At 43.8% G+C, this 72,089-nt stretch overlaps 1 protein-coding gene across 9 annotated transcripts; it reads right to left on the bottom strand.

Annotated features, from left to right (window-relative positions):
• Positions 1 to 2,873: 2,873 nt before the first annotated feature.
• LOC146799589 (uncharacterized) lies at positions 2,874 to 32,720 on the bottom strand. 9 transcript variants are annotated; one of them, XR_014968949.1, is made up of 7 exons: positions 32,574 to 32,720; positions 32,221 to 32,485; positions 32,043 to 32,143; positions 22,584 to 22,678; positions 10,609 to 10,749; positions 7,081 to 7,143; positions 2,874 to 3,540 (listed from the first exon to the last, which is right to left on the bottom strand). XR_014968949.1 is itself a non-coding variant. In XM_085627161.1 (7 exons), exon 7 carries the CDS (start codon positions 13,069 to 13,071, stop codon positions 11,221 to 11,223), a length of 1,851 nt encoding a protein of 616 aa, XP_085483287.1. In that variant the 5' UTR covers positions 13,072 to 15,324; positions 22,584 to 22,678; positions 23,513 to 23,569; positions 31,421 to 31,467; positions 32,043 to 32,143; positions 32,221 to 32,485; positions 32,574 to 32,708; the 3' UTR covers positions 11,159 to 11,220. The 9 variants fall into 9 exon arrangements, 7 of the variants coding, with proteins under 7 accessions (XP_085483290.1, XP_085483291.1, XP_085483287.1 ...); XM_085627161.1 differs by lacking the exons at positions 2,874 to 3,540; positions 7,081 to 7,143; positions 10,609 to 10,749 and adding exons at positions 11,159 to 15,324; positions 23,513 to 23,569; positions 31,421 to 31,467 and having other exon boundaries at positions 32,574 to 32,708; XR_014968948.1 differs by lacking the exon at positions 7,081 to 7,143.
• Positions 32,721 to 72,089: the final 39,369 nt, after the last annotated feature.

Raw genomic sequence — 72,089 nt, forward strand, 5'->3', positions numbered from 1 at the left:
GAGTTAGGGTTCAAAATCTACAGCTAGGCACTTTGCTAAAAAAGGGTCCATTTTCACTGTGAAAATATGGTGTGTCTACGTTGTGTTTTGGGCCGTTTCCTGCTGAGGGCACTAGTCCTACCCACACAAGTGAGGTACTATTTTTCTTGCAAGACTTTGGGGGACGTGGGGTGGGTGGAATTTCGTGGATCCACGCAGATTCCAGAACTTTCCACCACAGAAATGTGAGGAAAATGTGTTTTTTTGGACAAATTGTTTGGTCTGCAAGGGATTCTGGGTAATAGAACCTGGTGAGAGTCAGTCAAGTCACCCCATCCTGGATTCCCCAGGGTGTCTAGTTTTCGTAAAATGTATAGGTTTCCCTAGGTGCCGGCAGAGCTAAGGTTCAAAATCTACAGCTAGGCACTTTGCAAAAAAAGGGTCCGTTTTCACTGTGAAAATGTGGTCAGTTCACGTTGCGTTTTGGGTAGCTTCCTGTCGCAGGCACTAGGCCTACCCACACAAGTGAGGTATCATTTTTCTTGGAAGACTTTGGGGAACGCAGGGTGGGTGGAATTTTTTGAATCCACACAGATTCCAGAACTTTCCACCAGAGAAAATGTGAGAAAAATGTGTGTTTTTTTTTTTTTTTACAAATTTGTAGGTCTGCAAGGGATTCTGGGTAATAGAACCTGGTGAGAGCCAGTCAAGTCACCCCATCCTGTATTCCCCTGGGTGTCTAGTTTTCAAAAATGTATAGGCTTGCTAGGTTTCCCTGGGTGCCAGCAGAGCTACAAAATCTACAGCGAGGCACTTTGCAAACAAAGGGTAAGTTTTCACTGTAAAAATAAAGTGTGTCCACGTTGCGTTTTGAGCCTTTTCCTGTCACGGGCACTAGGCCTACCCACACAAGTGAGGTACCATTTTTATCAGGAGACTTAGGGTAACACAGAATTGTATTCCACTCCATTCTGCTCAACAGACTTATGGACATCGGCGTCACAAACTCGGCCCTTGCCTGGATCAGTTCCTTCCTCAGTGACAGATCTCAAACCGTCTCACTGGGTCCTTTCCAATCGAAAGAGAAAAAGATCTCCTGTGGAGTTCCCCAGGGCTCCATTCTTAGTCCCCTCCTATTCAATATATATCTCATCCCCCTACTTTCACTTATAGAATCGTTTGGCATAACTGTCACGTCTTATGCTGACGATACTCAGCTTGTCATCCCTCTCGACGACAATTCCAACTCGGCCGAACTTAATCTCAAGCGCTGCCTCACAGCGGTCTTTCAATGGATGGACGCCAACCATCTCCGCTGCAACTCGAATAAAACCGAGATCTTGCCCATTGGAAAGAATGCATCTTTCAGTCCCGCCCTGTGGTGGCCTGATAACTCTGCTGCCCCACCTCAGACAGTTTCATCGGCCAGAAACCTCGGAGTTATTTTCGATTCCGATCTTTCTTTCGATTCCCACGTCGCAACTGTAGCAGGTAAATGCTTCGGCATTATAAAATCCATGCGAAAGTTCTTTGACTTCCTCCCGCTCGATTCCAGAAAGACCATTGCGGTAGCCCTCATACTCTCTCGAGTGGACTATTGTAACGGCCTCCTGGCAGGGACCAAAAAGTCCACCCGACTGAAACTGCAAAGTGTCCTGCACACTGCCGCGCGTCTCGTCTTAAAACTCCCACGCAAATCTTCTATCTCCACTGCCCTCAGATTCCTTCATTGGCTCCCCTTGCACAAGAGAATACTCTTTAAAATTCTCGTTGTAGCCTTTCGAGCCTTCAACAAATCCGGCCCAGTCTACCTGTCGAGACGCTTCCCTCACTACACCCCGGGTCGCACTCTCAGATCCTCTCAAGAAAACCTCATGACCCCCTCTAAATTCAACCTGAAGTCCAAAGGCGGAAAAACACTCAGTACCCTGGCTATTAGAGCCTGGAACAGTATGCCAAGGCATCTTAGACTTCAGACGCATGAGAAGCCGTTTAGGAAGCTCCTCAAAACGTGGACTTTTAGTATCTCTGATGACTGGACTAAAGCAGCCATTTAGCCCCCCACCACCTTTCCAGTGATCTGGTCCCAGGTTTTACAGCGCCAAGATGCTCCCTTCGGAGCGAACGTTTGCGCTCTATAAATACCTATCCAATATCCAATATCCAAGAGCAACTGTTATTACCTATTGACTTTCAATGCATTTCTGCCTTCCAAATAAAAGACAATGTGTAAAAAAGAAGTTATTTTGAAATATGACCTAGAATTCTTATGCTAGTATGGGTACTCACAATTTCGTAAATGTGCAAATATCTACTGTTTCTAAACTATATTTGAATCCAATTTCAAAAATACATAGGTGTCTCTCATACCGATTTTTCCATGTATATATTTTCCCAAATTAATTGCTATATACCCAGTACATAATAAAAAACCATTGCAAGATGCTGCTCAGTTATTGACTTTGGGTTCGTCGGGTTCTTAGTGAATCTACAAGTCCTATATATCTCCACAACCAGAAAGGTCCAGGGGATGTAACGGTATATTGCTTTCAAACAGCTGTCATAATTAGAAGAAATTACAGGTGAAAATGTTTTTTTCAAATAATGGTGATTTCAGTGGTGCAGATCAGGGTATATAAATTCTCCCTACTTCCACGGATAGAGTAATTTCACAGATACACGCACATACACTCACCATACTCTTTGGCCCATTTCACTAACATACACTCAGATTACTCTATAAGTACCAACCATGAGAGAGGAAACTCTTAAACACCCTGCATCTACAACCAGGTCGATAAGACCTAATTGACACTGTCTTGAGTCATGATTTAAACAACAATAATCACAATAGAGTACTCAATAATTGACAAGGAATAATCACCAACACTGTATTTAAAATTATGATTCTTTATCTAAAATTAGTTCAATTAGAAATGCAATCAAAATAAATCATTATTCTCATAGTTACCTATTCTAGCTAAATGTCATAAGTAAGTCAGGACAGGTCTCTTAGTAGAAGTCTCCCAAGTCGCCGTCCTCACAGCATCGATCCTCACCAACGCAAGTTTGGGAAGAAGTGGCCTCAAAAATCCAAATGCAACGAACAACAAACCCTCTCTAGTCTAGTATATTTATAATCAAAATTACAAAATAATAGCAACATAAAATGTTCTTGATTTCCGTTGAGCCGCTGAGCAGAGCGAGCAGGAAAGGATGTAGCATCGCTACATTTGGAAAATCTCCGCTCAGAAAAATCACAAAAATAAAAACACGGAAGAAGGAACTCAAATTTATGAAAGTTTCTTTCGAAAGCCGCTCTTCCTTGATATCTCTAGCAGAGTCACCACAAGCTTGACAATGTTCATTGTACTTTATCCTTGCCCAAGGACTTTGGACTAACGCCCAGAACTGCTGTCCTCACGGAAAACTTTTAAACCAGGCGAAGACTGTGGTCAGGTGACTCTCGACCATGTTCAGCAAGGCCTTCTCATCAAAATCTCAGCACTCGAATGTAGGCTTTAAACGGCAGCCATCTTGTCTTAGGCCAAAATGAACCATCTTAATCGAAAGAAATACAAATAACGTTACTACATCATCGCAATGATTAAACAGTGTTAATTCCCACTAATACCCTTATGTGTACGTAATTAACTAGCCATCTGCAACATATTTAAGCATTAGTACACATTATTTCAAAGCGTTTTGTGCTTTAAAACAAACAGCACTCAGCAACATTTATTTAATAAACATGCACATTATTACTAAGCAACATGAATGCGTCCCCACGTATAGTTTTCTCTTGTTAGTTCGTATTGGTTAATTAGAACATTAGAACATTTACACAAAACAAATAATTAATAATTACAAATTAATATTTTTAATTTTGACATATAGACAAACCAGAGCTTAAAAAAACCCAATAGATTTTCAACAGAAAACTCTGCTCCAGCAATCCCCCATTTGGTGATATTATCACCAAATAAACAACCCCCAAAAAGTTTTTGGTCAAATTTAGTCCCATTTTAGGAGAAATTGGAAATGTCTTTTTCTTTTTCACAACACTACACACCAGACTCCCTTTCATCATCCCTCTTTGTCTCCAAGTAAACACTCTCCCTCAAGTCTTCTAATTCTATTTCTTGCGGATCTCTTTTTGAACTCTTATTTCTCTTTTCAATATTTCTTTTAATTAATTTCTTTTTCCCTCCCCTGTTTTTACAACACAAACACCCCAATCTTAGTATCAATACAGCAACAATTACACAAGTCAAAGGAAACAATATCTTACCTATAATAGTACTACCTATTTTTGCAATAAAACTCTTAACAGCAACTATTTTATTAGCTATTTTGGTCCAGATACTTTCAGCTTCCAGTGGTACTAATTCTTCATGCAAATCAGTAATATTTTTGATATAGACCTTCAGGTCCTTGCTTTCATCTGGAATGTAAGTACAACAATGTTGAACTTTCAGCATTCCACAAACCCCACCCTCCTTGGCCAATAAAATATCAAGGGCAAGTCGATTTTGCATAGACATGGCACGTAAGGCAACCATTTCTGTATTTACCAAAAGAAACCCTCCAGCGGTACTTGTCGATAAGAGATCCACCACTGTTGACAATTTCCGAATTCCATATGCATTTAAAGAAATTCCCACTGCTGGAATTAAAGCACCAAAAATATCACCCACTATCTCTGACCAAGTTTCTCTCTTAAAACGTGTTAGTAAATTAATATGTTCTACATCTTCTATTCTATCTATATGAAAAATCTTTGGAAAGACCAGGCCCACATAACACGTGCCATACCAATGGTCAGGCAACCTGTAATAAGCCTTGTTCCCACAAACATAATACACTCCTGGGAAAACTGGATCCTCTCCTCCCTTAAAACCCCATCCTGTCGCAATGAAGTATGTATCATGACACTCACTAGTCCCAACAAAATATGTATCATATTGGGATTTCTTCCTTGTAATGCATAGTTTACCCTTCTGTGGTGCATCTAGAGCTAACGTTGGACTAGCCCCATTTCTCAACTCTTTCCCCATCTCAATGTCCCAAATTGTCTCACTCACTTTGTATTTCCCTGCCTTTTCATGCATGCTCATTCTCCTTTCCTCTACCATGTTTAGGAAAGCCTTCTCCTCTTCTTTCAAACTACAAGTCAAATTATTCTTAAAAATGTAATCTAATGTTAATTCTTCTTTCTCAATAAAAATCTCACCAAAAATGTTAGCTTCTTTAGCTGGATTCAGCCTTTTGTTCATAGACAATTGCCCAAAAATATTATCTTTGTTAGACATCACATAATCTATTTTCCCCAACAAATAGAAAACACTACTCAACACACTACATGAAATTCCATACGTAGCTGGTAAATGGTGATAAGTAACACCTTCTGAAACGGATGCAGGTAACTGCATACATACGTAGCAATCCCTTACTTCCATTGTCTTCACATATTCATACAACAATTTTGAAAAAACATTACTAGAAAAATCATTAATTGACCTATCTTTATGCATGTAAGTATTACTAATTCTAGTTGGGACTACTTTTTGTGAATTCTTCTCTACATTAGTCTCATTCTCAGTATGTATCTCAAATGTACCTATTGTAACTCTAAATGTAACTAATAAAGCTAAAACACCCCATAGTAGCATTAATAATCCAGTACAGCAACAGCACATTCTACACCATTTTTTCAAAAAGGCACATCTACTTTGATTATTCTCTATGTTAGCCATTTTACTACTTTGACCGTGTCTTTTGACTTAGCCTCTACTACTCCACTACTGCAATTCTTTATTTCTGGATTACTTCAGACAGCTTAATTTCAGACTTTCTCCTTTTCACTTTTCTCCAAGTGATTTCTTCAGTTCACTCAGTTTGGATATTCATCACTCTTCACTCCTTCTTCAGCAATATCAAATTGTATCAGATCATCAACAACATCCTGTGCATCCGACTCTTCTCCAATGTCAGTCAGGATAACTTTTAAGATTCCAACAGACTTTTCTTTTTCCTCAACCACTTTTCTCAAGATCCCCTCCGGATTGTCTCGATTCACTGTTTCTTCTTCTTCTCCTCCTTCAGACAGTGCCACATAAGACCATTCCGGTGATCTGTACTTTTGGTTGGGTCTTCTAATTCTCTTTATCTCCTCCGGTTCTTTTGACTCCTTTTTACTCCTTTCTCTTCACTTCGTTTTGACTCGATATCTCATTCACTTGTTCAGCTTTCGATGTATTTGCTCTTATCAGTCTGTATCTCAGCTTCTTTACTCTGTTGTTCGGCCAAAAATCTCCTCTTACAACCTTTTTCGGTCTCACTTCTTTATTGTTTCTTTCTCCAATCCAAGTTCTCTTTCTCAGAACTCGACCTTCTGATTTTTCATTTTCACTCTCATCCGATTCTGTTTCAAATGCCTCTTGTTCTTCAGCAATTTTCTTCCGCTCCACACTCTTTATCACCACTGTTTGAGACTTCCCTATTTCTTTCCCTCCTCGGGTCTCCAACACGCAATCTTCTTGCTGTCTACTTGTCCCTTCACCTAGCTCATCAGAAATATTCCCTACACCTCCTCGGGGGTCTTCCGCAATCTGTCCCTCTCTATCTTCTTCTGACCCTACTTCTTTAAGTGTAATCTCAAGTGGATTTTCAACCTCCTCATCTGATTCAGGAGTAGTCTCTGTGGAACTGCTCTTTTCTCTTCTTTCTTTTCCACTGCTTGTTCGAACCTCAGGCTCTCTCACAGAATCTGATCTCCCTTTTGAAACTCTCAATGTTTCTTTTGAAGCTTCTCCTGGAAAGAAAGAAAGAATCACTTGACTCTCTTTCTCCTTCAGCTCTTCCAGAATTTTGATTTTTCCTTACTGGTTCGGTTTCTTCATCATCACTGGAATCTGACTCTTCAAAATACTCTTTACCCTTCCCGTCTTTTGGGTTTGGAACTCTCAGAGTATGACTTGCATGCACCCAGTTTTTCACACCAGCACACTTCACTGCAGTTGTCGTAGTCAGAATGACTTGTCTTGGTCTTCCCCACCTTGGAACCAAGCAATTTCTTCTTCTGTGCACTTTAATCCTCACCCAGTCCCCTGGACTCAGATCATCAGCTTGCTTCTTCTCAAGTGTAGTAGCGTCTTCTCCAACCTGGTGAAACACAGAATGAACTGCGTCAGCCAGGCCTTTACAGTAATCCAGAATCATGTCATCAGTTATTGTCATCAACTTATTTACAGGTACAAATGCATGACGCATTGCACGTCCCATTAGAATTTCATGCGGACTCAAACCAGTAGTTCTATCCGGAGTAGACCTAATGGTCATTAGCACTAGAGGAAAGACATCAGGCCATTTCATTCCAGTGGCTAAACACATCTTACCAATCCTGTTCTTGATTGTGCCATTTATCTGCTCAACAACACCAGAAGCCTCTGGTCTGTAAGCACAATGTAGCTTCTGCTGTATGCCCAATGCTTCACAAATCAAACTCATGAGCTCATTATAGAAGTGTCCACCTCTATCAGACTCAATTGTTACTGGAAATCCGTACCTAGAAATCAACTCTCTTAACAGTAACTTTGCAACTGTTATTCCATCATTTCTCCTAGTCGGATAGGCCTCCACCCATCTTGAAAACAAACAGACTACTACTAGAACATACCTCAATCTGTTCACTTGTGGCATTTCAATGAAATCAATCTGCATTCTGGTAAAAGGACCACCTTCTCTGCCTATTGTTCCTAGACTCACCACTGTCTTTTTCCCAGTGTTAAATTGCTGACAAATCAAACATCTTTGACAAATGCTCTCTGCAATCGTCCTGAACTTTGCATTGTACCAAGTCTGTTTAAAAGACCTGATCATCGCATCCCTTCCCAAATGTCCCTGGCCATGATACATCCTTGCCATTGCTGACAACATAGAATTTGGCATGACTGGTCTACCATCTCTATAGATCCAGACATGATCTGTTTCTCTTGGGGCACAACCTGCCTTGATCCAGTCTTTCTTTTCTTCTTTTCCTGCCTCATCCTGCAACTGTTTCACCTCATCCCACGTTTCTAGGACATTAGTAAACATCACAGAACAAAAAGACATTTCCCCTTCTCGTTCCCTATTAATTGAATGATTATTCTTCGCACAATATTGTGCAATGTCATTTGCAAATCTGTTTCCAATTGTCACAAAATCATCTCCTTGTCCATGAGCAGCACATTTTACAACCGCTAATTCCTTAGGCAGCTGTATCGCCTCAAGCAATCTCCCAATCACCTCAGCATTCTTTATTGGAGTTCCACTCGACGTCAAGAAACCTCTCTGTAGCCATAATTGGCCAAAGTCATGCACAACTCCAAATCCATACTGACTATCAGTCATCACAGTCACTCTCAGATCTTTCCCTATTTCACAAGCTTTCGTCAATGCCACCAATTCAGCAACTTGTGCAGATTTCACTCCTTTCAATGGTGATGCTTCCATAACTTCTGAAACTTTGCACACTGCATATGCTGCACTCAGCACACCATCATCATTCCTCAGACATGATCCATCCACAAACAACACATGATCACTCTCAGGCAACGGAAGATCCCTTATGTCTGGTCTCGGTTTTGTACAGTAATCCAGCACATCCAAACAATTGTGATCATCTTCTGTCTTTATTCCCACACCTTCATTATCTGGCAATAATGTTGCTGGATTCACATTCACACATCTCTCAAGAGTCACATTTGATGCTCCCAGAATGACTTTCTCATATTTAGTCAGCCGACTATGTGACATATACTGAGTTCTGCTTCTTGTCAAAAGAATTGCCACATTATGAGGTACAAATACCCTTACAGGATATCCCATTATGATTCCCTCACTCTGTTCCAGACTTTTACATGTTGCAGTTACAGATTTCAGACAACCTGGTAAACCCACAGCTACAGGGTCAAGTGTCGATGAGAAGTACGCAATAGGCCTTCTCAGTAATCCATGTTTCTGAATTAACACTGAAAGTGCACATCCATTTCTCTCACTACAGTACAACTCAAACTCTTTTTCATAGTCTGGCATACCTAAAGCAGGGGCTTCACACATTCTGCTCTTCAACTCCTCAAATGCTGCCATTTGTTCTCCATCTAGTTCCAATGGGTCTTTCATCTCACTTTTTGTCAGCTTAATCAGTGGCTTTGCAATCAGCGAAAAATTAATTATCCACTGACGACAATATCCCACCATCCCCAGAAACATCCTTACTTCTCTCTGAGTCTTTGGGGCTTTCATTTCTCTGATAATTCTGATCCTGTCATCAGTCACTTTTCTCAGACCCTTTTCAATATTGTGTCCAAGATAATGCACCTCTTTCTTGCAAAATTGCAATTTGGCTGGAGATACCTTTAACCCTCCATCTGCCAGATGATTCAATAAAGCTATGGTATCTACTTCACAAGCTTCACGTGTCTTTGATGCCACAAGTAGGTCATCAATATACTGCACTAGTACTGAGCTTTCAGGCATGATCAAACTCTCCAATGACTTTTTCAATAACTGATTGAATATCGATGGACTCTCTGTGTACCCCTGTGGGATTCGACACCATGCTAAAATACGCTGGCCAAACCTAAATGCAAAAATCGGCTGGCTGTCATGATGCAATGGAATCGAAAAGAAAGCATGACACAAATCAATCACTGTGTACCACTCAGCATCATGTGGAATCTGATACAAAATCACTGACGGATTTGGCACAATAGGACAACATGCCACCACAATTTGGTTAACTTTTCTCAAATCTTGTACAATCCTGAACTTCCCATTAGGTTTCTTTAGCCCCATTATCGGTGAATTACATGGGCTACTCAGTAGTTCTCTCAAAACTCCCTGCTGAATCATTTTCTCAATTATAGGAGTTATTCCTTCAATTATTTCTGGTGTCATTTTGTACTGAGGAATGTTAGGATAAGTAATTCCCTCTTTCACTGAAATTTTCACAGGATCTACATTATTCATCAATCCCACATCCTCTCCAGTAAAATCCCAAACTGTCTTTTTCACTGTGTCTCTCAGCTCTTGAGGCAAATCCTCTGGATTAAACACAGCATATGCACCGACCATTTCACTCTCTCTATTATCTAGAGTCATTCGGTACAAAACATCCTCATCTGGTGTTTCAAAAGCTATTCCATCTGGCGTACAAAAAATTGTACAGTTCATCTTACATAGCAGATCCCTGCCTAACAGGTTCACTGGACTAGTGTCACAGACAATAAATCTGTGCATGTCTGAAAATTTCCCTATTTGTACTCTTACTGGTTCAGTAAGTCGTGTCTTGATTTGTGTATTTGCTACACCAACTACTTGGATTGTTTCATCCGAGAGAGGAAGATTTCTAATATCTGCTGACCTGACAGTTGATCTCGTCGCACCTGTGTCTACTAAAAAAGTAAAACTTTCTTAATTTATTTTCCCATCTACAAATGGTCCTGCCTGGTCTATTTCTAGAGTTGCACCAAGTATGCACTCTTCCTCCTCTCCTCGGCACCGTCAATAATCACCTTCAGACTCACTCCCTTCATTCTTTAACAAATACTGTTGTACCTGGTTAGAACGCCTTGGTTTGTTTACCTGCTCCTCATTGTAGAATCCCGAATCCTGATTGTACTTTTGTGACCCTCTATTCTGCGGCAAGGGCGGTTTTGGCTCTTGACTCTGCTGTCTCACAACCTTCTGTTGTTGCTGCTGTTGATTATTCCCCTCGTTCTGCACCTGTTGATTTAAGGGTTTACTCTCGTTATTCGCTAATGGTGGATTTGTACATTCAGATCTCCAATGTCCCAGTTGGCCACAGTTGTGACAAGGGAACTTTTTCTTCGCTTCCTCAAGATTCCCCTTTCCTTTTCCTGCATATCTGGGCCTATTCCCTGAATTATTTGTCTGTTCCACCAACTGTGCTTCTTGTCTCTCCGCAACCTTCACTTGTGCCCACATTGCTTTCTCTTTCAGCTTTCTCTGTTTTGCTTCAATTTCATCACTGAAGTATTTTGCATGTCTCAGAATCTCATCTATTTTCTTACTCTGCCAATCCACTGTATGCTCACGAATTCTCTCACTAATCTCAGGTCTCAGGCCATATACAAATCTGTATACAAAATGACTCAAATCTTTGTCACCCAGGTGCTCATCCCCACTGAATTGTTTAAAAGCCAGTATCAGCCTCTCATAAAAAGCATGAACTGATTATTTTGCTTCCTGATGTGTTCGATCTATCTTAACCCAGTCTGTCTCTTTTGGAGGTACTTTACTTTTCAGGTATACAATCACCTGATCATACTTCCTCATTACCTCTGGATCTGGTGCTCCTGTTCTCGGATCTCTTGGATATTCCTCAGTAGGCCAACTTACAACTATTTTACACTCAGTCCACAAATCTGCTGGAACAATTATATCAAACAGACTATTCAGGTCAATCCACAGCACTTTTGACAATTTCACAAACCTATCTACCTGCCTATACCAGTCGACAGGCTTTTCTCTCAGTCGAGGGAAATCATTCGTAAATGATAAAATATCCTGTCTGGTCCATGGAACATGTACATATCCTCCTCCAGGTATTTCTCTCATAGGATAAGCATCCACTGTTTTCTCTTTTTCTCTCACAGGAAATGCTGAATAAGTCCTGTCCACTGATTCTTCCCTTATCTTATACCACCTATCCTTCCATTTTTCTACATCACCCCACTTTCGCAACAAGGCGATCATCTCTTTAATCTGTCCTGTTCTACCATTACTATTCAAATTTTCAATATCCTTGTCTGTAAAATCCATCCTGTAAGACCTCTGCAATGCTTTCACCTTATCAATGTCAACTCCTTGCTCATTCGCTATTGCTCTTAACCTATCATGCGTATTTTTAGCTCTCCAGGTAATGTTTTTACACATGAATAACAATTCTCCATCATGATGATTTTTTAGAATGTCTGTAGGAACTGTCCCTACAACAAGCTCCTCTAATTCTATGCGTAACTTGGCCACATCAATTGCCTGTGAATCTTTTTCCCTCTTTTGAAGGACTCTCATCCAATCATTCAAATCTTCAGCTGTTATTTCAGTAGTTCTTTTCACTGGAACCAATTTCTTCTGCGGTTCTAAAATCGGCATCCCTGAACAACTAGCTTCACTAGCATCCAATCTCGAATTAGATTGTACCTCTAATCCTTCACTACATGTATCATGTCTGGATTGTCTCAGATCACTACTTTCCATCCTTTTTCCTGAATCTCCTGAGGGACCAGCCAAATTTGTTATCTTATTCCCAACATATGGAACCACCAGACCATTTTCACCCATCCTCTGTTTATCAAAAACAGGCATAACCGGACCTATGGTTACAGGCACCGTAACAGCTTCCAGATTCTTCGTTAGTTCCCTAATCTTTTCAGTCAGTTCTGATGTAGTTCTGGCTAATTCTCTCGTATTCTCATCACCACATCTTTTCTCTCCCTCTTTTTCTCTAAAAGGGTTACTACTTCTTAATTCAGGTGTCACAACTTCTGTCTCAATGATACGCAATGTATCTCTTATCGGAGAAACATCTGGTGTGCTCTCTTCTGGTTCTGGTCTATATGGAGGTGGTCTCTTGTAAATCATGTCATTCAAGACCTCATCCTCATAATCGCTAACTCCATATCTTCTCACTTCTGCCTCAGGAACTCTCTCCGTACCCTTCCTTTCTTCCTTTTCATCAACTGTTCTCATAGGATATAATCCCTCTGACATACTAGCATCTCGCCATCTCCTCATTCGATCATGATGAGTTTCACGATCATGTTTCCTCCCAAACATGTACCTATAATTTCCTCCAGACCTCTGCTTTTCTCGCTCATGTACTTCCTCTTCCCATTCCACTAAAGCCTCAAACTGTGTCGGCCTTGGTCTAGGCTGTAGGCTCATCATTTTCTCTCGCAAATTTCTCAACACGGCCAGATTAAATGAACCATGTTCTGGGAAAGCTAAGACACCATCTTCCTTAGTATATCTAACCCAATTCTCCAACCATATACAGGTATGATACCCATATCTCGCAACCATAAAGGATGCAGGCGTTTTCGTTGGAGGTAACAATTCACCTTCTCTTGTTTTAACATCTTTATCCTTGTCAAACTATTTCTTTATTTTTCCGAACAAGGATTTCTTCTTTTTCTCTTCTTGGTAATACATTTCTGCGTTTACCAAAACTTTCTAATCCCTTCTGTAATACAACTGTACAGTATGATATTTAATCCAATAACAGCGCGACTCACACCAACGCACCAATCCTGGAGCGTCTACGTCACAAGAGTATAAGTTGACTCTTTCCAATCCTTGCGCGGCTCACACCAACGCACCAATCCCAGCACGAGCACTATTCTGATTCAATATCCAATCAGAGCGCGGTCTGTTTTACTTCAGCAGTCGCTGCAGTCGTTCCTGTCTCCTGTCACTCGTCTACCCCTCCTTTACAAAAATCTCAGTAGACTTTGTGTCAAATTTTTACAATATCTATTAGTTACAACATATAAACATCTCCATTGTCTGCTTCGCTAACCATAGAATAGTAAAGAAAATCTTTTTCACAAGAATCCCGTCTCTTCCCTGAAACAGCACTCACTTCTGCTCCACTACGGAATTAATACTCTCGTTGACACAGTAGCACATTCTTCTACTCTGCCCTTCTAACATGCATCCATTAACTGCTTCCTCTAGGACTGCTCCAAAGAGTTTTACAATCAACTAAATATATGAGCATTCACGCACTTTTACACCAGAAAATGTTGTACATACACACAGAATTCTGCTTTTCCCGAGAACAGCGAACAGTCTGTCCCACTACAGAATTATATCACACATTAACCAAGCAGCATTTACCTCTGCCCAGTCCTTCAAACAAGCTCAGAGAATACCTATTACTTCTCCCGCAATAAGCTTTAACGGCAAACCTTACGGATCCCTGGGACTTAAGACTAGAGTTTCACAGATAACCTTCGCTATCATTCACACTCCTTTTATACTAGAAATATATCCCTAATAGTAACACACGACGATGTCACTGATTCCGAACCCAGACAATGTGACGCGCAACTTCAATTGTCACACGTTTTTCCTGCATACGTACAGGTAATTCCAACAATCCCGTCTTTCCCGAGAGCAGCATATACTTCCCTCTGCCCTACTACAGAACTGCTACCAGCTCCCAAATTCCAGAAGCACTCCATAAAACTCAACATGACGACTCCAACATATAGTATTAGTACATATACCAACATCAATCAATAATCAATAAATCAAAAAGCCAATATACAAGCAATCTAATCAGATCAAGACAATCATCAATAACCATCAAATTCTGCTACCAGGAAATTGGTGCAGATCAGGGTATATAAATTCTCCCTACTTCCACGGATAGAGTAATTTCACAGATACACGCACATACACTCACCATACTCTTGGGCCCATTTCACTAACATACACTCAGATTACTCTATAAGTACCAACCATGAGAGAGGAAACTCTTAAACACCCTGCATCTACAACCAGGTCGATAAGACCTAATTGACACTGTCTTGAGTCATGATTTAAACAACAATAATCACAATAGAGTACTCAATAATTGACAAGGAATAATCACCAACACTGTATTTAAAATTATGATTCTTTATCTAAAATTAGTTCAATTAGAAATGCAATCAAAATAAATCATTATTCTCATAGTTACCTATTCTAGCTAAATGTCATAAGTAAGTCAGGACAGGTCTCTTAGTAGAAGTCTCCCAAGTCGCCGTCCTCACAGCATCGATCCTCACCAACGCAAGTTTGGGAAGAAGTGGCCTCAAACATCCAAATGCAACGAACAACAAACCCTCTCTAGTCTAGTATATTTATAATCAAAATTTAAAAAAAATAGCAACATAAAATGTTCTTGATTTCCGTTGAGCCGCTGAGCAAAGCGAGCAGGAAAGGATGTAGCATCGCTACATTTGGAAAATCTCCGCTCAGAAAAATCACAAAAATAAAAACATGGAAGAAGGAACTCAAATTTATAAATGTTTCTTTCGAAAGCCGCTCTTCCTTGATATCTCTAGCAGAGTCACCACAAGCTTGACAATGTTCATTGTACTTTATCCTTGCCCAAGGACTTTGGACTAACGCCCAGAACTGCTGTCCTCACGGAAAACTTTTAAACCAGGCGAAGACTATGGTCAGGTGACTCTCGACCATGTTCAGCAAGGCCTTCTCATCAAAATCTCAGCACTCGAATGTAGGCTTTAAACGGCAGCCATCTTGTCTTAGGCCAAAATGAACCATCTTAATCGAAAGAAATACAAATAACGTTCCTACATCATCGCAATGATTAAACAGTGTTAATTCCCACTAATACCCTTGTGTGTACGTAATTAACTAGCCATCTGCAACATATTTAAGCATTAGTACACATTATTTCAAAGCGTTTTGTGCTTTAAAACAAACAGCACTCAGCAACATTTATTTAATAAACATGCACATTATTACTAAGCAACATGAATGCGTCCCCACGTATAGTTTTCTCTTGTTAGTTCGTATTGGTTAATTAGAACATTTACACAAAACAAATAATTAATAATTACAAATTAATATTTTTAATTTTGACATATAGACAAACCAGAGCTTAAAAAAAACCAATAGATTTTCAACAGAAAACTCTGCTCCAGCATCAGCACCACAACCCCTTTTTTGATACCATTTGCGTGGAAAAAACCAGACGCTTTCATCTGTAGCCTTTTTTTCCAATTTTTCCAAAACAAACCTAAATTTAGCTGTATTTTGGCTAATTTCTGGGTCCCCTCCAGAGGTATCCACAAACCCTGGGTACCTTTAGAATCCCCATGATGTTGGAAGAAAAGGATGCAACTTTGGCGTGGATACCTTATGTGGTCAAAAAGTTAAAGGGGCCTAAGCGCAAACTACCCAAAATAGAAAAAAAAAGGCTTAGTACAGGGAGGGTAAAGGCCTAGCAGCAAAGGGGTTAAGGGCTGAAGCTGGGCATAGAGGATCCTAAGTGGTGGGGTTGAATATAGAGAAGCCATCATTAGTCTCCCCCTCTAGGGAAAAGCCTAGTCAACATAAACTAAGGTCTGTTAGACCACCTAATGGGGAGGCTCTTTCTCTCCGCCACAATCCATATTTAGAAACAGGGTCAAAATCTGATAATTATACAGGGGCCCAGAAATTGGTTTTATTTTAAATGCATAGAATTTCGTCGCTTTGTTTGATTGTGAATTGGGTCGGTTGAATAGACTTCATTTTACATCTATTATTGGAAATTGAAGCCCTGAGTTTAGTGTCAAGCAAAGACATTGATAATGTTTCTATAGACCTCTCTGGCTCTCTTCCGAGTTCAAGGATAACATTTAGCTCTAAGATTGTCATAATGCTGATCTTAGAGAATGTGGATTACTTTCAGAAAGAGGAATTAATGTCCTTCTGGCTGAGCTGAGTAAAACGTATAATTGTGATAGTTCAATGCTTCATACACAGGGTATTACAAAGGACCTGAATTGCAGCAGGGGATCTGCCAATTTGAAGAACATTACGATATCTGTAGGTAGCGGCATGGGGAGGAGAGTTATAGGTGTTGTTGAAAATGAGGATCCGTGTGCATGGGAACCTATGAAGGGAAACAAGTTATCTAATTGGAGTTGGGTAGCTGGCACACTGAATGGGGCAAAACATGCTGTAAAGCTCTCGATGTGGCAGAGGTAACCCTTTAAGTAAACTATTATACTGGAACAGGGTAAGCCCAGGACAATCTAATCTGCAGTTGAATTTTGTAGCATATTAAGCCATTAATTATCTGCTTGCAGGATACTTGGGTTTTCCGGATTTTAAGTATGAGAATTATTTTGTTTTCTCTTGTGTAGCAAAGCGTTCATTGAAAGGCCCTGCCAGTAGAGGAATAGCTATTTTACCTAGCAATGGTATAATTTGGAAATCTAAGATATTTGTTCACCCCTCAAATCTTTGCCTGTGCTTAAAGCTAGCATTACTTAATCAGAATGTAGGGATGTCACCCTTTTTGCTTGTAAATGTATATATCCCTGCGATAAGTCTCAGGATATCCAAGTCGATTCCATGCTTTCATTTGTTTATAGCCTTAGTCTTAAGGAGGAATGCCCTTTGGTTATTATTGTAGGGGACTTCAATGCTAAAGCATCAAATTCTGCTTGTATGACCTTTGGTAATACTTAAATGGATAAGGTGTGGTGTATTCCTGAGCCTGTTTTACCGGGAAAATCTAGATCAGATAGGTGGAGCTTATGTTTTCTGGAAAACCTGAGATTGTCTGAATTTAATTTCTGAAATGACAGATTTCCTGAAGACTCTTCTGATTCTTATTTTTTTAATTCCCCTCATGGGAAGTCTTTAATTGACTATATGGTAGTGTCTCATCAAATGTTCAGAGTTTGTACACAATTGGAAATTTGGGGGACAGACCATGGTATTCTTTCAGTATCCATTGATTTAGAGTTTAAAGCCCTTGATTCCTGGAATTCTGGGAAAGATTACATAGTCCATAATAAATCTAATAGGTGCACTTTTTGGTCATGTGATAACATAAAGAATTTGGGCCACAGTATTAAAATAGCAAGCCTGGGCCTTCCTGACTCATTGTTAGATAACCCTATCTCCTGGTTTGAAAAGCAGTTGACATTTTCCAAACTTTTGGGAACACAGATAGAAGTAAAAGAGCCAAATCAATAATTAAGATCTCCTGGGCCATAAAAAAGATTAATTGTGAAATCAACTCCCTTGTTAGAAAACAATTTAAATATTTCTTTGATTATGAGACAGAGAGAAATGAATCGCCTTAAGCATAAAAGACCGAGATCGAAAGTGGCTGAGCGAAGAAAGGAGGAGGACAGGAAATTGATTAATTTGAGGGAAGCCGCTACTTCATTGAATTCTCATAAATATTGAGGTTTAATAGCCCAATACTGTGATTCTAGAGATACATCTGAGGCTTTTCCAATATGGGACGATGAGTGGACACAGTACATCTTGCAATTATATGCCTGTAATTTAAGCAGCAGTGGCCAAGTGGTGCCTAGTGTTGAAGTAGATTTGTTGGAATTATATGGCCTGCCATCCTGCAAAGAGATTGAAGGATTCATTAAGGGTGCAAGAATTTCAGGTGCCATTGGCCCTTATGAACTCCTGATAGCACTTATTAAACAGGATGTTTCCTTATGGGGTATCTTTTAATGTCCACTGTTCCAGTATTGCTATCCATCTCCTATTATTCCATCTTCCTGGAAGGGAAGCATCATGTTACCCTTATATAAAAAAGGACAGAAGGCCTCCCCTGCCAGTTACAGACAAATTGCCCTCCTGGACGCATCATGCAGATTATTTGCCATACATTTATTACTTCATCTTCAGGATTAGGAATTTGGCATAAGAACTGTGGCACCCTTGATAATATTATGGCCCTTCAAACCATAATTGAAAAGTATCCTTTGGCTAGGGGCATGCCCATGTACTTTTATCAATTTCTCCACAGCATTCGACGGGGTTGCCTGAGGGACACCCTGGGGGAAATTATCTGCTCCAGGGATTCCTGCTCATGCCCATTTGGTCCCTTGCCCCTGTGACTGTAACTCATGTCAGAATACAATGTATTTTCTTTTTTTTGTCAGTTATATGACATTCCACGCAGGGAATTCATTTTACCACATTTGAGGGTGTTGAATATTAGAAAATGCAGGCCAGCTCTATTACACTTTCGGCTGCTTCAAACAGAATGTACCTGTAAAATGATAGATAGATTTATCACTGCCACAATTCGTTTAAGGAGGCTAGTTGGTAAATTATGTTTCTCTCTTTCAGAATGTTTAATTCTCTTCTGGCACTTTAAAAAGACACTATGCACTTTAAGAAATGTTTGTCTCTAAGGCTGCATGGGGGGTCCGAAATTCTTCTGGCGCTGGGTAAAGACACTTGGCACTTTAAAACACAAAATGTTTACTCTCAGGGTTCTTCTGTGTCATGCCCGAAACATTTAACAAAAATGTTATATATTTAAATATAATTGAATGAGCATTGTTTTATTGTGTCTGAATAATGATAATGAATTTGAAAGGATTTGATCTGGATGTTCCTCATATGTCCTAATGAACCTTAAGTATGCTAAGCTGCTTTTTTCTTAAATGTATGTGTCGAAGGTACATGTTATATTGTGTTTTTTATCTGTGACTTTTATGGTTTGACAAAAACCGATGATTCCTGCTCATCTTATAAAGCTAATAGTTGCCTTGCACTCCTCTACTTGGACTCTGTTCTTGATGGGAGGGAACCAAAGTTTGTCTAGTAGGGCGGTAACGCACAATGACTAAAAACAGGGGTGCCTGCTTGTGCCTCTTCTTTTTTCACTTTTGCCTCATAGAGTGGGTCAGATAAAGGGGGGTGGGGGTCAGCCTAAATTAGGCTTAATGAATGTTGCTTGTCTTCTTTACGCAGACAATGTTATTTTGTTGGATCTAACCCCAATAGGCCTACATAGGTGTCTTTGCGTGCTGGAGAAATATGTGGAAGAACAAAAAGGAGTAAATTATGATTTTTAGACCAAAGGGGTTTAGAATTAGACAGAATTTTAACTGGTCCCTAGGGAATGCCAAGTTGAAAGGGGTGCAGTTCTATTCTTACCTTGGTAGCATCTTCCAAGTAACTGCCTAAACAAAGATCACATAAATCACTGAAAAAGTAAGGCACTATTCCAGGCCTCTGCTATTCACAGATTGTATAAGTGTTGTGAGCCAAGGCATGTCGCACGTATCCTCTAGGTGTATAAAACAAAAATACCGCCCTCACTGTGTCAAGCTGTGAAGAGATAGACAAGTGGCACTATTTCTTTTTTTTGAGAAAGTAGAGGGGTGCATATAGCACCGAATTTCTAATACTTGTATATTTACACTATTTCAGAAATTGATACTTTATAATAAAGTACTATATTTAGTACTGATATTGTGTATTTGTACTTACTAAGGTTTTTCTATTCTCTGTGATGGACTTTTGTATTAGATTTGACACTAGATTTGTCACTTACACAGACTTAGGACTTTTGATGGTTATGCCAATAGATTTTTGTATGTCAATTTTGAATGGATGAAATAATTCATTTTATTATGGTAGTGATATGTATTTTCTTTTAAATGTTTTTCTTGTAAATGCTTTTATTGTTGTTGTATTGAAGATAAGGAAGAATTGTTTTATTCTTTATGTGGATCTCTTTTGAGTTCCATTACATAATAAATAAAAATCGAATTGAATTGGTACAGGGTCGAGTCACGGCGTGCCCGGGAAGATGAGCAACTTGGCCAAGTGGAATCAGCGTGGCGTGGGTTCCTGACCACAAAGTGGACTTATCTCTCCATAAATGACCACTTCTGATATCATGTAAGGAATTGTGGGGCATATTAACAAGGAACAGGGAAAATTAACGCTAAGGGCGCTTAGCGGTAATATTTTTAACACCCGCTATCGCTGGATAATATCGCCTGGTTATCGCGTTATTAACAACGCTAACCGCCTAGGCGATAAAAAATCCAGCGATAGCAGCATTTTGGGAGGTTATCGCTGGTAATGCAGCAATAAAACTACAAGGATAGGGATATCCTTGTTGATAGCCCATTATGGACTTAGCCATGTAATCCACCTCCCATTGGATTACATGGCTAAATCTGAAAATTAGCAGACATAAAAAAGCAGCGTTAACCATGATTAGCGCTGCTTTTTTTGTCTCTACCAGGGTTAGAGTGAAGCTTGATAATAGGAGAAATATTGCTTAGCGACATTTCTCCTATTATTTTGCTCTGGAACGCCCACTTTGCATCTCATTAGAGATGCAAAGGGAAGCGTAGTGAAAAAGGGTGCTAACAAGCGATTTTGCATGTTAGCACCCTGTTGTTGATAGGGCGATATTTTTATCTCTGCTTCTTTGGCTTTTAAAGCCAAAAAAGCGGAGATAAAGACCTTGTTAATATACCCCTAAATGAGTTAAATAGATTTTATTGTGAATCTCAAGAGCTGTGATACATTGATAGGACTTTGAGCCTGTTTGGCTTGAAGTCCGTCCTGATTATGTTGAATGTTTCCATTTTTCAACACAGCTTTCTTTAGGTTGTCTAACACTTTTGTGAGTATGTCTTTCGATTGGCATTGCTCTCCCAGTGCCACTGGTGAATTGTCACCTGTTTTGTAGTAGATATTCCCCTTGGAGACTCCCACATTTGCACCATGGTTGTAAATTTATTTGCGGATAATATTGTCATGATGTGTTGTGATATTACATGTGTGTAAGTACTACTCTTAGGCCCTAATTACGAGTCTCGCAGTCCGTGGACTGCCAGACTCGTGTAGGGGCAGCGTTGGGGGTCTTCCGACCTAGTGGTCGTGCCGCCCTGGGACCGCCAATTCTGCCAGGGAACCATTGTTCCCAGGCCATGGCATGGCGGTCCAGAAGCCGCAATATGCTTGGCGGGACCACCGTGGTCCCGCCAAGCATATTACGAGTTTCCTCTCCATCAGGGTATTCATGGCAGTTCCACCACCATAAAAAACAAGGAGGAAACAAAGGGGGCCTACTGAGCCCCCTTGTGCTTCACACCCTGTGTATGCACACAGGGGCACAGCATGTGCCCCCCTGTGTGCATGCACAGAAGTTCCTGCATGCCATGGACTTTTCAGTCCATGCAGTGCAGGAACTGTTTTTGGAGTTCCCGTTGCAGTGCCTATTTTACAGGCACCACCATGGGAATGTCCAAAACAAAGCTCGCAAGTGACTCAAAAGGTCATAACGCGGCTGACGGTTCTCATGGGGGTGTCGCACCCTCAAACTCGTAATCAGGCCCTTACTGTTCATGTGTACCTGATTGAGGTTTTGAGAATTTGAAAATGTTATAAACTGACTTCAAATGAGCAATAGCCCTTTGTAAGATAACATAATATTACGCATTCTAAGAAACAGCCTTCCCAATCGAGCTGAGCGTGTTGTGCTTCAATAAATGCAAGTAAAATAAAACTAAGGGCCTTATTAAGAGCTCGCAGACGATAAACTCTGTCATAAACTTGGCAGGTGTCCCGTTCACCATAGTCTGAGTGCCATAAGCTACAATGCACTGGGCATAAGGCAGACAGGATATCCTGCCCACCGAATTCTAAATAAAGCCCTGAGTTCTTAAGCAATTAAGGTCTCTCTCTCACCTGTTTGTGATTCAGCTAATACATAATATTCAAATTTCAAGGGATGCTTACTTACCAGGTACACAGTGGGCAAGGTTATATGGGGCCAACATTTGCTACTGAAATACAAAGATGTTTTTGGGGCAGTATTACAATTTGACGTTTCTGGAAATTTCGTGTTTTAGATTTGATTTTTTATATATGTTCAATGCTTATAAAAAAGACCAGACTCACTCTTTCGAGCTATCATTCTTGGAATGTCCTAAATGTTTTCCACTGGTGCAAATATTGTTAAAGACTCCCGTATGTCATTGTGATTCTTTGTAGTGTTTAGCAGCATAGTTAATTACCTCAGAACAGGAGGCCTTAGTTTCATCCCCCGTTCCTGTGGTTCGATTTCAATTTAGAAGTGCTTGAAGGTGATTCATGTTGTCACGTGGGGTCACTGAAAACAGAAAATGTAATTTGTATTGGTACAAATGCCTGACCTTCCTACATTCCCGACTTTTGGCTTGTTTTATGACAATTCCACACTGACTTGATACATGAATCAGTGGAGCACTTGTTTTTTAGTTCAACTTTAGAAATAATTTTAAACCTTCTAACCCTTAGCGTGCTACATTGGAGGGCATGATGTCCAGCATGCCTAACCTAAGACCGATACAAACACACAAATACATGTACTTGCTCCAATGTGCACTGTAGCAAAACACAGCAGATGCACACAATTTTGTCTTATTCATTGATTTCTTTAAGTTTGAATGAAAATTATTCTGCACATAAATTCAAAATACTGTATGCATTCTCGTTATACCCACATAATCTGTTTTAAATATGTTCCAATGATCTGTTCAAATCACAGAATACAAAATTTCAATCTTTGAAAATGATATTAGCATCCTTCCATAGGCAATCCCAATGCATTTCGGGACTGGTGTCCCTTCGTCAGGGGCCAATTGTCAATCTCTAACAGATACAACAATGAGCAGGGTGCACCTTTCTACATCTTTACACTAAAACACTTCTCCATGTGCATTACACTTGCATGAGGGTGAAAAGGATAAGAAAAGAAAATAGGAAAGGTTGTGGGAAAATGAAACCTAAAATGATCGTAATATATGATAATTTTGAAATATGTCTATCCTCAATAACAGACTGGCCGTGATCTCAACATGCGACTTAATCCGTGCGCATTTGGTGCAATCTAAATCGTATCAAGTGACTGTCAAACACCACCTTATAAACAATTTATAGACTGACTCACATATAGCATACTCACTGAGGAAATGAAAGAAATACGTGTTACCGCTCCGGTGTATAAAATGATCATGCAAATCTGAGGAAGAAAAACTTGGTTTAAATATGGACCACCATGACTATAGAATGTACTATGTATCAGCTCGTCCGGTTATTAGTGGTATAACCTGGTGCAAAATAAGGTTGCAGCGTCTCCCACCGCCAGTGTCAGGTCCTCCGTTAAGACAGAGGTGCGGCGCCCAACTATTATTTGAGCAGTCCAAAAAATAACAATAAAAAGATATCATTTTTTTTTCTGTGCTGGACTGCTGCCAGAGCAGGGTTGGGCTGAGCAGAGTGAGAAGTGGTTTGCACTCCCTAAGTGCACATGAATGTTTGGCCGGCCCTCTTAGGCAGGCCAAACATTTATGCACACTTAGCATGTTCTCCACCTGGCTGTGTTGCACAGCCTGGTGAAGAACATGTCCAGGCTCACAGGCACTTCCTGAGCGGCCAAACAAGACGCTCAGACCAATGACCTGATGATGCAGCGTCGTGATTGGCTCAGAGAGTCTGGCAGCCAGGCTGCTTCTGACACGGCCAGAAGAGTGAGGATGGAGCAGAGGCATGCAGCGGCGAAGGTAAGTTTATCATTTTTTTCCCATTCCACCGCCTGCCCACCACCCCTATTCTGAAGCAGCCTCCACTGCTCTAAACCAGATCACCTCTGTCTTTCAGTCTTTCAGTCTTGGCCTTTGCACACAGCACTTTCCTTTCCATAACACTGCTATTTCCATTTTATTTTAGTGCAATAACTTCAAAACTCTTTTTAAGTAATTCTTATAGGACCCATTAAATAATAAAGGTATTATCGTAATACATGAGAAATATTTTCCCTTACAAAAAATGTAATACAGGACTATGTACGTTTTTCATTGTTTTATTGTTGCTGATATTTATTGCAATGGTTTTAAGTAACTCTGCAAATAAAAAAATTAACTTGAAACTTGTAATTTGTGTAGTACTCGGCACAAAAAGCTGTTTTTTTAACATATGTTTGTTCTTGTCATTTATTAACAATTTAATGCATAAAGAGAAAAAGCAATTTGTCAGGAATCACAGGATTTGAAGACAACCAAGTTAGGATCCTATGTCAGAATATTCAGCACCAAAATATAGCACCAGCAAAATATCATAGCTAGACTATAGGCTACCAAAATACCAGAAATGTAACTATGTCTATGTAAGCAGTTACCTATTATTCTTAACTGGATATCTACATTCTTTGAAGACATGTATCATCAAGGTACCTTTAGTTTTACTTATGTATAGTAAACTCATACTTACTTATGTAGGCTTACCTTCACAATATTTTGTTAGCCAATAATCTGGCTATGACATTTTATTACACCATAGTTTCAAGTGTTACAAAGGTAGTATAATAATGTAGACACGAGGCCCGTTATCGGAACACATTTGAATCACTCAGTTTTCAATGATGAAAAGGAAGCAATTTTTACAGTTTCGGTCTAGAAAATGTTGTTTCACCCACCCATGTGAGCCTTTTTCAGGAGTATTACAAGCCAAGATGATTGTTGCATCTGTGCTTCCTATGGTTTAAACTATGTCAAGTGCTATTTTTGACACTAGAGGAAGTATTTTTTTTCAAAGATAGAGAGATCAGCTGAATAATCTTTTTTCCCTATTCTGTCTGTTGCACATTTAGATTCTCTGGGGTCTTTTGTCTATTGATAGATCTAAAAGCTCTTTCCTCATCATGTCATGTCCAATACTCATCAGTTTGCAATTTGTTTGCCCAATCACCACCCACCATCCATTACCCAAGTATGTAAATGAACCTAACTCTGCAATAAGTGATTGATTTATTCTACTATTTAAGGTCAGGTCAATCTAGAGCCACGGCACTTTGTGGAGAAAATAAACGAAATATTCCTGCCTTTGAGGACACGCTCTCCTAGGCCACAGTTTTCAGCCTTGCCTTTCTAAGCTACAACGTGGAGCTCATTTTATGTCAGTCTTTCTCTCAACCTGATCTAGCACATAGTGTGGTATCTTCTATTTCTATTGTGGTCACCGTGTATGACATGCTGGTGTTGTTGCCATGTATGACATACTGGAGTTCTGTAGAATCTTGGTGTTTGCAGGGGTTCTGATTAGCAGTTGGAGCTGATCTGGTTGACTGTTGGATAGGATCTTTCTATGAAGAATAAATTCATCTTCTTCAACTTAATTCTGTGGGAGCCTATTTTAAATATAACACATAGATACTCACAAACATTTTCTGAGAGGCTGCAAAGTATGGTCTGTGGTGAACCCGAGGACCGAATTAATACTAGAAGGATGGGAGAGGGGCTTTGAGGGTGATTAAATTTTACAGGATACTTTATTGGATTATTTTCCTTTACTTCAATTAGCTTGTAAATAAAAGCTTCCTCATTTATTTAACATCTTTCTGAATGTTAGTGCTCTCCGAAGTAAACAGCAGCGGGGGCCGTATGTGAAGGGCAGGAGGGCCGCAAGTGGCCCCCGGGCTGTATTTCAGTATCCCTGAACTAGGGAAACTAGTCCCCTCTATGGTGCCCTCCCTGATGCAAAGGATGCCTGGGAGGTATGGATCTGGAAATACATTTGTCCGACCTCACATCTTAATGACTAGCTGGACCACTGATAAGGAGCCTGCTCGGCTGGCCGCTGCAACAAAGCCTCTGGGTGGTCATCTGTCGGCAAAGGGCTGCATCTCTTCATTACTCCAGGCCAGGCTCTTTCATGTTGTTTACTGGCTGGGCATGCTTGAGTTCTCTATTTACTCTAAGGCTCCTGCTTTCGGAATGCGGAAAAGGAAAGGTGTTAGATGGAGCCACCAGCTTACCGAGAAGGTGGGTGGGAGGGTCGAGGAAACACATAACGCTGCTGTTGCAGGCCATCTCTCACTTATTAGACCATTAGCTCCCTAGCTTTAAAACGCTAAATGCAGAAAATGTGTTTGTCTTGTTGAAAACATTCCTTTGAAATGCACCCACCAGCTTACCTCTCTTTTGTTTTAAAAGTTCGTCGTTTTGACATGGAATTGGGTGGGTCATAGCGGGTGCTAAAAGGAGAGCAGACTGGTGCATCGTGGGGGATAAAACAGGCTTAGAGGAAAAAAGAGGGGTAAAAGATTACCACGAGATAGCATTAGGTTTACAAAGGCCGGGTTGGGGGGGAGGGGATTGCGTGGAATTGGAAAACTAACAATTAGAAGGGGATTAGTGAATAGGCTAGGAGACGGAAATGCTAGGATATTGGTTTTGCTAGATTTATGGTGTAACTAATCTGACAGTATCCGAAAAAAGAGACTTTTAGAAAGGATGTCTTCAAGAGCAAAGGAGAATGAGGAAACAGAGAAGTATGACTCGTGATATTGTGATGCCACAGGGAGTGGGTTCATGTGATAGCTGTCATCTGGTATATAAAAGTTAGACTTGATGACCAGTTGCCTTCCTTTATGAAAGAGGGCACTGGGGAGATGCTTTGATTGACTGTTCATCAGCAACGTCTACAGCACTGGTCCTGAAACTGGGATGGGGCCCCTTTAAGAGGGCGTAAATAGATGTCATGGGGAGGATGCAAAAAGCAGCACTTAGCCTGCCCCAAATGAACGCAGATAGAGATGCTAGAATAAGTGATACGATTTAGTAAAATAAAAACACTCTGTACAGTCTTTCATACAATGTGCGCTGCTTGGCAGCAGGTGTGACAGGAGAGCCTCAAAATCATCCCTAAAGGCTCGCCACACTCAAATCTGACAAAGCATTAGGCAGAGGATATTTTAGGTAAATTACCTGTCAATAGCAAGGCGGAATCAGGGATCTGAGCAAGCTTTTAAAAGGGATAACTGAACATAACTGCAATGCTCAAATGATAATGTGCACAGCTGCCAAGTGACCCCATCTCTTGCTCATCATGTCAGCCAGACCTGCAAGCTCAGCCAATGACACATTTCATTTTGTGACTTGTAATTTCATGTTTAACCGAAAGAGCTCAAAAATATTAGCCTTCAAAGTTCTTTTGGCTAAAAAGGCAGAACTGGCTAAATGTTTTAAAGTGACAAGCACCAATGAACAGCTTATTATGATAGTGTGAAAACATAACACATTGATATTTGTCAAAGTTAGTTACCCGCCTTCTAAAGTTCCACACACATTTATTTCCTGGGTGTTAGACCTGACATTCCTGTGGTGGTATTCCCCCCTAAAGTTTTGCCTTTCCTCTTGTTTTGCTGAATTCTTTTTTGCTGGCTTTAGGACTCTGTGTACTTCAAGACTGCTAACCACTGCTAAAGTGCTTGTACTCTCTCCTTCAAACATTGTAATTGGCACATTTAATTTACTTGTAAGTCTCTAGTAAATGGTACTTCCTGTATGGAGGACCTGTAAATTAAATGCTAATAGGGGGCCTGCAGCACTCATTGTGCCGCCCCCTAACGTAGCACTTCCAAGTGACTCAGGCCTGCCACTGCAGCCTTTACAGCAGTTTGAAACTACCTTGCACAATAAACCTTTTACCAGGCCTAAACCTTCCATTTTTAATACTTATAAGTCATCCCTATGGTAGGCCCAAAGGCTCATAGCGCATACTGCATTCTGTTTAAAAAGCAGGACATGTGTGTTTCAGTTTTACATGTACTGACAGTGAAAACCTGCCAAAGTTGTTTTTCACTGTTGCAAGGCCTATCTCTCCTATTGACTAACCCTGGGTTACTTTATTACATATAATAAGTGATAACCTTAGCTAGACATATGGGCCCAGAGTCATCAATCTTTCACGCAATGCAATGCAGCAGGACAACACACTGTGCTGCCTGAACGGGAGAGGGCAGGAATGCAACATATTTGCCATTATAGGGTGCAGTCCTTCTCTCTGCATGAGCTGGCGCACAATCTGCTGTCTAGCACCAAAGCAGACACCCTAGCGTCATGGTGAAAAGGTGCCTGCATTGCAGACAGGATTGTTTTTGTGCAGGAAGGGACTTTTGGGGTGTTTTGCTCTTCACTTAGGAAGAGGACACAATGAGGAGAAATAAAGATATTTATCCTCGTTGCACCCATCATAGCATTTTGAAGTATTCCCAGATTTATAAGTCTTCGTAAATCTGGGAATGTGTCAAAATCCATGGGTGGATGTCTGGGAACACCCATGCCCCACCCATAGGAAGTCTTTCCTGGGCACAGTAACGCAAGGCAGTGACTTGAGTTGCCTTGTGTTACTCCAGATTTACCAAGTAACACAGGGCCACGGAAGGTGGCCTTGCATTGCTTGGTAAATCTGACTTTATGCAAGGGCAGCGCTACACTATGATAAATATGGCCCGTGGACACTCAAATGAATTATAATTTAAAATCACCTTTAATGGTAAAGTCAGATTTTAAGTCACAATTCTGCAAATGCCACATTTAGAAAGTTGGCATTTACTTGTCATAACCATTTGTGTCTTCTGATAGTGGCATTGTTCACATGACTGTGAATGGCTCTGCTGCTGGGGTTTGTGTATTGCTTCCAGACAGTAACACAAATGGGGATTAGGTATGAGGAGATGGGCCATCCTGGCAAAAGGACTGGGGAGGAGCTGTACCCTGCCTCACTTACACTTCAAGGGGGGTTCCCTCCTGCACCCACACGGGAATCTGACACCAGGCCTGCCCTGCGTTTCTCATTCCCAGACAGGTTGGAGCATTGATAGGGGAAGGGAAAGAATTTTCCAGAACCTGATGTGGGAGTTGAACAGAGAGTCCCCCCACATAAAGGCTGGCACTAGGTTTTATAATGTATGTATTTATTGTGATAAATTGAAAAGCACTCATGCATATCAATTTTGTCTAAATTTGTTAAGGGTGTGCCTTCTAGCACCCTGAAATCCTTCCATTTGCTATGAGTATTTATAATTTTATGTTATCATTCTGAGAAAAATGGCAGGCCCCAATAAAATAATTTCATTAACGGGGACAGCATGAAAAGGTTTTAAGACCATTGCTCTAGAGTGTCTTCCTTGTGTCTGCCTAGGAGTTTCAGGGACAGATTATTCAATTTTAAGGCTTGTTAATGTCTTTGTCCAATAGATTTAAATCACAAATATACCCTCTTGTCTCAAGTTTCCTTACAACAGCCCCCTATTAAAAGTACAGAACTCTGCTAGTAATCTCATACTGTTATTACTTATAATCATATGTCACTTACACACCATTATCTGCACTTTTTCCTGTGAGGCTCATTAGAGACAAGGCTAGGTGACAGCCTGGAGATAACACAAGGCATGCATAACAATCAAACTCTAACATGATCTCAGGAGTAAAGACCATAATGTACTTCAGCACCGGAACCTGGATCACAACATCAGGACTCCTGTGTGGGCCTATTTTGGTGGCATGGAACCCATCCAATGCTGTGAAGTATGCCTATGCATGAACTTTGCAGGCACAAGGCTAACCATGTCAATATGCTCCCACCTAAAGAGCATTGGGGAAGCATATGGTTTTACTAGACATCACAGACAACCAACCAACTCCAATCTCACACTGATGTCAGTCATACTGAAGGTGACTAATAGATAAACTGACTGTCCCCAGAGCCACAGAGACATTTCACATCTGATAGCAACTAAAACAATATAATAGTAAAGACCTCCTTAGAAACCACCCCATCTGATGGAACCTTGATGGTTCCTGCAGGAACCTCAGGTCCTAGAAGTAACCCAGTTTGGATTTCGCAGCAGTCATAGCACTGAAACAGCTCTCCTAAAAACAACTGAGAAAATCAGAGCTATCCTGGATGTTGGCGGCAGTGCTGCATTAGTGCTTGTTGACCTGTCCGCAGCCTTTGATAGGGTCGACTATAACATATTGGTCGACCGTCTCAGGGATGTCAGGGTCCAATTGCTAAGAACCTTTCTATCGGACAGGAGCCAAACGGTGGCCTTTGGCTCATACACCTCTGCACCGTTTACTCTGCCTTATGGTGTTCCACAAGGATCTGCTCTCAGTCCTACATTATTTAGTGTCTATGGCAGCACTGATAGGCTGTTTGCTTTGGACCTCACCTCCTAAGCATACGATACACAGATATTGATAGCTATGTCCTCTCCCAATAACTTGTGGGGGTGGTAATTTCCATGACTGCATGAGAGAAACTGGGAAATGGATGGACCAAAACTGTCTGCAACTTAATTCCAGAAAAACTGAAGTGATTCTGTTTGGGAATAACCCATTCTTATGGTCTCCATCCTGGTCCTCTGAGGAAAATCCAGGAGTAGTAATGGACAATATTCTCACCTTCAGACTACAGGTAAACACAGTCACTTCCTCTGCCTTCTTTATACTTAGAATGATCAAAAAGATCTTTCCTTTCATCCCCTTAAACTCTCAGAAAACTGTAATGTCAGCTCTGGTGCTTGCCAAACTGGTTTATTGAAATGCCCGCTTCCTGAATACGCAGCATCAGAATCTAAACAGGCTTCAGGTAGTACAGAATGCTGCAGCCAAAATATTGACCTGAACACCTAAAGATTCTTCCATCTCGCAGGCTATCATCAAAATTCACTGGTTGGCAATTAGGCAAAATGTGAAATTTAAGGCACTATGCCTGGCCCTTAAGACCCTGCATGATTTCAGTCCATTTTTTTCTGCAGAACTCCTTTAAATGGTATAGACCTGAGATGAACCTTCTTCCTCTCCAAATCAGAACTATGTCTAATCTGCTTTTGTTCAGGAAGGCTCTTAAAACCTGTCTATTTGCAAATTCAGGAATCCATCAAGGCACCATATTAGTTCACCATGAGCTTGTGGCCTTGACACTCACGGGGATATGTTGCGCTCTATAAGTATTTATAACATAACATAACTACACTGAAAAACATTAGATCATAGCAGATCAACATTATCCCATGTAACCACTGTACCTTAGTAAACGTAAATGCAATTAGAGGGTTCAGCCATCATTCAGATCCTAAGCAAAAAGGTACAGAAGTAAACCCGTTAACCCAGTTGAGACCGGGTAATTTATTAAAACAATGAAACAATATCTCAAGAGGTAAACCAAGCGGGGGGACTGATTGGACAATGTATCAATCACATAGCACAGGGAAGAAAACAAGGGAGCTGAAAAGATTGTTATTTGCAAATAGAAGCACAGAATTATAGCTAAATTGCAGTAACCATAACAATCAATTGTGCTCTGAAATTGTTGTGGTGAATAAATGGCGCAGTGACACAAGTGATTAAGAAAAACAACGTAAGGCGGCGCAAAGAAATAATAAAGTAATCAATGAAGGTCAGACAAATTATTTTAAATCACAAAAACATAATTCCATTGTTTGTGGAGACCTATGGAAAAGCCGCAAATGGGTTGTAGAGTCGACGGCGTTTCGACCTTTCTAACTTAAGGTCATCATCAGGACGATGGTTACATAATTTAAGTAAAAGTGCTCTATAGAATAAGAAGAAAAAGAGGAAATATTTGTGGAATAAAAGCCGGGCAGAAATGAAAAATACCGGAGGAAAAAATATAGAGGACATGGGTACCTGTAAGTTTTCAATGAAGGGGCTGAAGGAAAAGTAAATCCTATACGTCTGGCAGTCAGGGGCAAAGAAACGTGAAGCAGCAATCCGGGCCGCGGAAAAGTCTGTATAAGGAGAGGGAAAGGTTAGGTAAAGCAATTACATGAGTGCAATAATCAGAAGAACAGATGCGGGGACTTACCGGGAATGAAAAGTGCGTGGAGGGAGGAACAGCAGGCGAGTGCAATGAAGGGCAACAATCTAAAAGGAAAAGCAATCCCGTCAAGGAAAAACCTCACGATCAAAGTATAGAGATCGTGAAAGCAAGAGGGTAGATGATTCGCATACCGGCGAGTAAGGTGGGGTAGCAACGGGTTAATTCCAATGGGTATATGCTCTCAACGAGAGGCAAAGGGGACACAATGAATCCAAGTAGGTTGTCGGCACGTAAATTAAAGAGCAGCGCTCTGAAAGAAAAAAAAAAACAATTCAGGGAAGGGAAACAATCAAGATATCAAAGATCGTTAGAGAAAGAAGGGAAGGCAGGTTTCTTACCAATGAATTAGGCAGTGGTGGCGGGTTTAGTCCGATGAATATATGCACAAGGTCTCAAATAAATAGGAGCCGGAATTAATCCAAGCACAGTCAGTGACGAATAAAGCGTCTACCGAGTACCAAGCAGGATCGTACCCGGAAATAAACATCAGCGAGGTCACGTGACGACGCTGTTCGTACGTGAACTCCAGAGACCACTAGAAAGTGGGAGCCATTGTGAGGTGCCCCAGGGGGAATTGGGAGAGTTGTAAGGCAGGGGCGGAAGGGATTGGAAAGGGGAAAGAAAAGGCCATTTCTAACCCACCGAATATGAGTGAACCAGACACATGTATTGCAAAACAGATAAGAAAAACAAATTAGGAGTAACACAATAAGTAAAAATCTTGATATAAATTAACAATTGTAGAACCTGATGCAGGGGTTAAAATATATTAAATAATTGCAAATTACAATCACACACAGAATATAAGAGATAGGCAATCAAATATCGTCTTAAATAAGGAAACACATTTGGTTAGAACAGGTTATATAAATTGAGGCATATCAATTACCAAAATCAAACAGATATGGATCAGAGAATTAAAATTTATCATTCCATAAGTTAAAGAACAGGCATTTTTGAAGAAATATATACCATAAATTACAGTAATTTAAGGTTCAAGCAAGAAGTATATACAATGAACTGTAGTAATCTGAAGCTCAAGGGCATAATGACAATCAAAAATAATGTCCGTCCAAGGTAGAAACCGGAACACAGCTTAAAGAAGTAGGTGTAGGTAATTTTATGTTATAGAGATAACAGTATTCCACTCATCAAGGGAATTTAGGCCTTGGGCTACAGAGTTGCAGCGTGTGATCCATCTACACTCATATTTATTTGTTCAACAGGAGTTGGAGATTACCACCACAAATGGGTAATTGTGGTTGATCAATAACCTGCCAGATCATATCTGTTTCTGAGGGATTGTTGTCTGTGTAATGTGTTACCAATGGTGCTGTAGTACCATTGCATCTAATGCGGCTCTTATGTTGGGAGATGCGATCTTTCACCATTTGTGTCGTTTGGCCTATGTAAAATAATTTACACGGGCACTGAATCGCATAGATAAAATTTTTGGTTCGACAGTTGGAAAAGTACTTAAGTTGGTAAGTATGTTCTTTGGTAACAAAGACCTTTGTGTTATTGGTAAGGTCACAAACATTACAATTCTGGCACTTAAAGTGACCTACAATTGGTGGAAGACCCCATAGTGATGTAACTGACTGATCATTCTTCTCTCTAGATGGCCATGTAATTGCATGGACCAATTTGTCTGAGACATTATTTCCTCTTTTGTAGGATAATAAAGGAGGTTCTGAAAAATGTGTGAAAGTACGGAGCAATGTCCAGTTTTTCTTGATTATTCTGCCAACCTTATTGCTGCAGGGGCTATAAATTGAAACTCAAGGAATACGTGTATTTTGACGTTTGGTAGATGGTGCCAAAATTATTTCCCTATGGCTATACCAGGCCCGTTTAAGAGCCCTTTTGACTAGGTTTTTTGGGTAGCCCCTACTAGTCAATTTTTCTGATAAAATGGCTGCCTCACGGAAATAATCGTTAAAATTATTTTCAATTGCGCCGTATGCGCAGAAATTGACCGTATGGCAACCCATCACGGAGGCCAAGGGGGTGATAGCTAGAATAGAGAAGTAAGGTATTTCGTTCAGTAGGTTTTAGGTAAAGAGACGTCCCTATATTACCATCTTCAGTGTGTAATGTAAGATCAAGAAAAGGAAGGTCGTTCTTTCTGATGTCAGAGGTGAATTTAAGATGTGGTTGATTGTTATTAAGCCAGACGACAAAAGACAAAAGATCTTCTAATTGTCCTCGCCATAAGAAGTAGGATGTCATCTATATACCGATGCCATAAGGTAATCTTACTCAGAAAGGGATTTTGGGTTGATAGAATAAGTATGGACTCTAAATGATGGACATACAAAACCGCAAAATTCAGAGCAAAACAAGCTCCCATGGAGACTCCTTTGATCTGGAGGTAGTATGTTTCTTTGTAGAGAAAATAGTTATTGGTCAATGCAATATTGAGTAATTGAATTATAAACTCGGTGGGGATATGCATAGGTCATAATTGTGTATTCAAAAGATGTTCAATAACCCCCAGGGCCTCAATCTGGGGGATATTGGTATACAGCGATTCGATGTCGAGGCCAGCCATCAGGTCAGTATCATTGTTGAATGGAAGGTCCTCAACAATATTGATCAGATGAGTACTGTGCGCAGCGGGCATGCCACTGGTGCGCCAAAGGCCCAGTCCATGACCTGACCATGACCAGCTCAGGGACCCTGGTCCTCCAACCCGTCAGTGCTACAGCTCCTCTGCTCTCTACGCACTCAGCGCCAGCAAGAATAACAACTGCAAGCTTTTTTCACCTATTGACACCCACGAACCCTTCACGTGCTGACACTGCCGCCACTTCTTCTCCTTTGCCGAGACCCAGGACTCACCTCCACCCTCCAGCAACAACTCCACCACACCCCAAAACCTGCAATGCATCCTCCTCAACATCCTCTCCCTCCACAGACATCTGGGACCTCCTAGACAGCACCGCCCCAACATCGCCTTCCTTACAGAAACCTGGACAAATGCCGCCTCAGGACCTGACATCGAGATCACCATCCCCGAAGGCTACAAGATCACCTGGAAGGACTGCCCCAACCACCCCGGAGGAGGCATTGCTCACAAGCCCAACCTCCGACTGTGCACCTACACTGATGGGCCCACAGACCTGATGGAACACCTCCACTTCAAGATATAGACCAACCCCACCACCACCCTCCAAAGCACCCTCATCTACAGACCACCCAGACCCCAGGCACCTTTCTCCGACAACATCACCCTGCAACCCATCGCCTCCACCGACTACACCTTACTGGGAGACCTCAACTTCCACCTCGACAACCTCCAAGACCCCAATTTCACCTCCCTCCGGGACAACTTCCTTAACATCAGACTCGAACAGATCGTTCCAGAATCCATGCACTCAGCAGGACACACCCTCGACCCCATCTTCACAGCAGGAAACTCCATCAACTTCAGCCACACCTCCGAACTCCCATGGACGGACCATTGATGCCTCCACTTCACCTTCAAAACAAATATCACCCACAAACGTCCACACCAGCTCGAGCGAAATTTGGATCAAGATCTCCGACAACTAGCTCACCGCCCCCCTCAGCAGCTTTGCTCCCAACGCCACAGACGACAACCCAACCACCGCAGCCCGTACCCTACATAACTGGCTCACCGACTGCTCCAACACCATCGCCCCCCTTAAGAAAACTTCTAAACCACACGCTAAGAGAGCCAGCTGGTTCTCCACGAACTCCGAGATTCTAGATGAACCTGCAGACGCTTCGAAAAGTTATGTAGGGACTCCAAAACCACAGCAGATCTCGACAACTTCAAAGCAGCCACCACCGCCCACCACAAGCTCATCAGATCCTCTATGAAGAAAGCATTCCAGGACAGAATCTCTGCCCACACACAACAGCAAGGAACTCTTTGGCATTATCAAAGAGTACGCCTGACCCAACAGTGAGACTACCAACATCCCACCCTCTCAGGACCTCTGCGACAGATTCACAGCCTCCTTCCATCACAAAATCAAGACCATCTATGACAACTTCGATGATGACAATCTACATGCGGAACCGACACTCACAGTTCCCCACACCACGCAGCCAACACTTGACGGCTGGACGGCCCTCATCATTGAAGACACCCTGAAGACTATGAAGTCAACCCACTCCGGAGCCACTATGGACCCCTGCCCCCACCACATCTACCACAGAGCCGCAAACATCATCGTCCCTGAGCGTCGATGATTCATCAACTGCTCCTTTGAGAACGACTCCTTCCCGGATGACTGGAATCAACCCTCTCCTGAAAAACCCTCAGTAGACTCCACCAACCTCAAGAACTTCAAACCGATCTACTTACTCCCATACCCAGTGAAAGGCATTGAAAAAGCCATCAACAGTCAGCTTGCCTCCTTCATAGAAGAAAACAACATCCTTGACTCTTCCCAATCAGGCTTCAGGAAAAACCACAGCACCAAAACTGCCCTTCTTGCCGCGACAGATGACATCCGCTCCCTCCTCGACAGAGGAGAGACTGTGGCCCTGATCCTCCTGGACCTCTCTGCAGCCTTTGACACAGTCTCACACTGTACCTTAGCCCACAAACTCCAGAATGCAGGGATCCAGAAGAAGGCCCTTGAGTGGATCCGCTCATTCCTCTCCGGCAGAAAGCAGCAGGTCGGACTCCCACCCTTCCTCTCGGATCCCACACTGACCATCTGCGGAGTTCACCAAGGATCCTCCATCAGCCCCACCCTGTTCTCTGTCTATATGGCCCAGCTCGCACCCATCATCAGATCCTACAGAGTCAACAATGTATTGTACGCAGATGACACCCAACTCATTCTCTCCCTATCTAACAAACCAAACATCTCCAAACACAACTTTCAAGAAGGAATGAAAGCAGTCGCCAGGTGGATGAAGAACAGCCGCCTACAACTAAACATGGACAAAACCGAAGTACTCATCATGGGCCCACACCCTGATGCCTGGAACGACACCTGGTGACCCCCCCGCTCACGGGGGCCCACCCTCACCCACTGACCACACACTCAACCTCGAAATCATCCCAGATCCGAACTCAAAATGAACCGCCAAATCAATGCTGTCACTTCCTACTGTTTCCACACCCTCCGTCTAAACATTTTCAACTGGATTCCGCTCGAACACAGGAAAACCGTCACCCACGCCTTCATCAGCAGCAGACTGGACTACGGCAACACACCCTATCAACAAGAACCTCATCAACTAACTCTTTCATTGCAGCGCCGGCCCAATGAGGAGCTGCCCTATGAAGAAGCATGACACCCTTCGGGTGTGTGACGGTCCTTTCTCCTTATTGGAGCTATTTCCAGCACCTGTTCATAACTAACATAACATTCCCTGCATGCCACCCAGGTTTTCTTCTTGTCCTCCCCCTCCCATTTCCTTCTTCCTTTCCCTAATCGGAACAGCGTACTCTCTTGTTTTACCATAATTCCATGGGGCCTGTATGCTGGACCTCCCAAACCCCTGTCCCTCCTTGTGAGATTAATTTATTTAAATGCCTTCACAGACATTGTGGTTTACTGACCAAAGCAGGCCACCATCCCAGTAATAGCTTCCAATCAGAGTAAGTCACAATTTGCGACCTACCTCATTAATATTTATGAGGTACGTCAGATTACGACCCACTCCGAATAGTGATTTTGTCAACAAATCAGACAGTACATATTTTGATGAAAAAATTCTCATTAAATTCACGCGAAGTAGGTGAGCAATTTGCAACCACTTTTTGTGAATTCAGTGTTAGTATATCCGACCCTTACACTCTAAGCATTATCTTTGCTCATGTGTTTAGCACAGCATGTCCAGTGGAGACGCAAAGCCTCTCTTTCAGGCGGTGCCCATACTCATGCCACCATTCTTTTCTGCTCCTGAAGACATTATCTTAAAGTGATTTGGTGTAGCACCTCTTGGCGCTGTACTGGCACACAAAGGTAAGCATATCTCACACCTTCTGGTATTGATACGGGGTGTGGGGAAAAACGACATCCTAGGCTACAAAGCTCTGCTTGTGTGGGTCAAGCCCCCTCGCACTGGGATTTTTGCCAACAGGCTGGCTGGACAGCAACAAATGTCCCTGACATTTAAGAAGCTAAATATCTTCAATTCTTAAGTCTCTGGTGGAACTACTAAAACAAATATCAGGTTTTCAGAAGAGTTTATAAGATTTCTGAGTGCAAATAGAAAGTAGCTGCAGTGCCTTGATCCAGGAACCTTTGATCACTTTACTGTGGGAGTTGAATGTAAGCATCCTCCTTCAGTTTCATAATCAACCCACCATATTAATCCCAACTACATACATGTTGTAAAGAGGTACTGCTGACACATAAGCTAGTCCAACTTTCAGAGCTACAGAATCAACAACCATGTTGTAAAACTGCATTCATGACATCAACATTTTTTTTCTTCAGAAATATGATTGTTTTACATAGCCCTGGGCCCACACTTCTCTGCCTTGCTAAGTTGTTTAAATAATAATAAAATGGTACGACTTTAGTAGCTTTAGGATGATCGGTGTAGGACCAAGTGAGCCTGATCCATGCTACGTGTTAAGGATACCCACTATTGAACGTTGAATTTGAAGAATGCAAACCTACTGGAAATGTAGCTGAGCGCTGCAAATGGAGAATTAAAAAAAATTGTGTGAAAATGATATCATGATAGATCCAATTTATGCACTTTTATTTTATGTGACTATTGTAAGAAAATTAGCTAATATTTGAAGACATGACAATGTGACTCCTTCCCAGTTAGTATGCCCGAAGGCCTGTCAGGTTAAACACACAGTTTCAATAACTTAAACCTGGGAAGTACCAGACATTTAAATGTCAAAACACAACACAATAAAGCAATTTTAAAAACTTCTGAAAAAATTAATGAGGAAATAATTACCTCAAAATTATTAAAACCACTTCAGGGGAAACAGAGATGTGAATTGTTTAATGTTTTTGAGCAAAAAGCTCCAAGAGTATTGTTTGCACAAAATATTGCTTGAAAAATATCAGGAGGCGAAATATTGGAAAATAAATATTGTGATACACAAATATCATGATGCACACTTATCGGTGACAAAAATAACATTTTCTGAGGTAAGTAATATCAATTCTCTCTGTTAATATTGTTCATATAAAGGCTATTTTTTGAAAATGTTGCTTGCAATTTTAAGCAATTTGGATTTCTTTATTTAATTGTTTATTGTAATTTACAGTGTTGTAATGCGTTCTTGGGTTTATAGGGGATAGGGTGGGAAGTTAATTACTTAATAATAAATATGATTGAATACATTTACTGTGTTGTAATGCGTTCTTGGGTTTATAGGGGATAGGGTGGGAAGTTAATTACTTAATAATAAATATGATTGATTTAATACATTTTGTTTAGTTATATGATTGGTATTTGTTATGTAAATTATGTTATGTTTCATTTGCAGGCTGTTAGTTTTGTAGCAGTAAAAGGTGGGAAGTTAATTAGGAAATAATTAACAACTAATTATTAATTGCTAATTTAATGTATTATTGAATGTAATTATATAATTTATGGGATACTTATTTATTTTACTATTTTACTACTAGCAGGCTGCTAGGTTTGTAGGAATATAGGGTGGTAAGTTAAGTAAGTAATAATTGATAACTTAATACTAATGTTTAATTATTTAATTTATTTTCTAGTTAGGTAAAATATGGTGATTTATTTTTACTGATATTTTATTTTGTAAAGTAATTATTTAATTGAATGCTAAATATTTAAATTATGGAATATTTCTTTGTTTTACTTATATTTTATTTGTGGGCTGCTAGGTTTGTAGGACTCTAGGCTGGGACATTAATCAAGAAATAATAAACAATTAACTATTAGTTGTAATTAATTATTAATTCATTTTAAATATGTAAATTATGGAATACTTATCTTTCGGTTATATTTTCTGTGTGAGCTGCTAGGGTTTGTAGGGGTACAGGGTGGAAAGTTAATTAATTAATAATCAAATAATGATTATTCATCAATTGATAATGAATTATTTTATTGAACAGTAATTGCTTAAATTGATTGATTCTTTGGGGATTTTTTAATTACATATATATATTTTTTATGTTAATTAATAATTTTTATATCAGGAGTTTAATATTTTTTCTACATTCTTAGTGTTATTTATAAACATAATGTGTTTGAAGTAAAACACTTTCCCTCCTCTTTAGACTGCAGTAGGAATAGCAAATGTACCCTCTTTGCAATTCAACACTTGACCTACTGTTGTGCTGTTTGGAGTGGAAATAGTAACTCTCACCCCTCCAAAATCCACATTTTTACCCTACTGTTCACCTGACTGGAGACAGTATTAGTAAATTCTGCCACTCCAAAGTCCAAAACTTTCCCTACTGTTGCACTGTTTGGAGTGGTAATAGTACATTTTACCCCTCCGAAATCCAAAACTTTACCTTCTGTTTTAGAGACGGGAATGAGAATTGTAAATTTTGCCCATTCAAAGACCATCACTTTCCCTACGGTTGCACAGACTGGAGTGGGAATAGTTAATTTTACCTCTCCACAGTCCAACACTTTCCCGACTGTTGTGCTGTTTGGAGTGGGAATAGTAATTCACACCGTTGCCTTGGTGTACCCATTTGGATGTTGACAATTATAAAATTTGTTCTAAGCCCCAACTCTTAACAGCTTCTTTGAGTAGCTCTACTTGGTCGCTTCTAAGGCTCTAAGGCCATTAAAGACAGCACTTTAAAGCCAGAATTTGCTCCAACAGAGGCCACCAGCACAGTCCACTTCAAGTCCAATACAACTAGCCAGATGGTTTCTCCAAGAAAAGGGCTTTTGCAGCTTGTTGTGTCTCGGTATCCACACAGGATGTCAGCCAAGTGGTCTTCTGAGTCCACCTCTATGTCCTGTATACATGTGGGGGCAAGTCCAGCCTTTCCAGTCTCCTCAAATGTCTAAAACAATAGGTCCAGTCCTCGTCTGTCTGTCCGCAGGCCAAATGTGTTCTGAGGGCTTAGGTTAAGTTGGCACTGTTGTACAATTCATTAGCCAGTTTTCATGTAAATTGGGTTTCTACCGTCTGGTTATGGCCCAATAGGCAGGAGCTAGGAGTATTAGCAAAGTTATGTGAGCTCCCATTGGACATTCAATTTCAGAACTGGAGCCCACCTGTCGCTGTTGTTGACATATAAGTTGTTTGTATTTTTTGGGAACCACTTGTGATAGTGATATGCTTTGTTAAATGCCATGTGGCTGATCATAATCAGAAAAAGTTGATGTAGTGTTTAGGTTTGTAGGTCCACTGTCTATGCTTGTTTGCAGAAAAATTAATGACTAAGATGAAAATAAACAGTGATCTCAATAATTCACTCTCGTGACCATGAAGTTAATCAATGATTTTGTGAAAGGATCGTCAGTATTGGCATTTGTATTTTGTTAGTTTCCAGTGGGCAAGACTTGCTGATGTATTATTGGCCCAAACCCTGTCCCTTGGTGCAACTTTCTAAAAGTGTCATTTTAAAAATTGTAATTTAAAATCGACTTCACCATATTGAGAGTATTTGTCTTTACGATTCCAAAGATACCAAAAAATTGGAAGCTAAAGCTTATTAAATTTAATAAGATAACTCCAATGTTATCCTATGGGAGAGATAGGCCTTGCACTTGTGAAAAATGAATTTGAGTTTTTCACTACCAGTACATGTAAAACTTAAAAGTACATGTCCAACTTTTTAAGTACATTGCACCCTGCCCTATGGGCTGTGCTGGCTTGCTTCGCCCCAAGAGACCCACAGTTGGACTGCTGTCTAGTGCAGTTCCAAAAAAAGGCAGAATGGAGAATAGTAGCATAGGACAGACCACTTTCCGCTAATCCACCCATTGGCACTGCTAATATTGAGGGTTGTATCAGAAGGATAAAGAACTGATTATACTTGCAGCTAATGTTATCCTTGGTCATGATTTATATTTCTCGGACTGTCAGCATATGGATAATTTATAGTACTTTTCTGCTTGGGTTTTGCCTCTCATACACCCCTGTGGCTTTGCTGAAACCAGCGAGACTTTAGAAGAGAGGGAAGAGCTTGAATGCAAAGAGTGCTTGCAAAGACCCTGGGCTAGATCTCCTTTAACACTTTATTTGCTTGCTTGAGAAGCTGTATCTTATTGAGTCTATGTGCATCCCCATTCTTGATCTCACTTGTGGCTTTGGACATCCTTGTCAAATTACTTAGTGTCTAAGTCTTACTTTTCCCAAACTCCCTTGGTCTTGCATAAACCAATGAGATCTAGTAGAGAGGGAAAAAGCCCAAATACCAAGAGTGCTTGTTAAAGACCTTGGGCTAGATCTGCCTTAGCCATTTACCTCCTCGCCTGGGAAGCTGTATCTCATTGAGGCCAAGCCCACCCCTCCGCCATAACCCACTGGGGCGTTGTACATTTAGTCAAAAAATGAATTGGAGCAGGGGGCAGATTAGCTTTTGCATGCACTTTATTTGCTTTAACATATACATTTTTAACCGTTAGACAGCAAAACTTAATCACGTGATCTCACATGCTTCCAATTGGACAAAGTCAACGGGGAAGAGTCTTATGTGCATTTTCTTTGTTTTCTGGGAAAATGCACTTTACTATGAGTCCTTCGTTACTCCAGCGGGGTTTCCCATATTTTAAGGAATCTATGTTTCTAGAGGGCAGTCAAGCATTGCAGATCTGTTTAGTATGCACTTTAAGGTTTCATTTGCATTTTGCCTATTTAATTGGGCTCATATTTTATCTTAATTGCATTTGTTGCTGTTGATATGGTAAATTGAGATGTTGTGCTTTTTAATATCGAATTTGTCTGTTTGATTATGTCTCTAAATGTGGTAATCTTTGCAATGGTTTTAATTAACTGCAATAACAATAGAATTGAAACTATAGGCTGTTTGTGGCATACCCTAGGGTGACATATATGTCTTAAAAACAAAGGTTTGGGCCTGGCAAAAGGTTTCTTTTTCTAGGTCTAAATTGGAGTTTAAAACAACGCAACAGGCTGCAGTGGCAAGCCTGAGAAATGGTTAAAGGGCTACTTAAATCAGTGCTATAGGCTTGCTGGTAGCAGTTAATTTACAGGCCATGGGCACAGGTAGTGCCACTTTACTAGGGACTTACAAGTAAATTAAATAGGTCTGTCGGGAGTCGGCCAACTTTACCATGTTTTAAGGAGAGAGCTCAAGCACTTTAGCACTGGTTAACAGTGGTAAAGTGCACAGAGTCCTTAAAGCCAACAAAACAGGCTCAGAAAGCAGGAAGGTGAAGACAAAAAGTCTGGGGATGACCCTGCAGAAAAGGCCAAGTCCCACACCGACTTTGGAGGGACAAAAATGAATATTTAAAAGTAAGGTTTATTCCTGTTAAAAAGGGTTATTTTACTAGTTTGCATGCTAGTTCAAATGCTGCAGCAGCCAAGCTAGACATATAAGCCTGAAACCGTGTTTTTCTTGTTAGCCTACTTGATGGCACAACATGAGTTAGATGGGACCGCATGAGAGGCAGCCCATAGGAGACATTTAACTTTCCATTGCATCAGTGTATTCTTTTGCACCATGTACTGTGGCCTTACTGTAAAAGTAAATATCCTAATTAGAGCGTGGCAGTTCTGTCATGGTTTTTAGGGGTGAGAGAACATACTTAGCAGACCAGACAGCAGTTGCCCAGTGTGCTGAGTTGAAAAAAAACATCAGCACAACTCCACAAAAAAGGGGTGCTGTACAAAAAGAGGAACCTTCTGACAGCTTTGCGACAAACTGATCATGAATCCAGGCCGCCTGGACCTATGCTGGATCCCCTGCCATAAAGGGTGATTAGTTCCACTTTGTCCATTGAGATGCACTCTTTTGAAATTGCTACGTTGAATTCTGTTTGAGCGGTGCTGCATGGACAGTCGTAGGAGCATGCACTTTATTCTGCAGAACAGCAAGGGTGTCAGAAGCCCTAATCCAAGTGTGGTAGGTCTCTCACACCCTTGGGTGTTGCCACTGCACCTTGCTACAATATACTCAGGGGCGTAAAGCATGCACTGCAATCCCTGGGTGATGGTGGCAGTAGCAGCTGCTACCAGACAGGTGTGGTGAGACGGGGAGAACGGGTGTTAATTATCAAAAATATTTACCTTGAAATGGCTGGCCGCCACCTCCCTTTCGTCCTCTTCCTTCTATCTTTCTCCAATCCGGCTGGCAGCAGGAAGCACCCAGCACACAGGCTCCCCTGAGCCAATCACAATGCTGCAATGCAGCGTTTTGATTGGTCTGAGCTCTGTGTATCGGCTCTCAGACGGGAACGGGAAGCCTGTGCATGTTCCTCAACAGACTGTGTAATGCAGCCTTCACGCGTACCAAAAGCAGATTTCAATTGTAGAAGAAGCTAATACTATAATATAGAAAGTCATCATCAACTTCGCCCCCATTCCTATGAAGCAGAGTGAGGAAAAGTAGACCGAAACGGTATACATCTTCCGCGTGTCAAGGCTGGACCAATACAACCTATATGTAAAAAAAAAAAATTTTAAAGAAGATACGGGCCAAAATATCATTGAAGAGAAATCAGAACATCCATAGGTGAGGGAGGGTTTCTCAACCCCGCACCTGATTACAAGAGAAGACTGTGATTACATACATCATATTCTGGATTCCCCATCACCCTCTGCTAAAAATTAATCGATAAGGAGTGGTCCTGAAGAAGGTTGTTTTGAATTTATCAACCCACCGAAACGTGCGTCGACATTACAGACATCCAGCTGGCAACAGAATCATGAATAACCTATGAGGGACTCTTACCCGTGATTTATAAAAAAAGAATTGTAAAATGTTGAAATATGTGTGTGAAGTGTGTATGTATGAGTATGCTAGTTTAGGTTATGATGAGATGTGAGGGAGTTGTGGTGTAAGGTGGATCACAGCATGCGATTTCTATGTAAATAGTGTACACAATGCATATCATGTTGAAATGTTGAAATGAACTCCATGCAGAAATATAGCAACAAAGGATAGAAAATAAGAAAAAAGGAATGTTTTTTGTAAAAAAATTGTTTTAAACTTTTGATAAAATTTATATAATAAATGTGAAAGAATTTGAAATAAAAAGTTTGTTGTAATTACTGTGACAATACAGTAAAGGGGAGCCCATTGAGCTTGTCTAAGCCACCAGTGGACTAGACATAGGTCGAGTGGAGTGCTCTTGTAGCTCATGTTGTTGCATGCAGCCTGGTGTTAACATGCAAAGTACACATGAGCTGTTTGGCCGGACCAAGAGGGCGGGTTCAACAGTTCACGCGCACTTTGGGAGTGTAAACCACTCCTCCCCTGCTCTGGCCAGCCCCGCCCCACACTGCACACAGGCCACTGACGGCATGCAGTAGGAACAATTTAATGACAATAACAATGCATTATTGTAAATGTATTTTCCCTTTTTACGCAGTGGGGTAACGCGGCTCAAAATTAGTGGAGGAGCCGCCACTGGATGGTGGGGGGCCACCACCCATATGGTGACCCTATTCACGCTTAACACCTGTAGGTGCTGTGAAATATGGGCCGCTAAAGGGGCCCTCCGCGCAATCCCTCTCCATAATTTAACCTTCTGCCACTAACTGTATCCATGTTGTTTTTTTCTACTTGAAGATTAAACAAAAATACCTATTTCAAACAGAAGGGCAAGTATGTACCAGTTTGTTTTATTTATGAAAAAAACAAAAAAACAACGTGCCTCAAATGGGCACTTTAAACTTCAGTTCGTCTGGCTTGAGAGAATTGCGAGTTTGGCGCGAAAAGTATTCACTGTGACTCGACTGTGCGCTGACATTCTCCAGGGGAGCAGCCTGCGGGACAAGCACTCACTGCGCGAGAGGCCGCGCGCGCTCCAAATGTCAGAAAGACCTTTAGCGGCGCGCGCCTCTTAAGAGAGAGGCCTGGCCCGGCGCCGCGGCTCGGCTGGAATCTGTCCTCGAGGTAATGTTCTGGGGACGGCCTAATGTATTTTTAATCTGCGCAGAGGAAGAGAGGTTTCGGACTTGGGTTTACTGATGTGTGGGTAGGTGTCCCGCTTAATCTGTCAATTACATGGTTTCTCTTGCATCGAGCTGAATCCCGTCCGCTCCTGCCGAGAGGAATGGCCTTTTCGATATGACGGTAAACTGCCTCCTACCGCCATTGACAGAAGATAAAAGAAACATGCTTACAAGCGCGGCCCTGGGCCACGCTGAGATGGATTTCTTACGATTTCTAAAGGGTTGTTCAAGAAATGGATTTAAACTCTTATGGGGTAAGAGGAGACTCATGACAAAATTCAGAAAAAGACATAAATAGCGATACTATTTTGGGGCATGGGGGATAGATTAGTGTGTACTTTGTCCATGGTCGTAAGCAGTTTGTGAGGTTTTAGCCTCCCTTACCAACTATGAATGTCACATATTTTAACTACACTTGTCCATTGGTTCAGCATCCTGGGGCAAATGGACATGTTAGAACACTTCACTGCCTGCCACATTCACTTTGACAACAGAATCAGGGACATTTTAAGGATTTTGGGGGCTCCGGGAAAAACGTATTTCGGGGCCCCTGTTCAGGACAGCTTGGAATTTATGATCCAGTTTCAGCCCTTTCATGCCCTCTTTGGCCAGGTCACTGACAGTGCATGGGTACACTTGTCTAAATTCGAAAACTGTTTACATCTAATATTCAGGGATAGTCATGTGTATTTTCAATATGGCACAGCAGCAGCTCACTAATATGAATCCAAGTAATCTCTGTGACACCCACCCATTTCTCATATGTAGGGTCCTTTTTTGATCTAAAGGAAACTATTTTAACAGATGTTGCATGAAACATAAACTCAAAATGTCTCTGCAAAATATCTGTAACTAATAGACTCTCACACATGACCCACATTAAAAATAAATTAGAGGAAAATGGTACTTAAAACAATGTGTTTAAGAATTATTCAAGACCATCAGGGCGCCATTCTCTGCAGAACCGAGCTGGCTCTATGGGGGAGTGGGGGCTCCCTAAAAGGCTGGGGCCCTGGTGCAGAGCCCACTTTGCCGAAGCCTTGTCTCTGATCAGAACAGCACCAAACCCTCTTCAAGGTACATTATCTCGTTTGACAAAATTACATTCTGTAAATAATCTCCAAGTTGTCAACTTTGCTGATCCTCAACTAAGCTCAACCTTGCATGTGGTTTCAGATTTTGTCCAGTACTTCTCCAGGCTGTCACAGATTACATTATGGGCAGCTTTACTCCGGTAAAATGTTGCTAATGCTTTCACTCATGATTGACAGGAGCTACAAGGGGTTTTACAGTTTTAGAATAACAAGAACACAAAGGAACGGATTCCCAGGGCTCCTTCTTGGCACGTTTCAATTATCTTTAGACAATTTCATACCGTCAGCATGGTACTCTGCTCATGTGTAGAAGAAGATGAGCATAAGAGAAATATATGCCTGCCTGTATGTGTGTGAGTAATGTAAGCAATGCATATATGCATTAGCCACATACAAAGATTGCCATAAATTAGGATGCTGTCAATTCAAATTGAAGGGAAATGTAATGCAAATGATCACTCCAACCGAGTAGCAGTAATCTCTTGGAATTCAACACTCAGGGTGAATTTATATACATATATGTCTTGAGGATTGCTTATATATTATGAGAATAAACTCCACATATATGCCTTAATATGTGATGATATATTTTATTAATCATTTTAACTTAATTTTTGTACCTTTAAGCCGACTAAATCCTATAGCATTACTGCACACTTACTCGCATTTCAAATGAGCTTCCATGTTTTGATCCTGTGTTGTACATTGCACATGTTAGCTAAACAGTTCTAATAAGTGTAGCCTCGTTCTGACGTTGGCACAGTGAAGGGAGGATTGAAGAAAGTACCAGAGTCAGCCTTTTGCTCGTGAATCGCATCTTCTTCTAAAGGCCTTCTCGCATTCTCCCTACGAGAAGAGTCCGGTACCTTTAGACCAACTTGGGTGCAGCAAGCTTTAAACCACACCAGGCCTCTGTTCCCGCTTGGCTTTCCTGGTGTGGAGGAAAGCTGACTTGCAGTGTCACCCTCTCAGCCAAGAGATCCAAGCACCTATTTACCTGTTGGCAGTCATCCTGCATTCACATCCAGACATTTCTAAGCAGCTCTGCAACCCGAAGGAATATGTTGTAGACCAGAAAGACAAGAAAGGACAAGAAGTTTGTGCTGTTTCTTACTGAGCAGTGAGCACTCACTAGGACCATAGCATGCACCATCAACCCATTTGTGAGCTCAAAGGTTATCTCAAAAGGCTAACCAGACCTCTATGACTCTATGAATTTATAAAAATGAATAGCTCTCTGTTGAAACTGGCACTTTTTGGTTGGTTGTGACAATCAATCAATCACGGAATTTGTAGAGCGCACTACTTACCCGCGAGGGTCTCAAGGCGCTGGGGAAGAAAAAAGGGAAGAGGGGGGGGGGGGTGCCGCTACTGGTCGAACATCCAGCTCTTTGTGTTTGCCTCCTGAAGGTCAGCAGGTCTTGGGTCTGTCGTAGGCTGAGTGGAAGGGTGGTCCAGGTCTTGGTGGCGAGGTGGGAGAAGCATCTGCCGCCTGCGGTGGTTCTTCGGATGCGGGGGACGGTGGCGAGGGAGAGGTCGGAGGAGTTTAAAGGAGATTCTCCTGTCGACGGGGAGCCAGTGCAGGTTTCTCAGGTGGGGGGTGATGTGGCTGTGGCGTGTTACGTCGAGGATCAGGCGTGCCGAGGTGTTTTGAATGCATTGCAGTCGTTTGATGAGCTTGGCAGGGGCTCCCGCGTATAGGGCGGTTCCACAGTCGAGTCTGCTACTGACGAGGGCCTGGGTGACTGTTCTTCTTGTATCTGTCGGGATCCACCTGTAGATCTTGCGGAGCATGCAGAGGGTGTTGAAGCAGGAGGAGGAGACTGCGTTGACGTGCTTGGCTATGGAGAGCGTTGAGTCGAGGATGACTCCCAGGTTGCGTGCGTGGTCGGTGGGTGTCGGGCTGCCCACAGTGTCGTAGGCCACCAGGAGTCGTCCCAGGCTGAAGGGTTGGAGCCGAGGATGAGGACCTCCGTCTTGTCCGTGTTCAGCTTTAGTCGGCTGCTCTTCATCCAATCGGCGACGGCCTTCATTCCATCATGGAGGTTGTATTTGGCGGTGAGGGTGTCCTTGGTGAGGGAGAGGATCAGTTGAGTGTCGTCGGCGTAGGAGATTACGTTGAGGTCGTGCTGTCGGGCGATGTGTGCGAGTGGGCCATGTAGATGTTAAACAGTGTAGGGCTGAGGGATGATCCCTGGGGTACGCCGCAGATGATCTCGGAGGCTTCGTATCGGAACGGGGGGAGGCGGACGCTCTGGGTTCTGCCGGAGAGGAAGGAGGTGGTCCATTCCAGGGCCTTGTCTCGGATCCCTGCGTTGTGGAGGTGTGCACGTAGAGTGCAGTGGCAGACAGTGTCGGAGGCGGCGGAGAGGTCCAGCAGGATGAGGGCTGCGGTTTCACCGCTGTCCAGCAGGGTCATGATGTCGTCGGTGGCGGCGATGAGGGCAGTCCCGGGGCTGTGGTTGCTGCGGAACCCTGACTGGGATGGGTCCAGGATGCTGTTTTCTTTGAGGTATCGGGATAGCTGTCTGTTGACGATCTTCTCGATGACCTTGGCTAGGAAAGGGAGATGGGCCAGAAGTTCTTGAGGTCTCTCGGGTCCGCCTTGGGTTTTTTGAGCAGGGTGTTGATCTCGGCGTGTTTCCAGCACTCTGGGATGGTCGCGGTCTCGAAGGAGAGGTTGATGACGTTGCGCAGGTGGGGTGTGATGGAACTGCTGGCTTTCTTGAAGATGTGGTGCGGAAAAGGGTCTGACGGGGAGCCGGAGTGGATTGTGCTCATGGTCTTGATGGTGTCCTCGATGTTCACGTTGGCCCAGGCTGGCAAGGGGTCGTGGTCGATGATGTGTGGCGAGTCTGGTGTGTCGGTGTCTGTTGGGGCTGTCTGGGTGTTGAAGCTGTCGTGGATGTCGGTGATCTTGTGGTGGAAGAAGGTGGCGAAGGAGTCGCACAGGGCTTGCGACAGCGGGATGTCGTTGGTGTTGGAGCAGGGGTTGGAGAGTTCCTTCACGATGTTGAAGAGCTCCTTGCTGTTGTGTGCTTTGTTGTCGAGGCGGTCTTTGAAGGAGATCTTCTTGGTGGCCCCGATGAGGCGATGGTGTTTGCAGATGGCGTCTTTGTGGGCTGTGTGGCTGTCCGGTGTCTTTTCACTGTGCCATTTCATCTCTAGTTTCTGGCAGGTACGCTTGGATGCTAGGAGTTCTGGGTTGAACCAGCTGGCTCTCTTGCTGGTGTCTCTGTAGGTGGGTCTTGTTCAGCGGGGCGAGGGTGTTGGCACAGTCGTCAATCCATCTTCTGAGGTAGCGGGCAGCGTCGTCGGTGTTGGAGAGGCCGGTGGGTGGGCTGAGAGCGAGGTTTGCCTGTAGTTGGTCTTCGCTGACTTTGCTCCAGCAGCGGCGTGGGATCTGTTGGGTGCGGTGGTGTGTGGTGTGTTTCTGGAAGGTGAAGTGGATGCAGCGGTCGTCGGGCCCAGGGGAGTTAGGTGGTGTGACTGAAGGAGACGTGGGAGCTTGAGGAGAAGACGGGGTCGAGCGTGTGGCCGGCGGAAGAATGGGTCGGCGTTGTGACAAGCTGTCTCAGTCCGAGGTTGGCTAGATTGTTGATCAGGGTGGTCGAGTTGCTGTCGTTGTTGTTCTCCAGGTGAAAGTTCAGGTCTCCGAGGAGGATGTAGTCAGTGGAGGTTAGGGCGTGTGGGCTGATGAAGTCAGCGATGGAGTCGCTGAACTGAGGTCGGGGTCCGGGGGGTCTGTAGATGAGGGTGCCTCTTCGGGTGGTGTTGGGGTCCATGTGGATCTGGAAGTGCATGTGTTTGGCTGTGCTGAGAGTGTCGTTGGTGCTGGTAAAGACCCTGATGGTATTCTTGTGGACGATGGTGATTCCTCCTCCTACTCCGTTGGTGCGGCCTCTGCATGTGATCTTATAGCCGTCTGGGATGGCTATGGCGATGTCGGGAGCCGAGGAGTCGTTCATCCAGGTCTCTGTCAGGAAGGCGACGTCCGAGGATGATGTGTCAAGCAGGTCCCAGAGCTCGATGGCGTGTTTGCTTGCGGAGTGGGTGTTCAGTAGGATGCAACGGAGGTGGTTGGGGCCTTCTTGGCGGGCGCTTCAACGGCTCTGAGGCTGGTGTAGCTGCAGTTCCGGCAGGTGAAGGGGCCAAGAGTGCGTTCCGGGGCGGCCTTTCAGCAGGTGTGGGTCCGTCCTGGGTTGAGAGCGTGGAGTGTGCAGGCATCGTAGCAGTGGCAATCGTCCTGGTGGGTGGGGGGGGGTGCGAGGACCAGGGGTTGTGGCGCTGGGCGCGGTCCAGGCGCGGACGGGTGCTGTCGGGCTTGCCATAGGTGTGCCTTTGGCGCGCCAGCGGCCCAACCGCACAGCAGCCGCCATATATGGGGAGGTGGGAGGGAGGAGCAGCTGGGAGGTGGGAGGCAGTGGCAGCGAATGGTCAGTCAGGGGGGCGGGGTCGCAGGGGACGCAGCGGCGAAAAACGGGACCAGCAAGGGACACAGAACCGGGCACAGAATCAGGGGCACACAAGGGGCAACAGAAGCCAAATCAATCGGGCGCAGGGCAGGAGCACACAAGGGGAAACAGAAGGCACAGTGGGCATGGAATCAGGCACATGAGGAGAACAGAAGGCAGAGGGCAAAAGGGCAACAACAGGAAAAACGGGCACAGCAACGAGGAGGCAGTGGGGGACAGAGGCAAGAGCACTAACCAGCATCAGCAGGGCAGCACAGGTGGAGCTTGGTGGTGGGGAGCGACCTACCTGGCAAGGTCAAGTGTCGCTCTCCTCACCGCGCAGCGGCCGCCATATATGGGGAGGTGGGAGGGAGGAGCAGCTGGGAGGCGGGAGGCAGAGGCAGCGAATGGTCAGTCAAGGCGGCGGGGCCGCAGGGAGCGCAGCGGCGGGAAACAGGAGTGGCGAGGGACACAGAACCAGGCACAGAATCAGGGGCACACAAGGGGAAACAGAGGGCAAATCAATCGGGCGCAGGGACAGGGGGCACACAAGGGGAAACAGAAGGCAAAGTGGGCACGGAATCAGGCACACAAGGGGAACAGAAGGCAGAGGGCAAAAGGGCAACAACAGGAAAAACGGGCACAGCAACGAGGAGGCAGTGGGGGACAGAGGCAAGAGCACTAACCAGCAGCAGCAGGGCAGCACAGGCGGAGCTGTGTGGTGGGGGAGCGACCTACCTGGCAATGTCAATCCCCCAGCCAGACATAACCTCACACTCCGGTCAGAGGAAGGCGATTACACACACTGTGGAACGTGCGCTCACCTTTGGGTAGCTTTGCACTGAGCAGTCAGGCCTACCACTGGGGCAATGTGTAAAGCTTTGGCACAGCACTCACTCATGATAAATACCTTGAGCGTCACAAAAAAGGCTTCACACGTAATGTATGTAAATAAAGCTTGTATTCAACAAACACATAGACGGTGCACCCCGGGTCACAACGATATCAGAAATATGTACATGGACCAAATTATACCACTTTTTAGCAGCACCACGTACTGAGGCTGCACGGGTAAAACCAATGTAAAACGTAATGCTTTCCTAACACAAAATCAACGTATTTGGCAACTTTTCTTCAGGGTACGGGATTGGGGAGTCGGACCAGACCCTTTTCCCTTGGACTGTTTCTGGGGGCTGACAGAAGATTCCTTCTTTTTGTCACCCCCTCTCCTTCATTGGTGGGGACACTGGCCTTTCTTTTGGTTGTCCCGTCCAGTTGCCTTTTTGGACACTCTGGTGCTGGGCCAGAGCTCGGCTTCTTCTACCAGCTTCCAGCAATCCACCATCTTGCTGTTTACCAGGTATTGGTACAGGTCAGTGAAGCAAGTCTTGAGGGGGTGCTCCTTCAGGACCAAGTTGTACAATCCTTCATAATCCTTGATCTTACTACTCAACACCCAACCCTTTCGTGCTTACCTCTGTAGACCAGGACGTCCACTCAGTTTTGGGTGGTCAGCTTGCAGTTAGCCCTAAACCTCTGGCGGTACTTCTCTGGAGTCAGTCCAAACTTGTTGACCAACACGGTTTTCTTAACAGGGTAGTTAGTCTGGTCCGCCATGTCCAGTGTAAGGAGGGTATCCCTTCCCACTTGGGGCATATACTGCCATAAACTACCTCCCCAGTTCTCTTCTGGGACCCGATGTACCTTTATGGTCACCTCATAGGCTGCCAACCATTTATTGATGTCGGCCCCCACCTGGTAATCCTGCACCATACTTTTGGATTCAACCTCTATTCTCCCTGCTGGGCACTGCAGGGCTGCTGCCACTATTACTTTTGTTAGACCCTAGTTGTAGGACTCTAAGGTCCAACTCTCTGAGGCTAATCTCATGCACATCTTTTCTCTCTTCCATGGCTAGTCTCTTTTCAGCCAGAGTTTGCTCTTTGTACAATCTGGCAAGGGTCTGCTATTTTTCTAATTTAGTAAGGGCTAGGGACTGCTCCTTGGCAGTCCTGGCAAACTCTAACTACCTAAAGTTTCTTCCCATAGCATAAGGTTATTCGCTAATGCCCTAAAAAACAAAGCCTCAAACATCCCCCCTGCTCAGTTCCCGAATAATAGTCGGACTGATAAAAGAGGAGCAGTTTTGCTTGAGTGTCTGAGAAGTTTGGATTTTATAATTGTTAATGGGAGGTTGGAAAATGATATACCAGCAAATTATACCCACAAGGCACCTACTGGTAGAACTATTATTGATTATTTAATTGTATCAGCAGATTTATTTTTTAAGCTCATAATTATGGAAGTTTTGGGAAACGATATTAGCGATCACATGATGATCTGCACTAAATTTGTATCTACTTGTGCTAAGGTAGGCTCTTGGAATTTTAAAGACTGCTGAGTAGGTTTTTAATACAACAAATGGTAGAATCCATTGGAATGCTCTAGCTACCTCTAAACTAAAAGAGAATTTAACAGTTCTGATAGGAGATCAGCAGCACTTAGTAATGGCTGAGTGCTACTTCCCTCAAACCAATTTATTTGATGCCTTTTGTCATAATACAAGTACTTTGGCTACTTTATGTAAATTCTCGCACGTTCCAGCTAAACGGAGATCACATTTTAACCCAATGCGTTCTATAAATAGGGAAATAAATAAATTAGTGAGTGCTCAGTACCTGACCTTTTCTCTTGAACGAAGCAAATTAACACATTTACTAAAGAGGAAAAGACAGAGGAAAAAACGTTCCTTAAAGCAAATAAAGGAAGATCACGAATTGGTACAGTTAAAAGAGGCACCTTAAAAAACATAACTCTAAAAGATATTGGGAAATAATCGCTGACTGTTGCGGTACAAGAGTAAAATCTCCCCCCCATTCCTATTAAAGAAGAGGAATAGAAATCACATCTGGTAGAACTTTACTCTGTGAATCCTAATCCTTCTGGTTTTGCCCCCGCTTTACCCCTTTCCTTCAAAATGCCTGAATTCAGCTATGCGTCCTCAACAAGTGAAGTGGTAGGATTTATTAAAAATGAGAGCCTCAGGAGCAATGGGTCCTGATAAAATTCCCATGTCAGTAATTAAAAAGGAACCTCTGTTGTGGGGTACATAACTAACTCCACTGTTTGATTTCTGCTATTCGCAGGGGAAGACGCCTTCATCTTGGTCCGTAAGTATTCTAATCCCTCTGTACAAAAAGGGCCATAGACATCATCCGGGTAACTACCGGCAAATAACTCCATTAGATGCGTTGGGGAAAACATTTGTTTGTAGTATTCTTGATCATCTCACTGAATGGGTGGTGGAGAAAAAGGTCCTTCTCATAGAACAAGCAGGTTTTAGGAAAAATCACTCCACTCTGGATAACATCTCCATGTTGAAACTAATTGAGGAGAAATACCCGATTTTTCGTAGGTCAAATGTATATACATCCTTTATAGATTTTTCAATGGCCTTTGATAAGGTAGACTGGCCCTTACTGTGGAAAAACTTACACAAAATGGGAGTGCCTTCTCCTCTCTTATCTTTAATTATTGCCCTACACTCTCAAAACATGGTGGCAGGTATGAATTGGAGGACAACAAGGCTTCTCATCTGTAATACCCACAGAAAATGGCCTGAAACAAGGCTGTCTATTAGCACCATTGCTTTTTTCCTTGTATGTAGCAGATCTACCTGAATGCTTTTCTCATTTAGAGGGAGATGCACCAAAGACAGGCGGACGTCCTTTTGCAAGCCTCTTGCATGCAGATGATATAGCAGTGATGGAGTTAACTCCCAATGGGCTGAATAAAAAGCTGATATCATTACAGAAATGCACGATGGCACAATTCTTGAAGACCAATGTCTCTAAAAGTAAAGTTTTGATGATGAAATGTAATAGAAGCAGAAAATTATGTAATCTTAAGTGGAAAATTGGTCATGAATAGTTGGAGGTGGTAGATTCTTTCCTCTATTTAGGGGAAGTAATAACAGTCAATACAAAGAATAAACCCCATATTGAACACAGCTCTTTTAAAGCGGTATCTCATGCAAATAGCCTGCATAGTTTTTATAGTGCAATGGGCCGAAAACATTTTATACACCTGCTTACTGTTTTTAAAGCAAAAATCCCTCCGACTTTACTAAATGCTATTGAATCAATTCCAGTAAAGGACTGGAGATTCTTAGATTAGATTGAAGGCCAGATTTTACTCTAACTATGTAATTTTAACACACTAGTCCCAATAGCTGCTATTAGATTGGAATTTGGCTCCATAAGCTCCTTTATTCAAGGTTTAGCTAGGATATTACATTGGGAATATCAGTTAAAAAATAGTGAGTCATACACACTAAGAGGTTTTATGTGTCAAGAAATTTTGGAGGTACCGTAGGTAAATATTCTCTTTCTCTTGACTTCTCTCTGGTACTGAAGGTTTTCTGTGCACAGGAAGAGTCAGTGATTTCCCTCCCACTTCTAGAATTCAAATCCTTTTTAAAAACCACGAGTTGTATGATTAGCGATAATAGAGATTTTACATTTTGCAGTACAAAGGAAAGGTTAAAGAAAATAGCCAGGTTGAATACACCAAGAATCTCTCAGAAATACTTATCCTGGAACTTAGAACATGGTTTTCGACTATGGCTTACCCTATGTCGCATGACTCTTTTACCTCTAAATGACCGAAAAATGGAAAAAACTGTAATTTATGTGATTTGGGCATTCAGAACCTGGATCATGTCTTGTTGGTCTTCCCAGCACTGGTTCTGTGTCATCGTCGTTGGCTACGTCCGATGTTTTTACAAAACTGTATCAAAAATGTAACATCAGCCCATGAACTTCTCTTTTGTCTGAAGAATGAAGCAGTTTGTGTAACATTATTCAACTTTTTCAAGGAGTTTATGAACATATTTTAACCTTTAGTATAACTTATTTAAATAGGTTCTCCTTTTAGATACATGGCTCTCCTTCCAATTATGCTGTTAATCTTTGGGCCTTGGTATCTTTACAGTTAAAGCAGTCTTAGTTCTATTTTGTTTTAGATTGTATTTTGCATGTTATGGCTGCTATTCAACTGTTCTTTGCATAATTGGGATATATTGTACTCCCACACTTCTGCTGCTATCCTAAAATATGATTTTCTTAAGAAGTTGTTACTATCCAATGCTGAATAATATTCTAGAAATGTGCACGTCGTTGCTGCTATTTAAAGCGTTTTTGCACAAAATTAGAATATATTTAGCTTTTAGGTTTTATTGTTGAAGGAAAGTGTATTGTATATTCAAATATGTTGGGTGTTTTAGAATACTTTCCTGTTTTTATCAAGAAGCTGTCGTGATGTACATTACTCAAAATTGAATCTTTCATGAAGCTGCTGTTGTTTAATGCGTATCTAAACTTGTGCCATTTGTTCTGGTAGAGGATTTATTAGGGCATTGTAGCTGCTTATTTGTGTTAATGCTGATAACCTTTATTTACAACTCGCTCATTGGGGTAATTTATTATATTCATCTATGTTATGTAAGGGAAAAAAATTAGACTGGCTATGAAGGGTTTCAATATTTTTACAATGGACTGAGAAATGAACTGAGCTTATATTTTATTATATTTATTATGTAATAATCGTATGTATATTTTATGTGGACCTCATTGGAGATCCAAATCTTTAATTAATATTGAATTGAGAATTGAAAACTACCTTTTTCCCTCCTGTTCTCCAGCTCCTTGGATGCACTGCTACCGGTTCTAGAGTCCCCTCCAGGTCTGGGAGAAGAGGGTCCTCCCCCTCTGCAGATGGTCCCTCCGAGCTCCTCTGACCCTGCTTGGACCCTTCGACACCCTCCGCTTCTCCCTCACTAGTCACTTCCCCCTTGGGGTGGGCCTTTGCCCAGGCCCTTTAGGCTCCCTGCAATGCCGCCTTTTTGGTTCTTCCCTTGCCATCCACCCCCTTTGCCTGGCATAACTCCTTTAGCTGTGCCACCGTATAGGTTGCCAGGTCAGCCAGCTCAAACTCTACCTCTGGTAGGCCCCCAGACATGTAGTAAACTAGTGGGATTAGAAATAGAGATCAATGAGGAACACAAATTATTCAGCAGTCCCCAGCCCCCTGTCCTTTTTAGAGACACCTCAGGAAACAAAAGAACACTTTGCCTACGTGAAGCCATGGCGTGCAACTTGTTACCATGCGATGCTGTGCAAATGCAAATCCTGTCGCACTGATGCCACCAAATCATGAAACAGGTTCTTTATGGTTGGCAGAGGCAATCCCCTAGCCAGGCAGAACCTACCACTCCCATCAGGTGTGGGTGATTGTGCTCACGGTATAACCTGCGCTCACTCTTGTTTAGCTTGACAATGAGAAGTCAGGCTTACCACAAAGGCAATGTGTAAAGCATTGGCACAGCACCCACTCACGATAAAACCTTGAGCGTCACATGTGATGTATGTAGATAATGTTTTTATTCAACACAGATATAATAACCAACATAACTTGAACATTGTGTATTTCTGGACATAAGTCACGTTGGGAAATATTTTTCTAGCAGTACTAGGCCCAGCCGGGTTTGAGTGACATCAGCAATGTGCACACTTGGGAAAGAGTTGATCCTACACACCCCAACCCCCTTATCTAGCGCAATACATTGTCACACCAGGCCCACACCACAATTAATATAAGTCAACACCACACAGGTTGATGGTGCACCCCGGGTCACAACGATATCAGAAATATGTACATATACCGAGTTATACCACTTTTTACCAGCACCGAGGACCGAGGTGGCGCTGGTAAAACTAATGTCAAACGTAATGCTTTCCAGGCACGAAATCAACGTACTCGGCAAACCACCGGCCAGTGTTATGAATCATGGGCAATTCACCTACTTTTACTTCCACACACACAACAGATATCAAATAGGTCTGTATGGCACACCCTCGCACACACAGCACCCTAATGTGTTGCCACTGATTCTCAGTGGGTGTTGGACTTGGCCCTTTGTGCAGGTTCATCCCTAAACCTTTTGCCTTCCTCCTGCATTTTTTCTGACCTGTTGTTGGCTGTTTTATGACTCTGGGCACCTTACCACTGCTGATCAGTGCTAAGGTGCATATGCTCTCCCTATGGTAAAATGTTGATGTTCATTGGATTCCATGATTGGCTTATTTGGTTTACTGTCAGACCCCAGTAAAGTGCACCAGGAGTGCCCAGGGCTTGTAAATACAAATGCTGCTGGTGGGCTAGCAGCAGAAGCGGCCTAGTAAAATGTGTCTAAGGTCTGCCATTGCAGAACCTGCGTGCAGTCTGGTACTGTCATGCTGACTGGGCAAGTGCACCCACTTCCCAGTCCCTAAACCTTCCCTTAACTTGATATTAGTCACCCCTATGGTAGGCCCAAGGGCAGGGTGCATTGTAAGCATAAGGTAGGACAAGCCCTGATGTGTGTGGCATGTCCTAATAGTGAATTACAGCCATTTTCGTTTTTTCACTATTGTAAGGCTACCTGTTCTCCATAGGCCAGAATGGGCTGTTAGAATTGTTACATCCTATGATCCTAACAGAGCCAGGGAACATGGTAGAAATTCGAGTTTAGTATGCCTGAACTCAGAATAATAAAATACATATTTTAGTAAAGTTTATTTTAATATTCTGTGTTTGCAAATACCACTTTTAGAAAGGTGGTATTTGCTTGCCTGACCATTTCAGCCCGCCTCTGCTATGAAGTGTATCTGCCTGTCTGCTTTGTGTGAGTGACAGGGCTGGGGAAACCCAGAGGGGCAGGGCTAGGTAGCCTGGTGGTGAATAGGGAGATTGACAGCCAGATGGGTGGGAGGAGTACACCTGGACTCTGAATAGGGCTGTGCTCTGCCACCACAATGGTGGCTCCACCTCCCGTGGAGCGGCTGATGTCTCTGCCCTGCACCCTGAATAGAAAGGCAGAGTCATGTTAACAAAGTGCTCAAGAACTGGTTTGGACTGGGAAAAGGCCCCTCTACCCCAGAGGAACAAAGGAATTAGGGGTATAAGTATTGGGACCGTGCTCCCAAGAAATTAGATCCTGCTTGACAAGAAGAACTCTGCCTGAGGAGAAGGAACTGGGAAAGCTGTAAGGAGGAGTACTGTCCCTGACCTGGGGGATTGGCCTGCAGTGGTTGCCTTGCTGCTGGAATGATAGGAGAAAGACTACAAAGACTTTATTTCAACTTGTGCTTAAAAGATCTCCAAGGGCTTGTGCTGAGCTTGCCCCCTGAACGAAGTCCCAGGACCAGTGGACTTCAGCCCCAGCTCGTGCCTGCTGCTGTTGTTGGGCCTTCTGAGGGACTGCGTGTCGCAAGGAGCTGGGAGCGCGACGCAAGGAGGAGAAGCGTGCCACCGTCGGAGCTGTTGCCGTCGCATCTCGCAGAGAGTGTCGCCGCTGCAGCATCGCATCGAGCGGAAGCGTCTCGCATCAATCCGGAAGTGTCCCGCAACGCCGAAGAAGCGTGTCGCCATCGCAGCCATCGTAGCTGATGCATTGCACCGCATCAAGAGAAGAGTCTCGCATCGAGGAAGAAGCTTGTCGCCATCGCAGCCATCGTAGTTGTCGCATTGCAAAACATCAAGAAAAGCGCCTCGCATCCACGGAGAAGCGTACCACCGTCGGAGCTGCTGTCGTCGCATCACGCAAAGGGGTGTCGCCGCTGCAGCATCGCATCGAGCGGAAGCGCCTCGCAAACGTCAGAGAAGAGTGCCGCTGCCAAGGCCACTGTTGTCGCATCTCGTCAAGGGTGACGCCGCTGTAGCTGACGCATCGAGTCAAGTCTTCTCGCAACATCGGAGAAGCGTAACACATCTGGAAGATCCCGTCTTTATTTCTTTTGCACCAAGAACTTCATCGCATCAGCATCGTTGCAACACTTTCGTTGCCCTGCGTGTCGCATCTAAGGTACATTGACTTAAAGTGTCGCATTTAAGAACTTAAGAGAACTAAGCAAACTTCTACCAACTAAAGTAACCGTATTGTGTATTTTTGTTATTTAATGGTCTTGTGGTAACTCTATATAAAGAATCCTTATTTTTAATATAAAAACCTGTGTGGTGTCCATTTGTAGTGTTGTCACTTGGTTACTGTATGTGATAAGCCTTGTCTGCTCCCGCCAAGCTACCTAGAGGGTGGGCAGGGGTTGTTTTAGTAGTGTAACCCCTTACCCTGACTAGAGGAAAGGTTCCCTGCTTGTCACAAGTACCTACCTGTGCCAATCAGAGAACCCGGATTCTAACATTGGTGGCAGCGGTGGGATTCTGGACTTGCATTTGTGACTCATGTACAGTGATTGGTGAACACTACTTAGTGAGTGCAGACCTTAACGCAGCCAATACTTGTTTGTATATTTCTTCTTGGGACTTTCTATTTTTGAGTACTGCCAAGCTAAACCATGGTGGAGAAAGCAGCATCCATAGTCTCTGTTAATACTGAATGGGAATGGGAAGAAGAGAAACTGGACAGCTACCCGATGAAACAGCTAAAGTTCTTCTGCAGGAAATTTAAAGTCTGCACAACTGGATGTAAAAACAAGGCAGAGTTCTACAAGGCGCTGAGGGCCTGGGTAGAAGCAAGGAATGCCACTGATATTGATAATGCAGAGGAGCAGCTGGATGGACCAGTGGGTCCAAGAGGAAGGAGAACCCCTTCCCCTGCCGGTAGCAGTGTTTCTGGTAAAAGTCTATCTCCAGAGGAGTTGGCAGATAGAAGAGAGTGTAGGATGCACGAAATGGAGCTGACCAAGCTCAAGTTAAAAGGGCAGTTAGAATTGGAATGGCAAATTAGAAAGTTAGCCCTAGAGGAAAAGAAAATGGAAATGGAGCATGAGTTGATAATGAGGAAGCTTGACTTAGAGCTCGAGAGGCTTGAGACCATGAGTGTCTCAGCCAAGCAACAAGAAATGTGTGTAGCTCAGAGATTGAGCTTTGCTGAGTGGGAGGAGGAATCCAGCTCAGAAGGTGGCAGCAATATTGAATTTTCTAGTGCTGAGAGAGTAGTACACACACCCAGAGATGTGGCACCTGACTTGAAGGAGGGGTTTAACATACACCAGGAGGTTCAAGGATATGAGGTAGCTCCAGTGGTGCGCAGTGTTCTTGAGGTGAATTGGGAAACTGGCACAGGGGTTCATAGTCCTAGTGGTGGGAGGGATTCTCCCATAGTTGAGGTCCTGGTGTGTGAGTGTGAAGACCGCCCAGAAGAGTGTGGGTTGAGTGACAAAGACAGTCAGATACTGTCTCGCCAATCTCTGGAGAGTGGTGTGGAGTACGTGTGTGAGGCACTGGATGGGGAGGTGAAGGATAGTTTGGTTAGCCCTGCTAGGGGGCTGTGTGATCCAATTGTGGGAGAGCATATTGTAGGTCCCTGTTTTCCAGAGCTATGCCAACACCTGTGGGAGAGTGAGTTCTTTGACCGCGGGAGCTCACATTGGAGGCAGACCTTTTGGTGGAGTCCAGAGGGTCTGGAAAGGCATTGGGGAGTGATCCCAAGAGGAGTGGTTCAGGTATCTTCCAACCCAGTGTGGTGGAAGTGGCTCAGAGTAGCCCAACTAGGTCCTGTAGTAGTGAGAGGGGTGTAGGGCCTCACGTCCTGTCTTTAAGGGGGAGGAGTGAGAATGGGTTATGTCCCGGTAGTGCCCAACCTCAGTCTCAGAGCCTGGATGGTTCTTTAAGGGAACACCAGGTGGCGAGCCTAGTCTGTCCTGAGGGGCTGCCCGTTGTGCGGGACCCCCTAGTGTCTGGCGAATGGGGAGTGTCTGTAAGCAGGCCTCCATCAGTTCTGGTGTCTGGCAGTACCGCTCCAGTTGGGAGGGTGCAGAAGTCCAGAGTGAGGGGTGAGAGGGGGAAAGAGTCCCCAGTGGAAGAACCAGTGGGTCAGGGGCCAGCCAGAAGGGCTGCGTCCCCAGTGAATGACCATGGTGACACCACTTCTGTCCTGGGGGATCTTCGCGCACTGTCAGGTGGACAGGGGTTGGGAGATCTGTGCCAGGCAGACTGTCACATGAGACAGGAGTTATGTGTCACCCTCCGGGGGGGCATGCGTGCTCCCAGGGAAGTCCTGGTGCACCAGGCGAGCGTTCAACCTCATGGGTTGGTCCCAGGGTTGGGAGGCCAGGTTCAGGTGTTATCTGACCTGGAGGGAGGGACATCTGTAATTAGTGTCCCTACCAGTCTGTCTTCCTGGTGTACCACTCCAGGTGGGAGAGTACAGCCATCTGGAAGGGGGTGCAGAGGGAGGGAGTCCTCGCCTCTGACCCCGGCTCAACTGAAGGGTTTAGACCCTAGGTTGTAGGGCCAGGTTCAGGGTGTCCCCCCTGACCTGGACGCCCAGTTGCAGGATAGAACCCCTGAACTGGTGGGTGAATTGCGCAGGACACCTGCCACAGGTGCCCTGGCAATTCTAGAAAGGGGTACCACTCCAAGTGGGAGGGTACAGAGCCCCAAGGAGGAGGACCGGGTGTGGGAGAGGCCACCCCAGTCTTTGGTCCAGCCGCCGGGTACAGGCCTGGGGCTGGTGGGTCAGTGCCAGGATGTCTTACCTGACCTGACAGGAGGGAGAATGGACCAAGGTTGCCAAGCACCTGGGGCTACTGCCCCCCGCTCCCTGGCGCCACAGAGGTTTGAGAGCCCTGAGAGGCAAAAGGCCTGGGTCTCATCCCTGACTACTGTCAGTGGCCACTGTAGCATTTTGCTGTCTGTCTGTTGGGACACCCCTGTGCGCCAATTAAGGTTAGGTGCTGCACAGGTGGTGTCCACAGGTGAGCAGAAGGGTTCCCCATGGATTGGCTTGGTGGGCCCTGAGAGTATGGACAGAGGGATTCCAATAGGTTCAGATTGGCGTAGAACTGGAGTCTGCCCCTGCAGTTGCGGGCCAGGTCCTTGTTCTATCGCCCCAAGCAGGCAAGACCATCACGGTGGTGATTGGTCTGCCCTGCGTTTTAGCTGGAAGGGGGTAGTGTTGGACTTGGCCCTTTTTGCAGGGTCATCCCTAAACGTTTTGCCTTCCTCCTGCATTTTTTCTGACCTGTTGTTGGCTGTTTTATGACTCTGGGCACCTTACCACTGCTGATCAGTGCTAAGGTGCATATGCTCTCCCTATGGTAAAATGTTGATGTTCTTTGGATTCCATGATTGGCTTATTTGGTTTACTGTCAGACCCCAGTAAAGTGCACCAGGAGTGCCCAGGGCTTGTAAATACAAATGCTGCTGGTGGGCTAGCAGCACTGGTTGTGCCACCCACAGAAGCGGCCTAGTAAAATGTGTCTAAGTTCTGCCATTGCAGAACCTGCGTGCAGTCTGGTACTGTCATGCTGACTGGGCAAGTGCACCCACTTCCCAGTCCCTAAACCTTCCCTTAACTTCATATTAGTCACCCCTATGGTAGGCCCAAGGGCAGGGTGCATTGTAAGCATAAGGTAGGACAAGCCCTGATGTGTGTGGCATGTCCTAATAGTGAATTACAGCCATTTTCGTTTTTTCACTATTGTAAGGCTACCTGTTCTCCATAGGCCAGAATGGGCTGTTAGAATTTTTACATCCTATGATCCTAACAGACCCAGGGAACATGGTAGAAATTTGAGTTTAGTATGCCTGAACTCAGAATAATAAAATACATCTTTTTAGTAAAGTTTATTTTAATATTCTGTGTTTGCAAATACCACTTTTAGAAAGTTGGTATTTGCTTGCCTGACCATTTCAGCCCGCCTCTGCTATGATGTGTATCTGCCTGTCTGGTTTGTGTGAGTGACAGGGCTGGGGAAACCCAGAGGGGCAGGGCTAGGTAGCCTGGTGGTGAATAGGGAGATTGACAGCCAGATGGGTGGGAGGAGTACACCTGGACTCTGAATAGGGCTGTGCTCTGCCACCACAAAGCTGGCTCCACCTCCTGTGGTGTGGCTGATGTCTCTGCCCTGCACCCTGAATAGAAAGGCAGAGTCATGTCAACAGAGTGCTCAAGAACTGGTTTGGACTAGGAAAAGGCCCTTCTACCCCAGAGGAACAAAGGAATTAGGGGTATAAGTATTGGGACCCTGCTCCCAAGAAATTAGATCCTGCTTGACAAGAAGAACCTCTGCCTGAGGAGAAGGAACTGGGAAAGCTGTAAGGAGGAGTACTGTCCCTGACCTGGGGGATTGGCCTGCAGTGGTTGCCTTGCTGCTGGAAGGAGAGGAGAAAGACAACAAAGACTTTATTTCAACTTGTGCTTAAAAGATCTCCAAGGGCTTGTGCTGAGCTTGCCCCCTGAACGAAGTCCCAGGACCAGTGGACTTCACCCCCAGCTCCCCAGAGTCTTTTGGAAGTGCCTGCTGCTGTTGTTGGGCCTTCTGAGGGACTGCGTGTTGCAAGGAGCTGGGAGCGCGACGCAAGGAGGAGATGCGTGCCACCGTCAGAGCTGTTGCCGTCGCATCTCGCAGAGAGTGTCGCCGATGCAGCATCTCATCGAGCGGAAGCGTCTCGCATCAATCCGGAAGTGTCCCGCAACGCCGAAGAAGCGTGTCGCCATCGCAGCCATCGTAGCTGACGCATTGCACCGTATCAAGAGAAGAGTCTCGCATCGAGGAAGAAGCGGGTCGCCATCGCAGCCATCGTAGTTGTCGCATTGTACCGCATCAAGAAAAGCGCCTCGCATCCACGGAGAAGCGTGCCGCCATCGGAGCTGCTGTCGTCGCATCACGGAAAGGGGTGTCGCCGCTGCAGCATCGCATCGAGCGGAAGCGTCTCGCAAACATCGGAGAAGAGTGCCGCTGCCAAGGCCACTGTCGTCGCATCTCGTCAAGGGTGACGCCGCTGTAGCTGACGCATCGAGTCGAGTCTTCTCGCAACATCGGAGAAGCGTAACGCATCTGGAAGATCCCGTCTTTATTTCTTTTGCACCAAGAACTTCATCGCATCAGCATCGTTGCAACACTTTCGTTGCCCTGCGTGTCGCATCTAAGGTACATTGACTTAAAGTGTTGCGTAGTTGTCGCATTGTACCGCATCAAGAAAAGCGCCTCGCATCCACGGAGAAGCGTGCCGCCATCGGAGCTGCTGTCGTCGCATCACGGAAAGGGGTGTCGCCGCTGCAGCATCGCATCGAGCGGAAGCGTCTCGCAAACATCGGAGAAGAGTGCCGCTGCCAAGGCCACTGTCGTCGCATCTCGTCAAGGGTGACGCCGCTGTAGCTGACGCATCGAGTCGAGTCTTCTCGCAACATCGGAGAAGCGTAACGCATCTGGAAGATCCCGTCTTTATTTCTTTTGCACCAAGAACTTCATCGCATCAGCATGGTTGCAACACTTTCGTTGCCCTGCGTGTCGCATCTAAGGTACATTGACTTAAAGTGTTGCATTTAAGAACTTAAGAGAACTAAGCAAACTTCTACCAACTAAAGTAACCGTATTGTGTATTTTTGTCGTTTAATGGTCTTGTGGTAACTCTATATAAAGAATCCTTATTTTTAATATAAAAACCTGTGTGGTGTCCATTTGTAGTGTTGTCACTTGGTTACTGTATGTGTTCACAAATGCTTAACCTATAACGCTCTGAGATAAGCCTTGTCTGCTCGCGCCAAGCTGCCTAGAGGGTGAGCAGGGGTTGTTTTAGTAGTGTAACCCCTTACCCTGTCGAGAGGAAAGGTTCCCTGCTTGTCACGAGTACCTACCTGTGCCAACCAGAGATCCCGGATTCTAACAGTGGGTCAATTGGTAACATACTGCAGACCCCGTGGCCCCAAGCCTTCCTCTAGCCTCCAACTTACCCGCAATCCTAAACCCCCCTGATTGGAGACACCCTGACCTCCCCCCAGGCACTAGGCTGCACGCGACCTAAGTCACTCTTAGTCAGAGTCCTAGGGAAGCAGGTGGGAGGTAGACAGCAAGGTCATTTAGGAGGCAGTCTGCAAAAGGAGTTTGAGATGCGGAGCATGAACGGGCTGATGGCAATAGTTGGTCATACAAAGGGATCCACAAGGGCCTTCCGGCACCAGCCCAGTTCCCCAAAATACAGTGGGGGTCACTCAGTCTCTTGTCCCGCTTTTGATTGTTCTCAGGAGCATTCCTCCAGCCCAGACATTCATTCTCACAACTAAGGCCCTATCCGGGCAATACTACCTGACACCACAATGTCGACAGGGAAGGTTGGGTTAGGAGAGGGCAGTTTCTCTGCCGCAATGAGGGCCAGAAAGAAAACAATTGAGGAATGAAGAGTGAAGCAGGGAAGGGGGGCTATTCGCAATGAAGAGGAACCCCGCCAGGTACACGTTGATCAGAGTTGCGACCAGGCAATCCAGGCACAACATCTGGTGCACAATGATAGAGGTCGCAACAGACTATCTAGGTCACAAACGATGAGTTGCAAAATCAGCACCTCCCTGGAGAGGATGCACAACGTCTGGTGCACAGTGATACGAGTTGCACCAGGCTGGTCTGGTCATACACACAATGAAGACTTGCAAATTCAGCTCTAATGGGGCACAGGTCCGGATTTTGCTGATATTGGTCACACCAGACAGCTCTGGTCACACACACAGGTGCAAGTTCAGCAATGTCTCATGAGGTAGAATGAAGCACTGCTACGGTTACGCCTCTACTTTCGAGGGTCGCAACCTGCGAATCAGACACTACACGCAAACAGCATGCAGTTAGCATGTCGCACAAGAGAGTTGCGTCACGATCAACCAAGCAGGCCACATGGGTACCTCAACCGGTGAATCCACTTACCATCAAGAAGATGCTTATGCATGAAAAGGTCCCAACGATGAGGGAGCCTCACGTATAATATGCAGGAAAGACTTATGGGCTCTGCACCAGACAAACTCTTCTCCAGGCACTATACTTAGTTCCAAGATCACACCGCACTACCATTTGGAATCTAACACACAATGTGGGCACCTGAGAGGGAGATCTTTGATGTACCTGAGATCTCTGAGAGAACAGGGGCCAATCACAACAGGCCTTTGGGTGCCAAACAGCAGCAGGTAGTCAGCTCAGGCTAGCCACTGTTCAGGAAGGTCATGCTGTCCCTTCCAATGGCAGTAATCCTCCTTATGCACAACAGAGTCCTCTGGCAATATGCACCATGTAGTCCAGGTTCTCCGGTCCTACGTCCCCACAAGCATATCTCACTCTTTGCTGAAGTGTTGCACCAGTAGTTATACTACAGTACACCTTTAAAGTCGGGTTGGTTCAAAGGGTCACCCTTTGAACCACAGATGTCTCTCCCAAACTAAAGTTCTGTCTGCCATGAGGCTGTGGAATGCAGATCCTAATCTTTAGTGGGGCCATGATCTGGCTCCAGAGGCCCAGTGTCAAAACCTCCTCCTTTAATCTCTCCATGTCAGCCTGCAAACGGCAGAGGTCTGTCTTTGCAGGTACATGCCCAGTGTTTTAGAGCTGTCGCTGGGGAATGCCCAGATGTGCGACCCCAACCTCCAGTGTAGACTGAAGCCAGGCACAAAGGCCCACATCAGAGTGTTAGAGCAGAGAAATGCCCACGTTGCAGTAGTGATGCCCTGAATCTGGTCCCAGGATGCTTGTTTCCTGTCCAGGGAGGACCTGGCTTGGCAGAATGATGGATTAAAGCCAGATCCTTGGGAATGGGGGGTGAATGTTTGCACTGTTCAGCATTACGGCCCTAAATTGTTTCTTTTGCATTTGTCACCCTAAGTGGGAAGGGTATGCCCAGACTTGGATCCTGTGCTCACTGCGCTACTGGATATTAAGCTAGCCTGGCTGATGAGCGGTGATGCCCCGAAACCAGTCCCAGGATGCTTGTTTCTGTCCAGAGAGAACCTGCCTTGACAGTTTGGGATGGACTGTTCCCGTGAGGAACAGGGTCTAGACTGATTTGCATATGGCTGGGTCCAAACTGGGGTGGCGTGCTGAGAAAAAGAATAATGGACTAAACCCAGATTTTTGTGACTGGGGGGGAAGTTTGCATTGTTCAGCATTCTGTCCATCAAGTGTTTCTTTTTCACATTCTAGTAGTGGCATTTCTATGTGAATCATGACAAAGCCACCTTTACCACTAGAAAGGGGTTATCATTACGAATCTAATGATAGGAAACATGATACATCTGTGCCACCATGATCCATTGTTGCAGCCCAATGTATAAGTCTGCAATGGCAGGATGGGCACGTATTCAGAGACACCATCGGTGCCAGTGCGCCCACCAGCCTGCAATTGCAAGCTGGATACAGGTTTAGGCACACCATCTAGGCAACACGCACACCAGTCTGCACTGGTGGCTGGCCAGATATTTAGAAATGCCAGCCGTGTAACATGCACCCTAGTCTGCAATGGCAGACTGGACACCAATTTGGAAATACCATTGGTGCAACACACACCCCAGTCTGCAATGGGAGGCTAGACATGTATTTGGAAATACCAGCGGTGCAATATGTGCACCAGTCTGCAATGGCAGGCTGATCACGTATGCAGTGGCATCAGTGATGCAAGGTGCACCCCAACCTGCAATGGTAGGCTGGATATGTGTTCAGAAACACAAGTGGGGCAACATACACACCAGTCTGCAAGGGCAGGCTGGCCATGCATGTAGAAACCACTATCGGTATTAACCCTAGGCATAGTGCTCCGCTCCGCCCGCGGAGTGTGTGTAGTTTTGCCTACTTCGCGGTCCGTGAAGTAGGCATAGGGCAGGCAGGCTACGCACACGCCAAAGCGGAGCTGAGTTGCCTTCCACCCGCCTCCCTCCCACCCTCTTTTAAATGCAGTGATACTGTTCAAAACTTTTAAAATCAAGCGCAAAGTAATTAAAATAACTTACCTGAGCTGCGGCGTCCTGGGGTTCCCTCTTCCTTTTCTATCGCCGACTTCTTCCTAAAAAAATGCGCATGCGGGGGTGCCCGCGCATGCACGTTTGTCGTGACGTGTCGTGACGCATTTGTGAGGAAGAAGTCGGCGATAGAGAAGGAAGAGGGAGCCCCGGGACGCCGCAGCTCAGGTAAGGTATTTTGATTACTTTGCACTTGCTTTTAAAAGTTTTGAACGTTATCACTGCATTTAAAAGAGGGCGGGAGGGAGGTGGGTGGCGCGTAGTGGGGCTATGCGGAGTGTGCGGGGTGTGCGTGGATTTGCCCCCACTTTGTGATGCTCCGCGTAGCCCCACTACGCCCACTACACCCATGGTTAATCGGTATAAATACAAACACCAGATAAGCACCATTTCCCAATGGATGTAGGAAGGGCGCATGCATACTTTCCTACTGCATCTACAGTGGGGAAGTACCCCATTCTCTATGGCCAGCACAAGAGAATCAGCAAAACCCGTAAGGAAAAAGAAAATGTGTGGGGAAACGCTACCTGAAGGGTTCAGGCTGAACACTCTCCTATTATGGCCAGTGCATTAACAAGTCACAAACCTGAAGTCTGTGCGGCAAAAAGCACGACATGGGACTTTGACCATTATTTACAAGCTTTCTGTGAGGAAACAGTTGCCCCTAAAAACCTGTAAGTACACATCACAGAATTACATGTGATTGCTGGGTGAGGGGCAGGAGTAGGCACCCAGACCTTGTAGCCATAGGAAGGCGTATGATAGGTGACAAAAAAGATATTTGTTGGAGAAGTTGGGAAGGGAACAAAGGGAGAGGGTGCAAGGAACAGACATAAGGATGGAGGGTTGATGTGGATATCAAGGTTGGTGAGCCTATATGGGGGTGGTCCAGTAGGAGGGGAGAGAACATAGGTGTGGGAACAAATTTAGCATGAGGGAAGTACCAAAATAATTGGAAATGGAGATTAAAAATGCATGGGGAGAGCAAGTAGGAGGTTGACAGTGAACCTGGTTAGCTGTCAGCCAGGGTTGGACTGTGACAGGAAATAGGCCTTGGCACCAAAATAAATGTGCCTCCCTTAGTGGTTGAGATAGCTAAAAAATGCCCACATTTGCAAATAGGGCAGGTTTGAATTTGTAAACACATGTTGCACAGGTATTCTGAAAGGTACACATGCCTTTGTGCTTGCCACAGGCGGCATCAGGGAAATCAACAGTAAAAACCAGCACACTACTTTTTAAGGGGGGAGCTTGACAGCAAAGATATAGATATACTGAATACTTACGCTCCAAATACCGATGAGCCGGCATTTTTTATAACACTGCAGGATCTGATCACTGCGGATCCAGACACTCCACTTACATGGTTGGAGGACTTCAATTGTGTCTTGGATTCTGATCTGGATCGACATCCCCCAGGGTACCAAACAGCGAATGACTAAACAGCTATAGAAGGTGATGTATGATCTGGGTTTAAGGGATATCTGGTGAACCCAACGCCCGGCACTGAAGTTGTACATGTGTTTGACAGCCACACATAATTCGCACAGTAGGTTAGATAGGATCTCAGCAATGGAAACTCCTGCCCTTCTAGCAGCAGAGATAACTCATTTAGCACGATTTTTGTCGGATCATGCACCAGTGAGCTGCACGGTACAATGGGCTATTGGGGAGAAGGGACCTCGTTATTGGCGGCTACCATCGGATCGCTTGGAAGATCAGGTCGGTAGAGAGTAACTCTTGACAGCATTGACAGACTATATGTCCCTCACACCCCCCAACCAAACAGCCATCATCCGCGAGTGGATGAAGCACCTAACTGCACTCGACGGTCAACCTCTCATCATCGATTCCGCTAAATCCCTAGGAATAACCCTGGATAATAAACTAAATATGCAGAAGCACATCAGCGCTGCAACTAAAGGAGCACGTTTTCAAATAAACACCCTGAGAAAATTGAAACCCTTCATACCCGCAAATGACTTTAAACAGACAGTCCAAACTCTAGTAATTCCCAGAGTTGATTATGGGAGTGTCGCTCTTTGTGGCCTTCCTAAATCAACGGCCGCCCAGCTAAGAGCCTCAATCAATACAGCCGCTAGACTCATCACTGGCAACAAAAGAAACTGCCACATTTCCCCTGACCTGCAGGCCCTCAACTGGTTACCTTTTGAGGCCAGAAATCATTTAAAAATCGCCTGTATGACACATAAGGCACTGCATCACAAAACCCCGAGGTACGTAGCGGAGAAACTAGTGCTATCGGGTGGTATCAGATCTACCAGGAGTTCTGATAAACTTCTACTTAAACCACAACGTTTCTCCAAGAAGAAAACATATAATCGTACCTTTTCAGGAATGGCTCCCAGGATTTGGAACGCCTTACCCCCAGAAACGAGACTTAATCTGTCCGCTGCTTTTTAAAAAAAGAAGTGAAATCGATTCTAATGTCTAAATTCACTTGAACTTTTTCTTATACACTC

The sequence above is a fragment of the Triturus cristatus genome, chromosome 9, assembly GCF_964204655.1.
Source record: "Triturus cristatus chromosome 9, aTriCri1.1, whole genome shotgun sequence".
In the NCBI taxonomy this organism is placed as follows: domain Eukaryota; kingdom Metazoa; phylum Chordata; class Amphibia; order Caudata; family Salamandridae; genus Triturus; species Triturus cristatus.

What these genes read in the sequence shown, in the direction of transcription:
- LOC146799589 (XM_085627159.1), bottom strand. Translation starts at nt 13,071, where the DNA reads ATGGTTGCGAGATATGGGTATCATACCTGTATATGGTTGGAGAATTGG.